The sequence below is a fragment of the Lolium rigidum genome, chromosome 1, assembly GCF_022539505.1.
Source record: "Lolium rigidum isolate FL_2022 chromosome 1, APGP_CSIRO_Lrig_0.1, whole genome shotgun sequence".
Classification (NCBI taxonomy): domain Eukaryota; kingdom Viridiplantae; phylum Streptophyta; class Magnoliopsida; order Poales; family Poaceae; genus Lolium; species Lolium rigidum.
In genome coordinates this window covers 252,140,106-252,212,194 of record NC_061508.1, presented here as the reverse complement: position 1 = coordinate 252,212,194, position 72,089 = coordinate 252,140,106, and the positions used below count along the sequence as shown (strand labels likewise).

General features: G+C 45.4%; 1 protein-coding gene across 1 annotated transcript; it reads right to left on the bottom strand.

Moving 5' to 3' along the window:
* Positions 1 to 47,663: 47,663 nt before the first annotated feature.
* Positions 47,664 to 59,119, bottom strand: LOC124692666 (tyrosine--tRNA ligase 1, cytoplasmic-like). The gene is made up of 11 exons (XM_047226088.1): positions 58,748 to 59,119; positions 57,015 to 57,113; positions 56,791 to 56,947; positions 55,819 to 56,141; positions 55,599 to 55,692; positions 54,301 to 54,406; positions 54,140 to 54,222; positions 53,251 to 53,396; positions 52,969 to 53,074; positions 48,377 to 48,433; positions 47,664 to 47,979 (listed from the first exon to the last, which is right to left on the bottom strand). Exons 1-11 carry the CDS (start codon positions 58,930 to 58,932, stop codon positions 47,932 to 47,934), a joined length of 1,404 nt encoding a protein of 467 aa, XP_047082044.1. The 5' UTR covers positions 58,933 to 59,119; the 3' UTR covers positions 47,664 to 47,931.
* Positions 59,120 to 72,089: the final 12,970 nt, after the last annotated feature.

Genomic DNA, 72,089 nt, shown 5'->3' with positions numbered 1-72,089 from the left:
CCCCTGAAAATACTAAGTTGTGTGATTTCACGACCACAAATAATAATGATTTCTTATGCACACCTATTGCTCCACCTGCTACTACAGCAGAATTCTTTGAAATTAAACCTGCTTTACTGAATCTTGTTATGCGAGAGCAATTTTCTGGTGTTAGTTCTGATGATGCTGCTGCCCATCTTAATAATTTTGTTGAACTATGTGAAATGAAAAAGTATAAGGATGTAGATGGTGATATTATTAAATTAAAATTGTTTCCTTTCTCATTAAGAGGAAGAGCTAAATATTGGTTGCTATCTCTGCCTAAGAATAGTATTGATTCCTGGACTAAATGCAAGGATGCTTTTATTGGTAGATATTATCCCCCTGCTAAAATTATATCTTTGAGAAGTAGCATAATGAATTTTAAACAATTGGATAATGAACATGTTGCTCAAGCTTGGGAAAGAATGAAATCTTTGGTTAAAAATTGCCCAACACATGGACTGACTACTTGGATGATCATCCAAACCTTCTATGCAGGACTAAATTTTTCTTCGCGGAATTTATTGGATTCAGCTGCTGGAGGTACCTTTATGTCCATCACTCTTGGTGAAGCAACAAAGCTCCTTGATAATATGATGATTAATTACTCCGAATGGCACACGGAAAGAGCTCCACAAGGTAAGAAGGTAAATTCTGTTGAAGAATCCTCTTCCTTGAATGATAAGATTGATGCTATTATGTCTATGCTTGTGAATGATAGGACTAATGTTGATCCTAATAATGTTCCGTTAGCTTCATTGGTTGCCCAAGAAGAACATGTTGATGTAAACTTCATTAAAAATAATAATTTCAACAACAATGCTTATCGGAACAATTCTAGTAATAACTATAGGCCATATCCTTATAATAATGGTAACGGTTATGCTAATTCTTATGGGAATTCTTACAATAATAATAGGAATACACCCCTGGACTCGAAGCTATGCTTAAAGAATTTATTAGTACACAAACTGCCTTTAACAAATCATGTTGAGGAAAAACTCAATAAAATTGATATTCTCGCTTCTAAGGTTGATAGTCTTGCCTCTGATGTTGATCTTTTGAAATCGAAAGTTATGCCTAATAGGGATATTGAAAATAAAATTGTTACTACAGCAAATGCCATCCAAGTTAGAATTAATGAGAATATAAGATTAATGGTTGAATTGCGTGCTAGGTGGGATAGAGAAGAAAATGAAAAACTAGCTAAAGAGAAAAATGTTGCTAAAGTTTGGACTATTACCACCACAAGTAATGTTGATTCTTCACATGTTGCTGCACCTCCTACTATTAATGGTAAAATAATTGGTGTTGGCAATGTTTCTACTCCTAGTGCAAAGCGTACAAAACTACCTGAAATTGCTAAAACTGCTGAAATTGCTTGTGATAAAACTGCTGAAATTTTTTCCAACCTTGGGGATGATGATCCCATTGTTGTAGCTCATAATGATTTAGATTTTGATGATTGCCACATCTCTGAAGTTATAAAGTTCTTACAAAAACTTGCTAAGAGTCCCAATGCTAGCGCTGTAAACTTGGCTTTCACAAAACATATTACGAATGCTCTCATAAAAGCTAGAGAAGAGAAACTAAAACTTGAAACTTCTATTCCTAGAAAGCTAGAGGATGGTTGGGAACCCATCATTAAAATGAGGGTCAATGATTTTGATTGTAATGCTTTATGTGATCTTGGTGCAAGTATTTCGGTTATGCCTAAGAAAGTCTATGATATGCTTGACTTGCCACCATTGAAAAATTGTTATTTGGATGTTAATCTCGCTGATAATGCTAAAAAGAAACCTTTGGGGAGAGTTGATAATGTTCATATTATGGTTAACAATAACCTTGTCCCCGTTGATTTTGTTGTCTTGGATATTGAATGCAATGCATCTTTTTTTTTTTGACGTAAGAACACTTATATTATAAAGCAAACAGGCCGCCTCATTAAAAACCTTCCAGCCCCCTTAGGTACCCTGGTAAGGAAAAGAGTGTGTAAGAAACCTGCCGCCCAGAGATTACACAGTGTTCATACAATCCGCAGTGATCAGATCCCGAACGCAGTCAGGGACTGAGTCACTCATACAACCCGAAAAGCCAGATTTTCCTAATTGTGCTAGAACATGAGCAACACCATTCTGACTCCGATCTACTTTAGCTAAGGAGATGTCGCTGAAAATCTTCAACAGTTCACGAGCCTCTAAAATCGTGGTCCAATCCGGAGCATGCACCACCGCATCGTCCATTATCACATGCACTGCCCAAGAACAATCAGACTCCAAAGAAGCAGGCCAACGACGAATGGCCGTCAGGTGTCGGAGACCTTCTAGGCATGCAATGACTTCCGCCTCTTGTGCACTTGCACAGCCAGTAATTGGCTTCCAATCAGCAAGGATAGGATGTCCCAGATGGTTACGGATAATGACACTAACGCTTGCCATTTTTGACATAGAGTCCCACCCTGCATCAACATTAACTTTGATAGAGCCAAATGGCGGTGGTGACCAGGACAACGCCTTAATCGCCTCATCCCCAACCCCTGTGAAAGAGCGGTGGTAATTCACTAAGTACGGTACAGAGGCTGAGACCGATGCCTTTCCATCCCCGTGCACAATATTATTTCGATGGTGCCAGACCCGCCACAATAGGAATATGATCTTGGGTCGTTGATCCTTAGTGGCGTTACCCAGGAGCGTGAAGATCCATTCATCATGATTCACTTCAAAAGCTGATTCATCTGGCAGTGACCAGTGTGCTCGCAGCTCATCTCGGAGAGCCCGAGCCAGGGTACATGCAGTCAGCGCATGGTGAGAGTCTTCAGCCTTACAGCCGCATAGCGAGCATGTCGGATCCACCGAAGCAATACGCCGATTTAGATTCTGTTTAGTTCCCAGAGAGTCCAATGCAACCTTCCAGGCAAAGACCCTGAGCTTCAGCGGAACGGCAGCTTTCCAAACGAGGTCTCAAATTTTCCGTTCACCCATAGGCCCGGCACTTGATTGTCCACCAGAGAGAGAGGTAAGCCTAGCCTGCAGCCCAATACGATATGCAGATCGAACACTGAAAAGGCCATTGTGCTCTCCACTCCATGCTATGAAATCATCGGTCGCACGAGCAGGTAATTTGATACCGAGAATCATTTCAGCATCATGTGCCAGACAACACTCGCGGACAGCAGCCTCATCCCACATTCTGGTTTCTTGGTTAATAAGTTCCGAAACCCACTTGCGACGCGAGAAATGTCGTCTCCCATCCAGTTTAAGAGCTCCCGGCCTGGGGATCCAATTGTCCCGAAAAATTTTAACGCTCGAACCTGTACCAATTCGCCATATAATACCTTCCTTCAACAGATCAAGACCATGCACAATACCCTGCCAAGTTTGAGACTGGTTTTGGATGAAAGCCGTATCCAACAGATGACCAGAGGGGTAATATCTAGCTTTGAGCACCCTCGCACATAGACTATCAGGGAACTGGATTAGCCGCCAAGCCTGACGAGCCAACAAAGCTTGGTTAAAAACATGGAGGTCGCGAAAGCCAATGCCACCGTATCCTTTTGGCCTAGTAACTTTGTCCCAGGCTAACCAATGCATTTTCCTTTTATTGGTCTCATCACCCCACCAGAAGTCATGAATAATGCGCTCCAAATCATCAATCAAGCCGGTAGGAAATTTGAATACTCCCATGGCATACGTAGACACAGACTGCAAGACCGATTTAATCAAGATGTCTTTTGCCCCTGATGACATGTACTTACCAGACCAGTCACTAGCATGTTTAGAGAACTTCCCTTTAGTCGACTTAAATTTCCCTTTAGTCATACGTCCATCAGGAACCGGCAGCCCTAGGTATTTCTCTTCAAAGCAGGTGGTCTCATACTTCAGAATTCCCTTAATCTGATCTTGCACCACTTCCGTACAGTTAACGCCATACATGATAGAACATTTGCCTAGACTGACCAATTGCCCTGTGCCTTGTTCATATATGTCTAGGATGGATTTGATGACACTTGCCTGATCCACCGAGCCCTCAAAGAATAAGAGGCAATCATCTGCGAACAGGAGGTGAGAAATACCCGGGGCACGGCGGCAGATATGTAGCTCATGTAGGGACCCGGCCTCAATTTCCTTCCGAATAAGACAAGACAAGCCGTCAGCAACAAACAGGAACAAATAAGGCGAAAGAGGATCACCTTGGCGTATGCCGCGAGATGGGGTAAAGGGGTCCAACATATTTCCGTTAAAGCGAACTGAATATCGAACGGTGGTAACGCACGCCATCACCCACCGAATCCATTGACTGTGAAAGCCCAACTTCGCTAAAACCCCTTCCAAAAACCGCCAATCAACACGATCATAAGCCTTAGCCATATCCAACTTATAAGCACAAAATTTCTTCCGAGCAGCTGAACCCGTCTGAATTGAGTGTATGCACTCAAAGGCCATCAGGGCGTTATCAGTAATAAGGCGTCCTGGTATGAATGCACTCTGTGAAGGCGAAATAATATCCTGGAGCACGGGTCTCAATCTATTCACCAAACACTTCGAAACCACCTTAAATATTACATTGCAGAGACTTATAGGCCGGAAGTCCTTAAGAATTTCTGGGTCATTTTTCTTTGGAATTAACACAATAGCAGTGTCATTTACTTCTTCGGGCATAATACCAGTAGTGAAAAACATTTGAACAGCATGAACCACCTCTTCCTTCAGTAGGTCCCAATTTCTTTGCAGGAAACGAGCAGGAAAACCGTCTGGTCCGGGGGCCTTGAGAGGGCCAATCTGAAAAAGGGCGTCACTGATCTCCTTTTCTGAAAACGGTGCACAGAGTCTATCATTCATATCCGCATCGATGCAATTCCTCATAGTATCAATGACAGGGGCCGTCTGGATAACATCCTCCCTAGTATATAACTTCTGAAAAAAGTCCCTGGCTAAGTTTTCCATTTCACTCGGATCGGAAGTCCAAGTACCATCTTCCCTTCTTAATCTCCGAATCCTATTCTTGCGCCTCCTCCACGATGCACGCCGGTGAAAATATTTTGTATTCCGATCACCTTCGCGCAACCAAGCAATTCTGGAGCGTTGCATCCACATGATTTCCTCCCTATATAACAGCTCATCCATTTCCTTTTCCAAACCAACACGGGCTACAGCACTAGCATCATCAGATAATGTCCGTAATTCCTCAAGCATAATTCGTTTCCTCTCAATTTCTTTTGGTATTGATTTAAAATGAGTCTTACGCCACCGCTGCAAATTATTCATAATCTCATTGAAAGAGTGCTCAACGGCACCCAAATCACTGCCAGGGATACGCCGTGACCAAGCTTCCTCTACAGCCGCCGCCAAGGACGGCTCACGCTCCCAGACGACCTCGTATCTTCTTATTGGCTTATTTGATCTACACCCGCTCACTTCATCCGTCGAAAGCAGAATTGGGCAGTGGTCCGAACGTGAAGATGTGATATGCCGCAATCTGAGATCCGGGAACAGATTAGACCACGAGGGTGACGCCACGGCTCTATCCAGCCGAACCTTAACATTCTGGTCACCCTTCCGCTTGTTATCAAAAGTCCACGGTGCTCCAACGAAGCCAATATCATACAGGTCACAGTGCGACAGAACCTCACGGAAATCCATCATAAGGCGCTCCGACCGAGCAGATTTAGAGAAGTGTTCCTCTTGCCACATAGCCTCATTAAAATCCCCCAAGATCAACCAAGGTTTATCAGAGCGACTTTTTATCTGTCGCAGTTTTGTCCACATGTGATGCTGATCGCCAGCCTTTGGCTCTCCATAGATGAAGGTACCTCTCCACATATGATCATAGGGGCCACCGCTAATATGCACGTCGATATGCCGTTTGCTGAAGGAGAGGAGCTCAACAGTAACATCCTCCGTCCAGTAGAGTGCAATGCCGCCGCCTTTCCCATCACCTTGAACTTGGAAGCAGTATTTCATGCCAATCCTAAATCTAAGATTTTCCACTCTTTCTTTACTTTGCCTAGTCTCACATATGAAAACTAAGCAGGGCTTGTATGTCTGTACCAGACAGACGAGCTCTTGAACAGTCGCCGGCAGCCCCAGACCCCGACTGTTCCAACCTAATGTCGTCATTGGGCTCGGCGGTCCTCCTCGGAGGAGGCCGCCGATGTTGCCAAGTCATCATTTACTGCAGTCTTCCGTATCTTGGTACGGTCACGAGGATTAGTATAAGAAGGGGGTGGCGGAGGAACTTCTTCAGGGTCTCCAACTTCTGATGGTCCGGCCAGGGCCAGTCCTTTATCCAGATCAGTATCAAACTCCAGCTGTTTCCTGGCACCCGTAACATTTTCATCAGAAGTTTCCATAGCCGTAGTTTTCAAAGGACTAGAGGCGGAGTCCAATAATTCATCCCCTTCATCAAGCGAGGCTTCTTGAGATGACCGCTTCCGAGAATCAGCATATGCACCCCTGCCAAAACGACCTCCATGACCACGTTGATTAAAAGGTCGCGGCTCAACATTCTGTAGGTTTTCACGGCGAGAAGCAAGCATAAAATCACCATATTGCAGCTCTTTTTTAGTCCAGACTCCATCCCCACACTCCTCATGATTATGCCCCAACAGACCACAGTGCTTACAAAAAAACGGAATTTTCTCATATTTGACCAGTAGTCTCTTCTTCCCCTCCCCCTCAATATTAAGAGACACAACTCGGATCAGAGGGCGTGAAACTTCAACAAGCACATGTATTCTGACATAGTTCCCTTCATAGAACAATTTCGGAGACATCTGAACCTCCTTGGTCTTCCCAATCCGGCGGGCTAGATCATCCACGACATGAACCTTACGGTATAACTCCGGTATGCCATGAATTTGAGCCCAGACAAACAAACCCCCAAAGGAAATCTTCCCAGGGTCTACCCGGCCATCATAATCCTCAATTAGTACTGCCCATCCGCGAAAAGTCCAGGGCCCCTGATGGACTACCTTCTTCCAATCACCCAGGCAATGCATCTGAAACACAAACAAATTTTCTCCGACCTCCATGCAAACTGGATCTTGAGAGAGATTCCAAATAGCTTTCATCTTCCCAAACAGAGCATCAGCGCTGAAGCTTCTCTTGGTGTGAACCTTTCCGATCGCTAGCCAACGGGCATCCTTTTCGAATTCCTTAACCGCATCCGCCCCAATTTCAACATCATCGAGCTCATCATCACGTAGATCCAAGTGCATGAGCAGATCATCAATGTCAGCATCTGAATCCTTAACCGATCCAGAGCCGCCAGCATCCGCCATGGCCTCCAAGATTCGTTACCGCCAAAACCCTAGCAAAGCCGCCGCCGCTCACGAGAAGGAGGGACGCCGAGGCTTGCGTAGGTAACAGTGGAGAGAGACACGGGGCAGGGCGAGAGCAGGATCAAACCGCGACGGATCAGCGACGAGATACAAGAGATCTCACGGCGTGATCGTGATCGCCTCCGGAGCCAGAAACCCTAACTAGGAGGGTAGGTTTTTCACCGTGAATGCAATGCATCTTGCCCCATTATATTGGGAAGACCTTTTCTTCGAACCGTTGGTGCTACTATTGATATGAAGGAAGGTAATATTAAATATCAATTTCCTCTCAAGAAAGGTATGGAACACTTCCCTAGAAAGAGAATGAAGTTACCTTATTATTCTATTATTAGAACAAATTATGATGTTGATGCTTCGTCTCTTGATAATACTTGATATACACTTTCTGCGTCTAGCTGAAAGGCGTTAAAGAAAAGCGCTTATGGGAGACAACCCATGTTTTTACTACAGTACTTTGTTTTTATTTTGTGTCTTGGAAGTTGTTTACTACTGTAGCAACCTCTCCTTATCTTAGTTTAGTGTTTTATTGTGCCAAGTAAAGTCGTTGATAGAAAAGTTCATACTAGATTTGGATTACTGCGCAGAAACAGATTTCTTTGCTGTCACGAATCTGGGCAAAATTCTCTGTAGGTAACTCAGAAAATTATGCCAATTTACGTGAGTGATCCACAGATATGTACGCAACTTTCATTCAATTTGGGAATTTTCATTTGAGCAAGTCTGGTGCCTCAATAAAATTCGTCAATACGAACTGTTCTGTTTTTGACAGATTCTGCCTTTTATTTCGCATTGCCTCTTTTGCTATGTTGGATGAATTTCTTTGATCCATTAATGTCCAGTAGCTTTATGCAATGTCCAGAAGTGTTAAGAATGATTGTGTCACCTCTGAACATGTTAATTTTAATTGTCCACTAACCCTCTAATGAGTTGTTTCGAGTTTGGTGTGGAGGAAGTTTTCAAGGATCAAGAGAGGAGTATGATGCAATATGATCAAGGAGAGTGAAAGCTCTAAGCTTGGGGATGCCCCGGTGGTTCACCCCTGCATATTCTAAGAAGACTCAAGCGTCTAAGCTTGGGGATGCCCAAGGCATCCCCTTCTTCATCGACAACATTATCAGGTTCCTCCCCGAAACTATATTTTTATTCCGTCACATCTTATGTGCTTTGCTTGGAGCGTCGGTTTGTTTTTGTTTTTGTTTTTGTTTTGTTTGAATAAAATGGATCCTAGCATTCACTGTATGGGAGAGAGACACGCTCCGCTGTTGCATATGGACAAATATGTCCTTAGGCTTTACTCATAGTATTCATGGCGAAGTTTCTTCTTCGTTAAATTGTTATATGGTTGGAATTGGAAAATGATACATGTAGTAATTGCTATAATGTCTTGGATAATGTGATACTTGGCTATTTTTGTGCTCATGTTTAAGCTCTTACATCATATGCTTTGCACCCATTAATGAAGAAATACATAGAGCATGCTAAAATTTGGTTTGCATATTTGGTCTCTCTAAAGTCTAGATAATTTCTAGTATTGAGTTTGAACAACAAGGAAGACGGTGTAGAATCTTATAATGTTTACAATATGTCTTTTATGTGAGTTTTGCTGCACCGGTTCATCCTTGTGTTTGTTTCAAATAACCTTGCTAGCCTAAACCTTGTATCGAGAGGGAATACTTCTCATGCATCCAAAATCCTTGAGCCAACCACTATGCCATTTGTGTCCACCATACCTACCTACTACATGGTATTTCTCCGCCATTCCAAAGTAAATTGCTTGGGTGCTACCTTTAAAATTCCATCATTCACCTTTGCAATATATAGCTCATGGGACAAATAGCTTAAAAACTATTGTGGTATTGAATATGTACTTATGCACTTTATCTCTTATTAAGTTGCTTGTTGTGCGATAACCATGTTTCTGGGGACGCCATCAACTATTCTTTGTTGAATATCATGTGAGTTGCTATGCATGTTTGTCTTGTCTGAAGTAAGGGAGATCTACCACCTTATGGTTAAGCATGCATATTGTTAGAGAAGAACATTGGGCCGCTAACTAAAGCCATGATTCATGGTGGAAGTTTCAGTTTTGGACATATATCCTCAATCTCATATGAGAATAATAATTGTTGCCACATGCTTATGCATTAAAGAGGAGTCCATTATCTGTTGTCCATGTTGTCCCGGTATGGATGTCTAAGTTGAGAATAATCAAAAGCGAGAAATCCAAAATGCGAGCTTTCTCCTTAGACCTTTGTACAGGTGATACATCTCCGACGTATCGATAATTTCTTATGTTCCATGCCACATTATTGATGTTATCTACATGTTTTATGCACACTTTATGTCATATTCGTGCATTTTCTGGAACTAACCTATTAACAAGATGCCGAAGTGCCGATTGCTGTTTTCTCGCTGTTTTTGGTTTCGTAAATCCTAGTAAGGAAATATTCTCGGAATTGGACGAAATCAAAGCCCAGGGGCCTATTTTTCCACGAAGCTTCCAGAAGTCCGAAGACGAAACGAAGAGGGGCCACGAGGCAGCCAGAGCATAGGGCGGCGCGGCCCCTGCCCTAGCCGCGCGGCCCTATGGTCTGGGCCCCCCGTGCCGCCTCTTGACTTACCCTTCCGCCTACTTAAAGCCTCCGTGACGAAACCCCCAGTACCGAGAGCCACGATACGGAAAACCTTCCAGAGACGCCGCCAACGCCGATCCCATCTCGGGGGATCCAGGAGATCGCCTCCGGCACCCTGCCGGAGAGGGGAATCATCTCCCGGAGGACTCTACGCCGCCATGGTCGCCTCCGGTGTGATGTGTGAGTAGTCTACCCCTGGACTATGGGTCCATAGCAGTAGCTAGATGGTTGTCTTCTCCCCATTGTGCTATCATTGTCGGATCTTGTGAGCTGCCTAACATGATCAAGATCATCTATCCGTAATTCTATATGTTGCGTTTGTTGGGATCCGATGAATAGAGAATACTTGTTATGTTGATTATCAAAGTTATATCTACGTGTTGTTTATGATCTTGCATGCTTTCCGTTACTAGTAGATGCTCTGGCCAAGTAGATGCTTGTAACTCCAAGAGGGAGTACTTATGCTCGATAGTGGGTTCATGCCTGCATTGACACCGGGACGAGTGACGAAAGTTCTAAGGTTGTGTTGTGTCTGTTGCCACTAGGGATAAAACATTGATGCTATGTTTAAGGATGTAGTTGTTGATTACATTACGCACCATACTTAATGCAATTGTCCGTTGCTTTGCAACTTAATACTGGAGGGGGTTCGGATGATAACCTCGAAGGTGGACTTTTTAGGCATAGATGCGGTTGGATGGCGGTCTATGTACTTTGTCGTAATGCCCAATTAAATCTCACTATACTCATCATGATATGTATGTGCATGGTCATGCCCTCTTTATTTGTCAATTGCCCAACTGTAATTTGTTCACCCAACATGCTTGTTTATCTTATGGGAGAGACACCTCTAGTGAACTGTGGACCCCGGTCCAATTCTCTTTACTCGAAATACAATCTACTGCAATACTTGTTCTACTCGTTTTCTGCAAACAATCATCTTCCACACAATACGGTTAACTCTTTGTTACAGCAAGCCGGTGAGATTGACAACCTCACTGTTTCGTTGGGGCAAAGTACTTTGGTTGTGTTGTGCAGGTTCCACGTTGGCGTCGGAATCCCTGGTGTTGCGCCGCACTACATCTCGCCGCCATCAACCTTCAACGTGCTTCTTGACTCCTACTGGTCCGATTAAACCTTGGTTTCTTACTGAGGGAAACTTGCCGCTGTGCGCATCACACCTTCCTCTTGGGGTTCCCAACGGACGTGCCAACCACACGCATCAAGCAAATTTCTGGCGCCGTTGCCGGGGAGATCAAGACACGCCGCAAGGGGAGTCTCCACTTCTCAATCTCTTTACTTTGTTTTTGTCTTGCTTAGTTTTATTTACTACTTTGTTTGCTGCACTAAATCAAAATACAAAAAAATTAGTTGCTAGTTTTACTTTATTTGCTATCTTGTTTGCTATATCAAAAAACACAAAAAAATTAGTTACTTGCATTTACTTTACTTAATTCATCATGTTTCCTTTTAATTTTACCACAAAAGACATACCGGTAGGACGCGGGTCTATAGTTGGGAGAAATAATATAGAAGAATTCTTCAATCATGTTAGTACCATTGAAAATTTTGAAGATAGACATTTGGTAGACCTTGCGCCTACTTATGAAATTGCTCGCTGCGCATTTAGTTCGCCTCGTTGGAAACTAAATTTGTTAATCTCAATCCTATAATCCAACACATGTTTCTCACACTTGGCGATATGGAAGAAGGGGAAAAGAAAGATTTTGTTTTAGAAACCCTTCTTAGAGAATTTGGCGGTCTAGCAAGAGAAGCTAGAAAGATCTTTGCTAAATTTAATATGCTTGGTTCTCATACTAATTTTGTCAGTCTCCTTGAAAAGATGGACATGGATAGAGTAAGATACACTAATAATATTGATGATGGTGGGGAGATCAAAGCACCAATACCATGTAAACTCTGAGCTATGAATGATGCACTAGAAAATAACTATGCTTGGCTTGTTCCTGAAAATTTGTTTGATGAGAGTAGCACACCTAAGACTAATGAAAAGGGAGATGCTAAAACTTATGTATCTAATATACTATGCCTGGTTGAGAAAACTCCACACCCCGCTGAGAATACTTCGTCTCTCGATAATACTTGATACACACTTTCTGCGCCTAGCTGAAAGGCGTTAAAGAAAAGCGCTTATGGGAGACAACCCATGTTTTTACCTATAGTACTTTGTTTTTATTTTGTGTCTTGGAAGTTGTTTACTACTGTAGCAACCTCTCCTTATCTTAGTTTAGTGTTTTGTTGTGCCAAGTAAAGTCTTTGATAGAAAAGTAAGTACTAGATTTGGATTACTGCACAGTTCCAGATTTCTTTGCTGTCACGAATCTGGGTCTACCTCCCTGTAGGTAGCTCAGAAAATTAAGCCAATTTACGTGCATGATCCTCAGATATGTACGCAACTTTCATTCAATTTGAGCATTTTCATTTGAGCAAGTCTGGTGCCATTTTAAAATTCGTCAATACGAACTGTTCTGTTTTGACAGATTCTGCCTTTTATTTCGCATTGCCTCTTTTGCTATGTTGGATGAATTTCTTTGATCCACTAATGTCCAGTAGCATTATGCAATGTCCAGAAGTGTTAAGAATGATTGTGTCACCTCTGAATATGTTAATTTATATTGTGCACTAACCCTCTAATGAGTTGTTTCGAGTTTGGTGTGGAGGAAGTTTTCAAGGATCAAGAGAGGAGTATGATGCAACATGATCAAGGAGAGTGAAAGCTCTAAGCTTGGGGATGCCCCGGTGGTTCACCCCTGCATATATCAAGAAGACTCAAGCGTCTAAGCTTGGGGATGCCCAAGGCATCCCCTTCTTCATCGACAACATTATCAGGTTCCTCCCCTGAAACTATATTTTTATTCCATCACATCTTATGTGCTTTTGCTTGGAGCGTCGGTTTGTTTTTGTTTTTGTTTTGTTTGAATAAAATGGATCCTAGCATTCACTTTATGGGAGAGAGACACGCTCCGCTGTAGCATATGGACAAGTATGTCCTTGGGTTCTACTCATAGTATTCATGGCGAAGTTTCTCCTTCGTTAAATTGTTATATGGTTGGAATTGGAAAATGATACATGTAGTAATTGCTATTAATGTCTTGGGTAATGTGATACTTGGCAATTGTTGTGCTCATGTTTAAGCTCTTGCATCATATGCTTTGCACTCATTAATGAAGAAATACATAGAGCATGCTAAAATTTGGTTTGCATATTTGGTTTCTCTAAGGTCTAGATAATTTCTAGTATTGAGTTTGAACAACAAGGAAGACGGTGTAGAGTCTTATAATGTTTTCAATATGTCTTTTATGTGAGTTTTGCTGCACCGGTTCATCCTTGTGTTTGTTTCAAATAACCTTGCTAGCCTAAACCTTGTATCGAGAGGGAATACTTCTCATGCATCCAAAATACTTGAGCCAACCACTATGCCATTTGTGTCCACCATACCTACCTACTACATGGTATTTTCCGCCATCCCAAAGTAAATTGCTTGAGTGCTACCTTTAAAATTCCATCATTCACCTTTGCAATATATAGCTCATGGGACAAATAGCTTAAAAACTATTGTGGTATTGAATATATAATTATGCACTTTATCTCTTATTAAGTTGCTTGTTGTGCGATAACCATGTTCACTGGGGACGCCATCAACTATTCATTGTTGAATTTCATGTGAGTTGCTATGCATGTCCGTCTTGTCTGAAGTAAGAGAGATCTACCACCCTATGGTTAAGCATGCATATTGTTAGAGAAGAACATTGGGCCGCTAACTAAAGCCATGATCCATGGTGGAAGTTTCAGTTTTGGACATATATCCTCAATCTCAAATGAGAAAATTATTAATTGTTGTTACATGCTTATGCATAAAAGAGGAGTCCATTATCTCGTTGTCTATGTTGTCCCGGTATGGATGTCTAAGTTGAAGAATAATCAATAGCGAGAAATCCAATGCGAGCTTTCTCCTTAGACCTTTGTACAGGCGGCATAGAGGTACCCCTTTGTGACACTTGGTTAAAACAAGTGCATTGTGATGATCCGGTAGTGCAAGCTAATTAGGACAAGGTGCGGGCACTATTAGTACACTATGCATGAGGCTTGCAACTTATAAGATATAATTTACATGATGCATATGCTTTATTACTACCGTTGACAAAATTGTTTCATGTTTTCAAAATCAAAGCTCTAGCACAAATATAGCAATCGATGCTTTTCCTCTATGGAGGACCATTCTTTTACTTTCAATGTTGAGTCAGTTCACCTATTTCTCTCCACCTCAAGAAGCAAACACTTGTGTGAACTGTGCATTGATTCCTACATACTTGCTTATTGCACTTATTATATTACTCTATGTTGACAATATCCATGAGATATACATGTTACAAGTTGAAAGCAACCGCTGAAACTTAATCTTCTTTTGTGTTGCTTCAATGCCTTTACTATGAATTATTGCTTTATGAGTTAACTCTTATGCAAGACTTATTAATGCTTGTCTTGAAGTGCTATTCATGAAAAGTCTTTGCTTTATGATTCACTTGTTTACTCATGTCATATACATTGTTTTGATCGCTGCATTCACTACATATGCTTTACAAATAGTATGATCAAGATTATGATGGCATGTCACTCCGAAATTATCCGTGTTATCGTTTTACCCGCTCGGGACGAGCAGTAACTAAGCTTGGGGATGCTGATACGTCTCCGACGTATCGATAATTTCTTATGTTCCATGCCACATTATTGATGTTATCTACATGTTTTATGCACACTTTATGTCATATTCGTGCATTTTCCGGAACTAACCTATTAACAAGATGCCGAAGTGCCGATTGCTCGGTTTTCTCGCTGTTTTTGGTTTCAGAAATCCTAGTAAGGAAATATTCTCGGAATTGGACGAAATCAAAGCCCAGGGGCCTATTTTTCCACGAAGCTTCCAGAAGTCCGAAGACGAAACGAAGAGGGGCCACGAGGCAGCCAGAGCATAGGGCGGCGTGGCCCCTGCCCTGGCCGCGCGGCCCTATGGTCTGGGCCCCCGTGCCACCTCTTGACTTACCCTTCCGCCTACTTAAAGCCTCCGTGACGAAACCCCCAGTACCGAGAGCCACGATACGGAAAACCTTCCAGAGACGCCGCCAACGCCGATCCCATCTCGGGGGATCCAGGAGATCGCCTCCGGCACCCCGCCGGAGAGGGGAATCATCTCCCGGAGGACTCTACGCCACCATGGTCGCCTCCGGTGTGATGTGTGAGTAGTCTACCCCTGGACTATGGGTCCATAGCGGTAGCTAGATGGTTGTCTTCTCCCCATTGTGCTATCATTGTCGGATCTTGTGAGCTGCCTAACATGATCAAGATCATCTATCCGTAATTCTATATGTTGCGTTTGTTGGGATCCGATGAATAGAGAATACTTGTTATGTTGATTATCAAAGTTATATCTACGTGTTGTTTATGATCTTGCATGCTTTCCGTTACTAGTAGATGCTCCGGCCAAGTAGATGCTTGTAACTCCAAGAGGGAGTACTTATGCTCGATAGTGGGTTCATGCCCGCATTGACACCGGGACGAGTGACGAAAGTTCTAAGGTTGTGTTGTGCTGTTGCCACTAGGGATAAAACATTGATGCTATGTCTAAGGATGTAGTTGTTGATTACATTACGCACCATACTTAATGCAATTGTCCGTTGCTTTGCAACTTAATACTGGAGGGGGTTCGGATGATAACCTCGAAGGTGGACTTTTTAGGCATAGATGCGGTTGGATGGCGGTCTATGTACTTTGTCGTAATGCCCAATTAAATCTCACTATACTCATCATGATATGTATGTGCATGGTCATGCCCTCTTTATTTGTCAATTGCCCAACTGTAATTTGTTCACCCAACATGCTCGTTTATCTTATGGGAGAGACACCTCTAGTGAACTCGTGGACCCCGGTCCAATTCTCTTTACTGAAATACAATCTACTGCAATACTTGTTCTACTGTTTTCTGCAAACAATCATCTTCCACACAATACGGTTAACTCTTTGTTACAGCAAGCCGGTGAGATTGACAACCTCACCTGTTTCGTTGGGGCAAAGTACTTTGGTTGTGTTGTGCAGGTTCCACGTTGGCGCCGGAATCCCCGGTGTTGCGCCGCACTACATCTCGCCGCCATCAACCTTCAACGTGCTTCTTGACTCCTACTGGTCCGATTAAACCTTGGTTTCTTACTGAGGGAAACTTGCCGCTGTGCGCATCACACCTTCCTCTTGGGGTTCCCAACGGACGTGCCAACCACACGCATCAACAGGCGGCATGGAGGTACCCCATTGTGACACTTGGTTAAAACATGTGTATTGCGATGATCCGGTAGTCCAAGCTAATTAGGACAAGGTGCGGGCACTATTAGTATACTATGCATGAGGCTTGCAACTTGTAAGATATAATTTACATAACTCATATGCTTTATTACTACCGTTGATAAAATTGTTTCATGTTTTCAAAATAAAAGCTCTAGCACAAATATAGCAATCGATGCTTTCCTCTTTGAAGGACCATTCTTTTTACTTTTATGTTGAGTCAGTTCACCTATTTCTCTCCACCTCAAGAAGCAAACACTTGTGTGAACTGTGCATTGATTCCTACATACTTGCATATTGCACTTATTATATTACTCTATGTTGACGATTATCCATGAGATATACATGTTATAAGTTGAAAGCAACCGCTGAAACTTAATCTTCCTTTGTGTTGCTTCAATACCTTTACTTTGATTTATTGCTTTATGAGTTAACTCTTATGCAAGACTTATTGATGCTTGTCTTGAAGTGCTATTCATGAAAAGTCTTTGCTTTATGATTCACTTGTTTACTCATGTCATTACCATTGTTTTGATCGCTGCATTCATTACATATGTTTACAAATAGTATGATCAAGGTTATGATGGCATGTCACTCCGGAAATTATCTTTGTTATCGTTTTACCTCGCTCGGGACGAGCAGAACTAAGCTTGGGGATGCTGATACGTCTCCGACGTATCAATAATTTCTTGTGTTCCATGCCACATTATTGATGATATCTACATGTTTTATGCACACTTTATGTCATATTCATGCATTTTCTGGAACTAACCTATTAACAAGATGCCGAAGAGCCGATTCTGTCGTTTTCTACTGTTTTTGGTTTCGAAATCCTAGTAACGAAATATTCTCGGAATTGGACGAAATCAACGCCCGGGGTCCTATTTTGCCACGAAGCTTCCAGAAGACCGAAGAGGAGACGAAGTGGGGCCACGAGGTGGCCAAACCACAGGGCGGCGCGGCCCAGGCCCTGGCCGCGCCGACCTATGGTGTAGGCCCCTCGTGCCGCCTCTTTACCTGCCCTTCCGCCTACAAATAGCCTCCGTCGCGAAACCCCCAGTACCGAGAGCCACGATACGGAAAACCTTACCGAGACGCCGCCGCCGCCAATCCCATCTCGGGGGATTACGGAGATCTCCTCCGGCACCCTGCCAGAGAGGGGATTCATCTCCCGGAGGACTCTTCACCGCCATGGTCGCCTTCGGAGTGATGAGTGAGTAGTTCACCCCTGGACTATGGGTCCATAGCAGTAGCTAGATGGTTGTCTTCTCCTCATTGTGCTTCATTGTTGGATCTTGTGAGGTGCCTAACATGATCAAGATCATCTATCTGTAATACTATATGTTGTGTTTGTCGGGATCCGATGGATAGAGAATACTATGTTATGTTAATTATCAAGTTATTACCTATGTGTTGTTTATGATCTTGCATGCTCTCTGTTATTAGTAGAGGCTCTGGCCAAGTTTTTGCTCTTAACTCCAAGAGGGAGTATTTATGCTCGATAGTGGGTTCATGTCTCCGTGAATCTGGGGGAGTGAGAGAAACCTCTAAGATTATGGATGTGATGTTGCCACTAGGGATAAAACATTGGTGCTATGTTCGAGGATGTAGTCACTGATTACATTACGCGCAATACTTAATGCAATTGTCTGTTGTTGGCAACTTAATACTGGAAGGGGTTCGGATGATAACCTGAAGGTGGACTTTTTAGGCATAGATGCATGCTGGATAGCGGTCTATGTACTTTGTCGTAATGCCCAATTAAATCTCACTATATTTATCATGACATGTATGTGCATTGTTATGCTCTCTCTATTTGTCAATTGCCCGACTGTAATTTGTTCACCCAACATGCTGTTTATCTTATTGGAGAGACACCTCTAGTGAAATGTGGACCCCGGTGCTATTCTTTACATCGCATACAATCTACTGCAATACTTGTTTTACTGTTTTCTGCAAACAATTATCTTCCACACAATACGGTTAATCCTTTGTTACAGCAAGCCGGTGAGATTGACAACCTCACTGTTTCGTTGGGGCAAAGTACTTTGGTTGTGTTGTGCAGGTTCCACGTTGGCACCGGAATCTCTGGTGTTGCGCCGCACTACATCCCGCCGCCATCAACCTTCAACGTGCTTCTTGACTCCTACTGGTTCGATTAAACCTTGGTTTCTTACTGAGGGAAACTTGTCGCTGTGCGCATCACACCTTCCTCTTGGGGTTCCCAACGGACGTGTCAACTACACGCATCAAGGACCAGCGCGCATCTGGCTAAACAACTTGCCGGCAGGAAGCATAAACGGCTGCTTGGACTTTGAAGAAGCCTTTGTAAGCAACTTCAGCAGTACATACCGGAGGCCAAACAGGCCGCAGCAGCTCGCTTTGTGCGTGCAGCGTTCGAACGAAATAGATCGGGATTACCTGACCCGATGGAACTCCATAAGGAACTCCTGTGAGGGAGTAATCGAGGCGCAAGCCATAGCTTGGTTTTGCAACGGGTGCAGAAGAGGTTCACCTCTGTGGCAAAAGCTACAGAAGAATATGCCAGCAACCTTGTCAGAAATGATACGTGTGGCAGATAACTACGCATTGGGAGACCCAATGCAACCGGCAGTGCAGGCAGAGCCAGCACAAACAAGCCAACCCCGCGAAGATCAATACCGGGATAACTGGCATAACAAGAGAAGGGAAGATTTTCCGGATCGAAGGTACGATCCGCAGCAAGTAGCTGCTGTGCAGGATAACTCTGGGGCCAGCGGCAGCCAGAGGCATAAAACCGGATCGCAGCCGTGGGCGGGTCCTAAAAAACAATGGGTTAAAAAGAAACCCTGGGTCCAGAAAAAGAACTGGCAAGAACATGCAAAATACACCATGGAAGGAGCTATGGACCAACCTTGCCGGTGGCACACACCGAATCCGGCTAATCCGTCTAACCATTTGACGAAGGATTGTTCTTGGACCAAGTACCTAATGTTGAAAGGTGCGGTAAAAGATGCGCAAGCACAAGGCTGTACAACGATACTACCGCCATCGCAAGATATGCTGCATCAGCACCCCGTACCACCACCACCACTACTTACCGGAGCAAACGCTCTACCGGTACTGCCTCAGCCAAACCGGCAGCAGCACCAGCAAGTTCATCAGGTGGGTGAGGGCAATGGCCAACCACCACCACCGGCACCTTTGGGCCGGAATGTTTACCAAGATCCGGACTTGTGCTGTGTTGTGTTCGTTACTGAGCCAACTGACAAGCAAAGCTTATATCGCTGTTCCATGGAAGTGAACGCAGTGATGCCGGTGGTACCAAGGTACATGTTGTGGTCAGATCAGGAAATCACCTGGTCGTTCAAAGATCATCCGAAAATCATGCCTAATCCGGGTGGTTATGATCTTGTTGTCGACCCTATCATGCATGGGCCAACGGCTCGAGTGCGGTTCAACAAGGTGCTGATTGACAATGGAAGCAGCATAAACATTATGTACCGGCACACCATGCGTACGCTGGGAATCACTGAAAACATGCTGCGACCAACCCACTCTACGTTCCATGGAATCGTTTCGGGTTTGTCTTGCTCGTCCATGGGAAAAGTCCGGGTGGATGTGTCGTTTGGTGGACGCGACAATTGCCGGGTGGAAAATGTTTTGTTCGAAGTGGTGGACTTAGACAGTCCTTACCATGCGCTGCTGGGGAGACCGGCATTGGCATCGTTTATGGCCTCAACTCATACGGCATATCTCAAGATGAAGATGCCGGCACCATCTGGACCCCTAACCGTGGTAGGAAACTACAAGGTCTCACTGGAAACAGCTTCCGCCGGATCAAATCTGGCCGAATCGCTGGTGATCGCAGAAGAAAAAAGGAGAATGCAAACTGCGGTTGCGCTGGCTCAGTCCTCACAGTTGAGCTTAGCTGCAATGAGTGGCAACCTTGGCACACCGGCATTCAAGCCAACCAAGGAAACAAAAGACATCGTGCTGGACCCGGCTTACCCTGAGCGCACCATTCGCATTGGTGCCGGTCTCAATGAGGCATAGGAAAGCGCGCTCGTCAACTTCCTCCGTGAGAATGCCTGGTCTACTGATGACTTGGTAGGTGTTCCAAGGGAGTTGGCTGAGCACTCTCTGAACGTCCGGAAGGATGCGAAGCCGGTAAGGCAGCCATTGCACCGGTTCACTGAAGACAGGAGGAAAATCATCGGAGAAGAGGTGACAAAGTTGTTAGTTGCCGGTTTCATCGTGGAAGTACTGCATACTGAGTGGCTAGCCAATCCGGTGCTGGTCGAGAAGAAAAAAGAAGAGAACCTTGAAGCAAAAGCTCCAAAGGTGTGGCGCATGTGTATCGACTACACCAACCTGAACAAGGCTTGCCCGAAAGATCCTTTCCCTTTACCCCGGATCGATCAAGTGATTGATTCCACTGCTGGATGTGAATTGTTGTCGTTTCTGGATGCCTATTCCGGTTTCCACCAGATTCCCTTGAAAAAGGAAGATCAAATAAAAACTGCGTTTATAACCCCGCACGGGGCTTATTGCAATGTTACTATGCCTTTCGGTTTGCGCAACGCTGGTGCAACGTACCAGCGCTGCATGCAAAAGTGTTTGTTTGATCAAATCGGTAAGAATGTGCAAGTATATGTGCATGATATTGTGATAAAAACGAAGGTCAAGGAGACCTTGATCGATGATTTGAGGCAAACGTTTGATAACCTAAGAAGGTTCCGGATGAAACTCAATCCGGCAAAATGCACCTTCGGTGTCCCAGCCGGCAAATTGCTTGGCTTTCTCGTGTCTAGCCGGGGCATAGAGGTTAATCCGGTAAAGATCTGGGCCATAGAAAGAATGACAATACCACAAGAGCTCAAAGATGTGCAAAACTTTACCGAAAGCTTGGCATCGCTAAGCCGGTTCATAAGCAGGTTGGGGGAAAAGGCCCTAACGCTCTATGCTTTGATGAAAAAATCCGATACCTTCGTCTGGACCCCTCAGGTAGATGCAGCGTTTAAAGAGCTGAAAACAATGCTAGCCACTGCGCCAATATTGGCTTCGCCTCTAGAAAGAGAGCCCATGCTGTTGTACATAGCAGCAACAAACCGGGTTGTGAGTGTGGTAGTTGTGGTTGAAAGAGAAGAGGAAGGAAAAACCGTGCAGAGACCGGTATACTACTTGAGCAAGGTGCTCTCCCTCTCAAAACAAAACTACCCTCACTTCCAGAAAATGACCTATGGCATGTTCATGGCTGCCACAAAGCTCAAGCACTACTTTGAAGAACATCCCATGAAAGTGGTGAGTGAGGCACCAATTTCCGATATCATGGGCAACAAGGATGCTAGCGGCAGGATTGCCAAGTGGGCAATTCAGGTATCACCATACGTACCGGAGTATGAAAGGAGGGACGCCATAAAGTCACAAGCTTTAGCTGATTTCTTGGTTGATTGGGCGGAAATGCAATACAAACCGCCGGAACACAAGATAGAGTACTGGAAGATGCACTTTGATGGATCCAAACTCAAGGAGGGTCTGGGAGCCAGTGTGGTGCTTACTTCACCTAAGGGAGATCATCTCCGGTATGTTTTACAAGTGCACTTCAGAGCATCAAACAATGTTGCTGAGTACGAGGCTCTGATCCACGGGCTCAAGGTCACAAAAGAAATCGGTGTGCAACGGATCATTTGCTATGGTGATTCAGATCTTGAGGTGCAGCACTGTTCCGGAGATTGGGACGCAAAAGATGCCAACATGGCCTCATACCAGTTTCATGTGCAAAAGATTGCCGGCTTCTTCGAAGGCTGCGAGTTTCACCATGTGCCACGCGCGGAAAACGAAGCCGCGGATACTCTCTCTAAGCTAAGTTCCTCCCGACAGGAAATTCCTCCCGGAGTGGCTTTGGCTCACCTAAGGACTCCATCGATCAAACTGAGTCCGGAATCAGACTCAATTTTTGTACCGGATTCACACATTGTGCCAATGGACATTGACGAAGGAAACCCGGGGACTGTTCCGGTAAACCCGGGGACTGCAGTGTCAAAGCCGGAAGAAGCTATGCTGGTGGACAGTATGGAGATAGACGTACCGGTATTCCTAGTACGGGAAGCACCAGCTTGGGTTGAACCTATTAAGGAATTCCTGATCAACGGCACCTTGCCGGTTGAAGAAAATGAGTCAAGAAGGATCCAAAGAAGATCCAAGGCCTACATTATCATCAATGGTGAGGTATACAAAAGAAGTGTTACCGGTGTCCTCCAGAGATGTGTGGAGCCGGAAGAGGGAAAAGAAATGCTGGTAGAAATTCACCAAGGAGAATGTGGGCACCATGCTTGATCAAGGGCCCTGGTGGCAAAAGTGTTCCGGCATGGGTTTTATTGGCCCACAGCTCTGGAAAACGCTGAGGACTTGATACGAAAGTGCAATGGCTGCCAGCGGTACGCCAAGCAAAATCATACCCCAGCGTTCGGCCTCAAAACTATACCATTGACTTGGGCATTTGCTGTTTGGTGCCTTGATATGGTTGATCCATTTAAGACCGCAAGGGGCAACATGACCCATGTACTAGTAATGGTGGATAAGTTCACCAAATGGTTGGAAGTGAAGCCTATCGCAAAGTGTGATGGGCATACGGCTGTGAAATTCTTAAAAGATGTGATCTTGCTGTATGGATACCCGCATAGCATCATCACTGACAATGGCACAAACTTTGCTCAAGGTGAGTTCAAAAGATTTTGTGAGGACAACATTATCCGGTTGGACTTGTGCTCCGTAGCACACCCACAAGGCAATGGCCAGGTTGAAAGGACAAATGCTCTGGTGCTTTCCGGTATCAAGCCAAGGCTGATCGAATCTCTTGAAAGGTCACCGGGATGTTGGCTAGATGAGCTACCATCCGTGTTGTGGAGCATCCGAACGACACCGAACCGGTCCACCGGATACACTCCGTTCTTCATGGTTTATGGGGCAGAAGCCGTAATCCCAACCAATATCATACATGATTCACCAAGGGTTCAACTCTATATCGAAGAAGAGGTAAAAGAGGCCCGAGAAAACAATGTGGACTTGCTAGAAGAAGCAAGAGAGTTGGCTTTGGCAAGAACAACCATATACCAGCAGAACCTCAGACGCTATCATAGCCGGAAGGTTAACCCGAGGGTTTTCCGGGAAGGAGATCTGGTGTTACGCCTAGTGCAGCGCACTGAGGGACGCCACAAGCTCTCACCTCCGTGGGAAGGACCTTTCATTGTGAGAAAAGCTCTGCACAATGATGCCTACTACTTAATCGATGCACAGGAATCAAAGAAAGGCAAGGCGGACAGGTCCGGAGAAGAAACTAAACGCCCATGGAACATAGCACTACTGCGTCCTTTCTATTCCTGAAGTTGTGCTGTAAGAAGTTCTTTTTGTACCTTAAATGCTATGAATAAAGATGTCGGCACCTCGAACGAATCTTGGGGACTGCCTCTACCGAAAATTGCATGTAATGTGTTTATTTTTTCAGTTTACCGGTTGCTTGGTGAACATTTTTTCTTTCCGGTTTAGTAGCATGCTAAACCTACCGGAGTCTTCGACTATGTTGTTGTCCGCAGACCGGCTTCATGGCAAGCAAGATAAACCGGTAGGAACTAAGCACGTGAAACACGAAGAGGATGAATGGGAACAATCAATCCGGAAAAGTTTAACTAACCCCGGTTATACCGGTTTTTTGTGAAAATTTCGAATTTTTTCTAAGTTCAAGAAAGTGCTTGCTTGGCAAAAGAACTTTGTGACTCATACGCCAAAAAAACCCAGAGAGGTAGGCAGAGGCAAAGCAAAAGAACCAAGTATGCATCGGATTGGATGCCGAAACAATTCTGGAATCTTCACAGTGCAAGATCAAAGCAAACGATGTGCAAAATGCTAAGTTAGCACATAAACTTAAGTTAATTAGTTACCGGCAAAGAGATACCGGCATAACTGTTGTAGCACAACCAAAAGGCATGACTGTTTTATCTTACATCTCAAACCCCGGCATTCCGGGGTAGAATTTAATGAGCTTAAAGTTTTGAGGCAACAGATATAAGCAACACAGGATAAAAGGTTCAGGCGACATGAGGCTGCGCGCCGGCCGCAGGAGCTTCCGGAGGAGCATCGCCTTCTTCCGGATCAGCCGCATCCTCTCCGGCATCTTCATCCTCCTCATCCTCGAGGTCTTCTCCTTCATCGTCAGAAATAGCATCCTTGACGTCGGGGGAGGAGGGATGAAGGTGCACACGTGGGCGAACTCGGCGATGCGGTAGGCACGGTCCTGGCGCTTGGCGACGCGAACCGGATCCTTGTCGGCAGGCGAGTCGCCACGGAGGGAGTGGAAGGCATCCAGGTCCAGGTCATCGTTCCAAGAGCAGGCGATGTGCAGCGCTGCATCCGCTCCGGCACGAGCCGCAGAACACCTCCATTCGCGGATCCTCCAGCCTGCATCCTTCAGGCGGTCAGCAACAAGCATGACATTGTCAGGCACCGGCTCCCCAGGCCACAGCACTTTAAAGATCTGGATGGCAGCATCCGGAAGATCATTAAGATGCCGGTCCACGGAGCGCATGTGCTCGATCCGGGCGGAGAGCGCGACCAGATAGTCGTAGCCGTCCCAGGGCGCGTCCGGGCTTGGCAAAGTTTGCTTGGCCCTATGCTCCGTGACCTTGGCAACCGCGTGCGTTTGGGAGTCCGGGAAGATCCCTACAAAAAAAAGAGAAGAAAGAGCAACCGGCGGAAGAACATACCGGTATCAACTAAAAGCTTCTAAGCAAGAGAAAAAAGGAGGAATTGCTTACTGCAGGCGAGGGCGTCGATCTGCATCACCATCCAATCATAGTCGGTTTGATCGGCGGTGAGCTGGGCAATCTTGTCCTGCACAGCCTTTCGCACGGCCATCTCCTCCTCCAGCTCTTTCCGCAGCCCAGCGGTGGAGTCTGTGTACTCCTTCAGAGTTTCATCCAGTTTGGCCTCTGCTGCGGCTTTGGCCTCCTTGAGCTCACGCGTGTGCCGGAGCTCGGCTTGCATGGCCTGCTCCTTCATCTCGCGATGCGCGGTAGTGAGCTGCTCCTTTGCAGCTGAAATACGAAGGGTTTCCTTTACAAAGAGAAGTCCGGTATGATGAAAGATGCAAAACAAGTAAAAGCAAGAAATGGTACCTTTGAGCGCGGCAAGCTCGGCGGAGAGATCCTCGAAGGAGAATTCCGGAATCGCTGAAATACAAAAAAGTTAAGTGCTAGAAAGCAAAAGCAACCGGTAAAGAGAAGATGGAGGAGCAAGAACTAACCTTGGCACTTGTTGTGGGCCTCAGATAGCTCCCGGTGCTCCCATAGCAGCTCCTCGAAGAGCTGCTTCCGGGTGTCTAGCGTGCTCTGTTCAAGTTAAGAAGGTTTTCGGTAAAAAAGATGCCGGCAAGGTGAAAAGTTTCGCGCTAAGTGTTGTGTCCTCAACCCGAAACTCGGGGACTGGCTATGCCGGTTTTTTGGGGTTTCTACCAAAGTTTCGCGCCAAGTGCTGCGCCCTTAACCCGAAACTCGGGGACTGGCTATGCCGGTTTTTTGGTGTTTGCAACAAAGTTTCGCGCTAAAAACTACGTTCTCAACCCGAAACTCGGGGACTGGTGTGCGGCTTACCGTCACGTTGGTGCTGGCATCATGCCAGGCGTTGTCAAACTCCTTAGCCGCACGCCGCAGCTGGCCAAAGTGTTGACCGGTGCTGCGAGGGCCAGAGGGGTCGACCACCGGAAGCTTATCCTTGCCGAGGCCGCGCGTCGCCGGCGTTAGATCCGCCCAATTCCACTTTTCAGCGTAATTGAGCAGATGGCCCAGGTCAGCTCCTTGGCGTTGGAACTCTGTGATCCGGCCTACCTGGGCAGAGGTTGTCTCGGAGGCCACCACGGCGGCGCGGCTAGTGTGCAGAACCATCGTCCGCGAGCCGGAGGAGGGATCCGTGGCCGCGGTCGCCACCGCAGCAAGTTGCTGGGCGGTGAGCTTTCCGCTCTCTGGCGGTGTTGGCTTGGCAGAGGCCAGCTTGCCGGCCGAGGTAGCCAGAGGAGGTGTTGGCGCAGTCTTGGGCAGCGCAGGAGCTTCGGGAGCATCCTTTGCCGGAGCGAAGCTGGCCGGCTCGGAAGAATCCGGCACGGCCTTGGAGGGGGAGGAAGAGGTTTTCTTCTTTTTCTTCTTCTGGGCAGGAGGAACCAGAGGTTCCGCCTGTCCGGCATCTTTGGTGCCGGTGCCGGTGTTGCTGGCGACGGTGTCTTGGGCTTCAGGAGGGGAGACAAAGTCCTCCTCCGCGCGGTGATCTGAAGATTTAGGGGCCGCGCGCCCCGAACTTGTGTTGCCCCCTAGAGGGGAGGCAGAAGAGTTGCCGGCACCAGACGGTACCGGGCTTGGCTGAGGTGGAGGAGAGCCCCTGGTGGCGTCCCCTGAGGTCTCCGGCCTCATGCCAGAGGCGCTCTTGGAGATCTTCAAGGGAGGCCTGGAAAGATGGAAAAAGAAAGTTCAGAAAGGCAACCGGAAAAAGAGAATCAGGAAGCAAAAAGAGTCAAGAGGTAAAAAAGTGAAAACGGAAACTCACCCGGTAGCCACCGGCATCTCCCGTTTCCGGTAGCGCTTGGTGGTGACCTTCTTCACGGCGATCTCCATCCGGGAGCGTTTGGCCGGAGGAATCTCGCTGGAGCCGGCCTCGGGCGTAGGCGCCTTGTTCTTGCGGCCTTGTGAGGAGAGGTTCTCCAGAAACTCTGCCCCACATTTGGCCTGAAGCAGGGCGGCGTGCTCCATGACTTGTGGGTTGGCGCTGGCTGAAGGAGCGGCTACAGAAAGGTGATACATGAGAAAGCGAAAGAGCAAAATACCTCAAGTATAGTAATCTCATCATCCGAACCGGAGTCTTTGCCAGAAAAGTTACCGGGACGTGGAGTGTGGGTGCGGCCCATCTGCTGCTTTCCCCTGACGTAGGGATCAGCGTCGGAGTCGTCCTGGAAGATCCGGTCCAGCGTGTAGGAAGCCGAATGCTCCTGGCCGATCCGGCGGAAGTTCTGAAACAAAAACATGTTAGAGCAAAATACGCGTGGTTATACCGGGAGAAGCTTTCCGAGGATCCCAAGGCCTTACTCGCCGCAGAGGAGAGTTGCGGCGGCTGTAGGGGGCCAGCCCGTACTTCCCGCTAGGACTCAGCGGGTTCTGGCAAATCTGCTTGGCCTTAAGGACCAAGTCAGTGGGGCTAAGCCGGTGGGTTGTGATCCTTGTCGGGTCCATTGGCCCCGACATCTCGCTGATCTTGTGGGCGCGCCGCTGAAGGGGCAGCACCCGGCGCGCAAGGAAGGCACGGACCAAATCCTCCGCGCAGAGGTTGGTCTCCTCCTTGTTGGTGTCGATGAAGCCGGCGATCCGGATGGACTCTTTGTCATCCTTGGGATTGTGGAGCCAGTTCTTCATGGAGGGCGGCCTGGGAACATACGCCGGAAGATTGATGAAGTCTTCCGGACCGCCGTTCCGGACGTAGAAAAAGGTCCTCTGCCAGGTCCGGACAGAGTCCAGACCGGAGAGTTTGTAGAAGTTGCTCCCGGAGCGGGGAGACAAGATGCAGCCCCGACACCGGACGAAGGGTTTGGGATGAGGAAGTTTCTTATCCTGTATAGAATTCTTCCGAAGGTAGTAAAAGAAAGAGAAGTTATTGACATAAGGAGTGATACCGCAGTACCCTCCATGAAGGCGGTGAAGGAAGAAAGATAAAAGATAGCGTTGCCCGGAAGATGGTGGGGCTGAAGCTCGTAAACGTCTAGGAAGCGCCGGAAGAAATCAGATGCTGGAAGACCTAAGCCGCGCTCAAAATGAGCGGCAAAGACCACAACCCCACCCGGCTGAGGCTCTGGCTGGCGCTCCTCGCCAGGGATCCGGCACCAAACCTCTTCCGGAATCCTCCGGGAGCGGTAGAGCCAGTAGATTTCCACCTGGGTCACATCGGAGCCCATCCAGGCTCCTCGCGTGTAGGAGTCCAGATCTACTCCGGCGCCCTGGCTGGAGCTCCCGGCTTCTCCTTGGTTACCGGTAGCAGGAGCTGAGCTACCGGTACCAACCTCGCTCTGGGCAAGATCTGCCTCGAGCCCATCGGAGTTCGCTTCAACCGAAGTTCCTCCGGAAGAAGATGTGGGGATTACGGTGTGGCGGCTACCGGAAGAGGAGTCCGAAGGGAGGTCCTCGGAAGACATTTTCTGGAAGGATTCGAGATCTACCTAGAAACAGTTTCCCAAAGTCTAGCCTTGCGCGAAGATCTACGAGTAAGAGGAAAAGCAAAAGAAAAGAGAAAGTAAATACTCTACCGGCTCAAGAACTGAAAAGCAAAAGGGAAAGAGGCAAACGTGCATTGGGGCTAACCTGAGGCGGCGGAGATGCTGAAGAAGAAGGTCGCCGGAGACGTAGCAGGCTCGCAGTCATCGACGGAGGCCGGCGACGAAGAGGGGCAGAGGATGCCTACGGGAACCCGATGCAGCGACGGAGAGAGAGCTTCAGAGGCTCTCTGCGCGGCGGAGGTTCGCAGTGCAGCAAGAGGAGCGGCGCTGGTTCGTCGGGAGCAGAGCTTCGGCAGCGACCGGCGGCGACGGGAGCGCGAGGGGCAAGAAGCTCTGTGCGCGAGAGAAGGGGCGAATGCGAGAAGAAGACGAGGAGGAACCGCACCCAGGTTATATAGGAAGGAGGAGAAGTGGGCCGGAAACCGCTGGGCCGCGGCGGTTCGGATCGTGGGCCGCCACGTGGCACGCGGATACACACGCCGAAAATACGAGGACACAGGGAGGCCACACGGATCTGGAATGGCAGCGTGGATCCGGTGTGGTGCCATAAATACTGGCGCAGAAGATGAACCGAAGTGACCACTGACACTGACGCGCGCCAGGCACAGTGCGCATGTCACTGACAGGCGCGGTACTCGAGATATTCTCGACTTAGTCGAGGAGAGGTTTAATGACAAGAGATACCGGAGAAAATCGGTACAAAGACATAAGTTCTGCAAGGACGCCGAAGAATTTGATCCGGATTCCGGAAGGGTAAACCGGTACCTTGAGGAAAGGGAACCTGGCATGGTCCGTTGGATAGGATCCACCGGACTATACCAGCTTCGGGGACTAATGTTGGGGGGATGACCCCCGGTATGCCAAAGGCATGCCAAACCGGATGGTTTGAGCCATCAAAGTACCGGTTTAAAGATTGTTCCGGATAACGAAGGTTGATTCAGAGAATCGTACCGGTATCCTAGGAAGGGGGATACCGGAACTAGCTAAGAGCGTACCGGAATACCGAAACAGGCTACACTGTAGCACGTCAGCAAGACCGGTCAAAGATGCTCTCCAAAGCTAGAAGACAAAGATGAGGGAAGCACTTCAGCTTTAATCGAAGCCATGACGCCAAAGGCGAAGGATGACTTAAAAGGTGCCGGAGGATGTCACAGCTCCTGATTAAAGGTATACCGGCATCACCGGTAGCTAAAGTAGCTTTGTAAAGTAGTTTGTCTAGTCAAAGATCCCATTAGGGTTTCTGAGGGTTTCTTCCCCTGTAAGCCACCCTCTCCCCTATATAAGTAGAGGGGGCACAACCCTTCGCGGGCACGCAACGACCTAATAGCTATCTTGTACACAGAAACTTGTAAGCACTTGTGATGAAGAATTAGAGAGATCTTGTGCTGTCCTTGTTCTTGAGTTCTTCATCTTCTACCTTCGGCCAAGGCCAGGTTGATATGGGGTTGCCCGATCTTCTCAGTAAGCAACGGTGGTGATGATGATCACGGGGTGATGGCAGCGGAGAAACACGACGATGTAGTGGATGATAACTTGTATGACGCAACGAGATCTCTCGATTGGTCCCTGTCGCCAATGCAACGGCTCTCAACCCCGCAAGATATTCGCAACTCCACACACTTGCGCACGTAGCCGCCGACCACGAAGCGGTAAGTTGCAACCGTCTAATTCCCAATGGAACAGCGAGATCACACAAGACTTTTTCAGGGTCTACACAATATCAAGCAATATGGTGTAGGGATTCAATAGTTTTGCTAGAGCAAACAACTAAGAACTAGGGTTTATCTTAAACGTGGTCTAAAGCAGCTAGGGGGCGTCCTGGGCACTTATATAGGCGTCCGGGATGACTCCTGGTCGAAAAGATACAAAAATAACCGACCCAGAATAGATCTGGTCGAGACAGACTCGGACGGATCCGGTCTGGAATCCGGTCAACCGTGCCAGGGACCGGATCGGCTGGTCTAGCGTCCGGTCAACCGGGCGGCAACCGGAAACTTCGCAACTTTCGTCCGGTTTTGGCCCGGTACGATGCATCCGGTTGGCGCCCGGTCAACCGGGCCAGGGACCGGGCTGGCCGGTCTGGAGGCTGGTCTAACCGGGTGCTGGACCGGCCTGGACGTCGACTTCTCCTCTCGCGCATGCCTCCCGCTCCTCCCTCGCGCGTCCATGAGATATCTTCATGTCCAGCTTCACGTCCATCTTGACGTCCGTCTTCATGTCCAGCTGCTCCTCTACTCCTCGTGCAATGCTCGTCTCCTCTTGATACCTGATGATACATAAGTAATAGGACTTAGGCAGTATAAAGTTCTCATCAATCAAAGTACCGTTTAGAAACAAGTTCACCTGTTGTTTAAGTAGCTTCGCACGAGCCCTTGTAATTGGTCCAATCCGAACTTCATTGGACTTGAGCTTCACAGCAGGTTCATCTTCATTTATCAATGACGGAGGTAGTGGTGTAGTAGGGATGTCCTCATCATCTCCCCCCTTCAAAAGGCGTCGACCTCGACGCTCCAAGGTCTTCTCCATCATATGGTGTCAAATCAGCAACATTGAAAGAATTACTGACACCAAACTCATCAACTGGAAGATCTATCGAGTATGCATTATCATTGATCTTGGCAAGCACTTTGTAAGGACCAGCACCACGAGGCTTCAACTTAGACTTCCGCAGCTTCGGGAACCTATCCTTGCGAAAATGTACCCAGACCATATCACCAGGCTTGAACAACATCTCTTTGCGCTTCTTGTTCATCCTTGCAGCATTGCTCTTGCCTTTCTTCTCTATCAACTCTTTAGTCTTCACATGGATTTTTCGCACAAAATCTGCCCTCTTGGATGCCTCCATATTAACTCTCTCTGTAGGATAACGTTGCATAGAAAACAAAAAATTTCCTACCGCGAACACGCAATCCAAGCCAAGATGCAATCTAGAAGACGGTAGCAACGAGGGGGTATCGAGTCTCACCCTTGAAGAGATTCCAAAGCCTACAAGAGGAGGCTCTTGTTGCTGTGGTAGACGATCACTTGCCGCTTGCAAAAGCGCGTAGAAGATCTTGATCACGATCGGTTCCGGCGCCACGAACGGGCAGCACCTTCGTACTCGGTCACACGTTCGGTTGTTGATGAAGACGACATCCACCTCCCGTTCCAGCGGGCAGCGGAAGTAGTAGCTCCTCTTGAATCCGACAGCACGACGGCGTGGTGTCGGTGGCGGTGGAGAAGTCCGGCGGAGCTTCGCTAAGCTACGCGGGAGATATGGAGGAGAGGGGGGGCGGCTAGGGTTTGGGAGGGGTGGCCGGCCACTTCAAGGGGGGCGGCCAGCTTGTGGTCTTGGGGTGGCCGGCCCCCTCCCTTGGCCCCTCATTATATAGGTGGATCCCCAAGTGTTGGTGTCCAAGTCTTCGAATAAGACCCGAACCAAAAACCTTCCATAAGAGGGGAAACCTAGCCCAACTAGGACTCCCACCAAAGGTGGGGTTTCCACCTCCCATATGGGGGTGGCCGGCCCCTAAGGGGAGTCCACTTGGGACTCCTCCCCCACTAGGGTTGGCCGGCCATGGAGGTGGAGTCCCATGTGGACTCCACCTTCCTTGGTGGTTTCTTCCGGACTTTTCTAGAACCTTCTAGAACCTTCCATAGAACCTTCCGCGACATTTTAATTCACATAAAATGACATCCTATATATGAATCTTATTCTCCGGACCATTCCGGAACTCCTCGTGATGTCCGGGATCTCGTCCGGGACTCCGAACAAATATTCGAACTCCATTCCATATTCAAGTACTACCATTTCAACATCCAACTTTAAGTGTGTCACCCTATGGTTCGTGAACTATGTGGACATGGTTGAGTACTCACTCCGACCAATAACCAATAGCGGGATCTGGAGATCCATAATGGCTCCCACATATTAAACGATGACTTTAGTGATCGAATGAACCATTCACATACAATACCTATTCCCTTTTTCTCGTGATATTTTACTTGTCCGAGGTTTGATCTTCGGTATCACTCTATACCTTGTTCAACCTCGTCTCCTGACAAGTACTCTTTACTCGTACCGTGGTATGTGGTCTCTTATGAACTCATTCATATGCTTGCAAGACATTAGACGACATTCCACCGAGAGGGCCCAGAGTATATCTATCCGTCATCGGGATGGACAAATCCCACTGTTGATCCATATGCCTCAACTCATACTTTCCGGATACTTAATCCCACCTTTATAGCCACCCATTTACGCAGTGGTGTTTGGTGTAATCAAAGTACCTTTCTGGTATAAGTGATTTACATGATCTCATGGTCATAAGGACTAGATAACTATGTATCGAAAGCTTATAGCAAATAACTTATTATTAATAACATCCAATGACGAGATCTTATGCTACGCTTAATTGGGTGTGTCCATTATATCATTCATACAATTACATAACCTTGTTATTAATAACATCCAATGTTCATGATTATGAAAATAATCATCCATTAATCAACAAGCTAGTTTAAGAGGCATACTAGGGACTTCTTGTTTGTCTACATATCACACATGTACTAATGTTTCGGTTAATACAATTATAGCATGATATATAAACATTTATCATAAACATAAAGATATAAATAATAACCACTTTATTATTGCCTCTAGGGCATATCTCCTTCACTCTCATGTATGGGCAAAGGCAACAAGTCAAGTGGAGTAATAGGTTTGAAACCATACACCACCTCAAAAGGACATAGCTCCGTGGTAGAATGTATCGCCCTGTTGTAAGCGAACTCGACATGCGGCAAACACTCTTCCCACTCCTTCAGGTTCTTCTTGATCATGGATCTCAACAGTTGTGACAAGGGTCGATTCACCACCTCAGTTTGTCCATCAGTTTGGGGATGACAAGTAGTACTGAACAGTAGCTTTGTCCCTAGCTTTCCCCAAAGTGTCTTCCAGAAGTAGCTCACGAACTTCACATCACGATCAGAAACAATAGTCTTTGGGACTCCATGTAGTCGAACAATCTCCCTAAAAAACAGGTTAGCAATATGCGACGCATCGTCGCTTTTGTGGCAGGCAATAAAGTGTGACATTTTAGAAAATTTGTCCACTACCACAAATATAGAATCATGGCCTCTTTTAGTACGCGGCAAACCCAACACAAAATCCATAATAATATCTTCCCAAGGTGTAGTAGGTGCCGGTAATGGAGTATACAAACCGTGAGGCTTCAGCTTGGACTTGGACTTGTTGCAAGTAATGCACCTTTTCACATACCTGTCCACGTCCCGCCTCATCTTTGGCCAATAAAAATGATCAGCGAGCATGAGTAGCGTCTTCTCACGCCCAAAGTGACCCATCAAATCTCCAGCATGTGATTCCTGCAATAAGAGCAAACGCACAGACGATTCTGGAACACCTAGTTTGTTAGCTCGAAACAAGAACCCATCATGTATGTGATATTTTTCCCATGCTTTACCAAGAGCACATAAGCGATATGGTTCAGCAAAATCATGATCCGTAGCATACAAATCACATAGCACTTCTAATCCAGGAATTTTAACATCAAGTTGAGTTAATAGCATATTCTTCCTAGATAAAACATCAGCAACAATGTTATCTTTTCCCTTCTTATGCTTAATAATGTACGGAAAAGACTCAATGAACTCAACCCACTTAGCAAGACGCCTATGCAAAGTAGATTGTGCTTTCAGATATTTCAAAGCTTCATGATCAGAATGTATGATAAATTCTTTTGGCCACAAATAATGTTGCCAAACCTCAAGAACTCTAATTAAAGCATACAATTCTTTATCATATATTGGATAGTTCAACTTAGCACCAGAAAGTTTCTCAGAAAAATATGCAATTGGGCGACCCTCTTGCATCAACACACCACCAATTCCAATACCACTAGCATCACATTCAATCTCAAATTGCTTATTGAAATCTGGAAGTGCAAGCAACGGTGCAGAAGTTAACAATTGTTTTAGTTCATCAAAAGCATGATCTTGGGCAACGCCCCACTCAAATGCAACACCCTTTTTAGTCAATTCATTCAAAGGTGCAGCAATAGTAGAAAAATTGGGCACAAAACGGCGATAAAACCCAGCTAGACCATGAAAACTTCTAACTTGACTCACAGTCATGGGAGTAGGCCAATTTTGAATAGCTTCAATTTTAGACACATCTACTTCTACTCCATGCTTAGAGACAACATAACCTAGAAATATGACCTTATCTTTGCAAAATGTGCACTTCTCAAGATTACCATAGAGTTTACTATCACGCAACACTTGCAAAACATGTCGAATATGTATAATATGATCAGATTCATTGCGGCTGTAAATTAATATGTCATCAAAATACACAACCACAAATTTGCCAATAAATTCACGTAAAACATGGTTCATCAGTCTCATGAAAGTGCTAGGTGCATTAGTCAAACCAAAAGGCATTACTAATCACTCATATAAACCAAATTTTGTTTTAAAGGCGGTTTTCCACTCATCCCCTTCTTTCATCCTAATTTGATGATAACCACTACACAAATCAATTTTAGAGAACATAGCAGCACCACTCAATTCATCTAGCATATCCTCTAAACGGGGAATAGGGTGACGATATCGAATAGTGATATTGTTTATAGCTCTACAATCTACGCACATATGCCATGTACCATCTTTCTTAGGAACAAGAATAACAGGAGCAGCACAAGGACTAAGGCTTATGCGGATATAACCTTTGTTGAGTAGCGCTTGTACTTGCTTCTGTATCTCCTTCGTCTCTTCGGGGTTCGTTCTATATGGTGCCCGATTGGGTAGCGAAGCTCCGGGAATCAAGTCGATTTGAAGCTCAATACCTCGCAATGGTGGAAGTCCTGCGGGTACCTCATCCGGAAACACGTCGCCAAATTCCTGCAAAACATGAGAAACACCAAGAGGAAGAGGGGTCATGTCGTTAGAAACCAAAACCGTACCCCTGTACAAGAGCACTAGAGGCATGGCTGTAGGATCCTCACTAAATTCTCTCATGTCTTCTTTGGTGGCTAATTAGACTAAGGAATTCACTCTCTCACTTTTCGTTATATCACTCACAACATTACAATTCTCTCGCCTATCTAAAGAAGCATCCTCCAAGTTGGCTTCAACTTTCTGACGAGACTCATTGACAATTTGCTGTGGTGTCATAGGCTGTAAATTGATTTTCTTGCCCTTGAACTCCAAGTGATATGTATTGGCACGGCCATTGTGTTGCACAGAACGGTCATAGAGCCAAGGCCGACCCAATAGAAGGTGACACACCGTCATAGGAACGACATCAAAATCAATGCAATCCTTATACGGTCCAATAGCAAACTCAACACGGACCATGTGGTTTACCTTCATCTCACCATTGTCGCTCAACCACTGAATATAGTATGGATGCGGGTGCGGTAGATACTTCAACTTCAGCTTGGTACATAACTCCTTGCTTGCTAAATTGCGGCAACTCCCGCCATCAATAATGACCTTACAAGCCTTGTCAGGACCAACTAAAGCCTTTGTTTGGAACAAATTGCAGCGCTGAGTAGATGCACTAGGCAACACATTAAGAGCACGCTGCGACACAACAATGGTGCGAGCATCAGACGGATATGCATCTTCACCATCAGTGTCATAGTCATCATCTTCTGGAGCATTAGGATCAACATCATCTCCAGTCTCGTATTCATTGTCCTCATTGATAATCATGACTTTGCGGTTAGGACAATCTCTCTTGAAGTGACCCTTGCCACCACATGTATGACAAGCCATATCACGGTTACACGCATTAGACACATGAGAGCCACTCGTACTCGCAGCAGATTCGGACTTCTTTGTGTTAGACACATTGGAGACCGGCTTACTAGGCGGAGTAGAGTAAGGTGCGGAGCGTGTCGAAGGCGCCGGCGCCGTAGATGGGGCCGCGCGGGATGTGAAACGCCCAGCTCCTGTAGCTCGACCTTTGATCTTTGCTTCGTCAGCCAATTGTGATTCAGCTTCTCTTGCATGATGTAACAATTGATTCATATTGGTGTAGCTGTAGTGACGAACAATGCCTTTGATATCATACTTCAAACCATTGAGGAAACGCTGCATTGTCATCTCGAGAGACTCACGGACACGGCCACGCTGCATAAGCATCTCCATCTCCATGTAGTATTCATCCACAGTCTTCACACCTTGTCTCAATAGAGTCAGCTTATCATATATATTCCGCAAGTAATTTGTAGCACAAAGCGAGAAGTCATCGCCTCCTTCATAGCACGCCATGTGCGTATAGGTTGCTCACGATCCTCTTCGCGGTTACGGACAAAAGCATCCCACAAACGCAAAGCATAACCATCAAATTCGGAAGAAGCAAGCTTAATCTTCCGATCTTTAGTATAATGTGGATGTAAGCTCCACAACTTCTCAATCTTGAGCTCCCAAGTGAGGTATTCTTCAACATCAGCTCCTCCTTCAAACTTGGGTATAGAAATCTTGGGCTTACCCAAACCATCTTCCTCATCTTGTCCACGACCATTGCGGCCAAGTGGAGCCCAACCGCGAAGACGATTACCACATGGCGCATCACAAGCATTGTGTGTGTCATCTTGAAGCTCAGGATCATCGTCATCTTCTTGTTGTTGTTGCGCGGTCAAATTCTCAACAGCTAAGCGCAAATCAGCAAGACTGCGTTGTACATCCGTCATTTGATCTTGCATTGTAGTGATGGTCACATGAGTAGCATCCAGCTTTTGGGAGATCTCTTCAACCTTCTCATTAAGCACATCGTCCTGAGCGCGGAATTCATGTCGCATCTCATTACGAAGAGCCTCATACTCCCTCCAAGTGATGATATCTGCAGCACTCTTGTTTTCCTGGTTAACAAGTTTATGATCACTAGCAGACATCGTTAGTAGGTTAGTGCACTAAATCAAAAATATATGGTGGTACTCTCACAACTCACTCAAAACTGATAAGAAAAGGAGATCTTACCGTTCCAAAGTAAATTAGTGTTGCTTACCACTTGTAGAGACAACTAGTGCACGGATGTAGCGAAGCGAATATCAAGGGTATAAGAACAAATCACACGACAAAGCAGGGTATATGTGGGGCTGTAGGTAGGCTACCTATTTGCACCAAATAACAAGCTCTAGCGCTGACCGTAGACAACCAATGATACTCACACAAGGCGATATAATGGGACAATGCAACTATATGTGGGAAAGGTTGCAATGCACAAGAGAGACGCTAGCAAAGCTCAACGAGACAGGCACAAGATTGCTCAACTACAGGTGCAGTAAAGTAAACTTAGGCCTTCACTTGATTCAACTAGCACTTCACTTTTCTTTTTGGATTTTTCTTTTTCGATTTTTCTTTTTGTATAACACACGCAGCTATGTAGCTCTTTTTGCTTCTTTTCAAAAAAAAAAAATTGATTTTCTGACACAACTCCTAGATAACACGGCCAACGGAAATATGCAAAGCACCGATAACCTAACGAGCAGCCTGTCGAGCGGTAAAACTAGTCTCTTCTGGGGAAGTTCCTAGCCACTTTATATCGAAATGATGTGTCTATGGTTGGGAACAAGCACACTGTACGCTATGTGTACTCGGAGTAATAAAAACTGACACTAGACGACAAAGTAACACAAGATGATAGAGTAAACTCAAACCCTAAAAGACTAGATGAAAAGAAAAGATACGCAAAAACAACTACGAAAAGCAACTAAAACTTGAAATTAGTGCAATCTAAGGCTATGGCAAACCCTAACCCTAACTTTTTAAGGCTTTTTCTGGATAGGAAAACACTCACAACTCAACTATGGGGTGGATTGTGGATGGCTTACCGAGGAAAAACTCGAAATCTGATACCAAGATGATATGGGGTGGCCCGATCTTCTCAGTAAGCAACGGTGGTGATGATGATCACGGGGTGATGGCAGCGGAGAAACACGATGATGTAGTGGATGATAACTTGTATGACGCAACGAGATCTCTCGATTGGTCCCTGTCGTCAATGCAACAGCTCTCAACCCTGCAAGATATTCGCAACTCCACACACTTGCGCACATAGCCGCCGACCACGAAGCGGTAAGTTGCAACCGTCTAATTCCCAATGGAACAGCAGGTCACACAAGACTTTTTCAGGGTCTACACAATACCAAGCAATATGGTATAGGGATTCAATAGTTTTGCTAGAGCAAACAACTAAGAACTAGGGTTTATCTTAAACGTGGTCTAAAGCAGCTAGGGTGGCATCCTGGGCACTTATATAGGCGTCCGGGACGACTCCTGGTCGAAAAGATACAAAAATAACCGACCCAGAATAGATCAGGTCGAGACAGACTCGGACGGATCCGGTCTGGAATCCGGTCAACCGGGCCAGGGACCGGATCGGCTGGTCTGGCGTCCGGTCAACCGGGCGGCAACCGGAAACTTCGCAACTTTCGTCCGGTTTTGGCCCGGTACGATGCATCCGGTTGGCGCCCGGTCAACCGGGCCAGGGACCGGGCTGGCCGGTCTGGAGGCCGGTCTAACCGGGTGCTGGACCGTCCTGGACATCGACTTCTCCTCTCGCGCATGCCTCCCGCTCCTCCCTCGCGTGTCCATGAGATATCTTCATGTCCAGCTCCATGTCCAGCTTCACGTCCATCTTGACGTCCGTCTTCATGTCCAGCTGCTCCTCTACTCCTCGTGCAATGCTCGTCTCCTCTTGATACCTGATGATACATAAGTAATAGGACTTAGGCGAGTATAAAGTTCTCATCAATCAAAGTACCGTTTAGAAACAAGTTCACCTGTTGTTTAAGTAGCTTCGCACGAGCCCTTGTAATTGGTCCAATCCAAACTTCATTGGACTTGAGCTTCACAGCAGGTTCATCTTCATTTATCAATGACGGAGGTAGTGGTGTAGTAGGGATGTCCTCATCATAGGTTCTCGAGGTATCCATCCGGAAACCTCTCCATCTGTACCAAAAACCCTCCCCTGAATCCTCTAGCGTCCATTCGGCCCCAAGATAAACCATCCCATGGCATCTGTCTGTTCACCACGACGACACCCCATTCGCTCAAAAATACTCTCACACGCCAAAGCTCTGACTCTCTACAGTACTAGATCTGCTGTGCCGCCGGCATACTCCTCCACAGCGTAGCCTTGATCGTGTTGGCTGTCCACCCACCGGATCCGCTCCCCCGCCGCCCTCGCCACCGACGGATCTGCTTCAATGCCGACCTCGCCACCGACGGATCTGCTTCACCGCCGACCTCGCCACCGACGGATCTGCTTCACCGCCGACCTCATCCACAGCGTAGCAATCAACGTCTTTCCTGTCGACGCACCGGATCCTCTCCAACGGAACCGGGTCTACTTCACCGCGCCCCCCTCTACAGAAGCCGATCTATTCCACCGACTATGTACCTCGGCGCAGCGGCTGTATCAACTTCACCGAATCCCTTGCCAGCCAACCAGATCTGCTTCACTAAGGCCCGCTTCTCCTGAAACAAGGTCGATTCATCGTCTCCCGCGTTCGCCGCCACTGGAATGCAAGCTGCCACCCCCGTCCACCCCGCCGCAGCTTGGTTAGTACGCTGGCCCGTTAGATCGCGGTGTTTCTTTAGCCATGTTTTGTGTAGTTATTTGCAGATCTCATATGCCATTAATTTTCTTGATGTGTTGCTTCGCATGAAGTTCATTTAAATATTGTACAGTACAAAAGCATTATCCGGCCGCTACCATCCTGTTCATTCTACTGACACATGTGTGCATCCACATATTTATAGCCTTATACCCATTCATTTGCTGCCAGCTGTTTTTGTACTGCATGCTATTGTCGCACTGCTTTTATAGTCATGCTATTGGCATTTCCGGATCCGGTTGTTCTTATACCACGTCATTAGCTCACCGCTAGCCGCTAGTTGTTTTCTTGTGCCTCGCTATTCTCACTACTCGCTTTTATAATCATGCTATGTGCATTTCCAATCTGCTTGCTCTTATACCTCGTCATTAGCTTATAGCTATTTTTTCCATGAATGCTCATGTCGCACTGACTTGTATAGTTATTGTTGCGTGCATGTCTGGTCTTTGTATTATCGTAGACTAACTTGTCAATGTTATTTTTCCTAGGGATTGATCATGCAAACCTCTTATTAGAACATCCAACATTAACAGCGGTGATGCTAGGGAAGGTTGGAATCTGAGTTCTTGGTTGGTAATTTTGGCAGTTTGCTTCCGTTATTATTTATAACCTATATGCATTGTTCCTTATGCAAGAGATTAACACTTGGAACCCTGCCATAGCAATGCCATTCATGCTTTACAATGTTTCTGCCTATTTGATATGCTTGTCTTGGAGCAACTGCGAAGGTGATTTGAACCCGACATTTGGTCATTCTTAATGCCAGTTTACTTTATGTGGAAAACCTTGGCATTACCCTACTCTAAATCTGAATATCTGAAATTCGTATCTCATGCAAAGCAACATCTAGTTGGTTTTAATGTGATATCTGGTAAATATTGGCTTATTCATTTGGCAGCTCAAGTTTTTTGTTATTTGAAGCCAACTGACTTGGTCTTAAATGTGATATCTAAACACAGATTAAGGACAATGGAGCAGGAGGATTAGCATTTCACCTGATGGTTGAACCTAAAATGACAGGCATGTCTACCACGACTAGTGCACGCAAGAGAAGGACCTACAGCGAGCCAGTATGTGCTTAGTACATGTATCATATCTTATCTTGTGCTTATTTCTGCTACATGTTGTTATCTGATCTCTACATTGCATAATACGTGTTTGAATAGTTAATTGTTGTAACTATGTTTGCAATATTACCAGAAAGTAATTGTAATGAAGCAGTCATCATTAGAAGATAGTCGCCAAAAAGGATCTGTAGCGACCATGTGCAACATTATGATGTAAGTCTGTGCTTAGTACAAGTTCCATACATTGTCTTATTTATGCAACTTGTTATTATCTTATATCTACATTACATAATAAATGTTTGAATAGTTCACTGTTGTAACTATGTTTGCAATATTACTAAAATGCAGTTGTAATGAAGAAGTCCTTAGTAGAAGATAGAGGGCAAAAAAGGTTCCGGGGTGAGCCTATGCAACAATATAATGTAAGTCTGTGCTTAGTACTTGTGACTATCTCATATCGATAGTGCTTAATACATGTCTGCATAGTTCATCGTTTAACTCTTTTTGCGTTATTATCAGAATGCAGTTGTGATGAAGCAATCTTCATCGGAAGAGAGGCCCACAAAAAGTTCTGATCTTTCTTCTGATGCATCCTCTCATAGCCGTCAACCTAGACCATTCCTTTCATCAAACAATAAATATCTCAAGGATGTGTTGTATGAAAGACATGGTATTGCTGCTTTAAGATTTGTAGCTGATATGTTGACAAAGAGTACACAAGATTCAATCAAGGCGATTGCCAAATGTCAACGTGTTATTGATGATGCTAATAGAAGTCCTCCATAATTATATGTAATTTTTTATTTGCGCACATTAATTGCCTTGTAATTTTCCTAGTTATTTTATTTGTGTATGTAATTGTTTGTATCATTGATATCAGATTTTAGGCTTATGAAATTTAATGGTCCTTCTCATAAGCCTAACTTGGGTGGCCCATAATGCAAGTTGACTAGTCAAACAACCAGGGCCCTACAACTTAGTGGGCCGGCCCACATATAGTAGTGCGGAAACCACTTTCATTTTGGGCCGGCCCACTTACTTATTGGACCAGCCCAATTGCTTTAAGTGGACCCCACTCACTAGCCGGGTCGGGCCGTTAACAGGAAAGTGGGACCCATCTACTTATTGGGCCAACGCCATGGGTCCCACAGGCTACTTGGGCCGGCCCATTAACACGATAGTGGGACCCACTTTTGTTATTGGGCTGGCCCGCCAACCTCTTGGGCTAGCCCACGTGCTTTATGATGGACCCCACTTTATAACTGGGCCGGCCCGGTTACATGAAAGTGGGCCCCACCTGCTTATTGGATCAGCCCAGTATCTTGTTGGGTCAGCCCACTTGCTATATGGTGGACCCCACTTGTTTAATGGGCCGGCCCAATAACAAGAAAGTGGGACCCACCTGTGTTTTTGGGCCAGCCCACTTGATCTATGGTGGACCCCACTTACTAAATGGCCCGGCCCGATAGCAGAAAAGTGGGACCCACATGCTAAATGGGTCGGCCCAATACCTTCTTTGGCCGGCCCAATTGCTTCGTGGTGGTCCCCACATGTTAAATGGGTCGGGCCGGTAACATGAAAGTGGGTCCCACATGTCTAGTGCGTCGGCCCGTTTGCCTGTTGACCGGTCAAACGAGGGCATTCCCCGGCCCGGGGGCTTAGTGGGCCGAACCATTTAAATTTTGACCAGTCAACATTAGAGGTTAGGCACGGCCCACGTGCCTAATGGACCAGCCCAGTTATACAGTTGACCGGTCAAACTAAGTCAGCTGCGGCCCGGAAACTAACTTGGCCGGCCCGCTTAAGGCGTGGCAGGCCTCGTGTGGGCCTACCATCTACCACGGGGTTTCTGCCGGTTAACGCCGTTAACTGCCAGTTAACGGTGTCTACCACGTGTCAGTTTGCATGACGTCAACAGTTAACGGGCTCCCGAAAACACATCTACAACGGTCCGATTTCATATATTGAACAACATAACAGGTGAGCAATGGAGCATATGATAGTGGAAACCTACAATATGAGGCCACGTTTGCAACACAAGTACACAACCAATGTTTTAAGTGGACAGTCCTACTATTGACAGAAAAAAGACGCATGAACATTGTAAGCACTATGGAGTGATTACCTTTAACTTTTCCTCGGGTCCAGGAAGCCAAGGTTGTCGTACTGGTTGATGACGCAGACGGAGCGCTCATCGTCCATGCGATGGCGTGGAGCACCGGGTGCTGCTGTATGCCGAGCTGGTCGGCGCGGAAGCCGGTTGCCGCACACCCCGCGCCCGGATTACTAAACTGGGCCGCAGCCCAACATCAGGTAAACTGGTTTTTTCTTTTTCGTTTCTTTTTTTTTCTGTTGTTTTTTTCTTTTTTTAAAGAATCTTTTTTAAAAATCTGAACATTTGTAAAAAAATTAAAAAAATCAAATTAAAAATAAATCACTTTTTAAAAAATCTGAACATTTTCAGATTTGAACATTTTTTAATTTGAACAAAAAATGTATTTTTTTCTATGAACAATTTCCGAATTTGAACATTTCTAAATTTGAACAAAATTTATATTTGAACAATTTTCGAATTTGAACGATTTTCATATTAGAACAATTTTCAAATTTGAACAAAATTCAAATTTGAACAAATTTTGAATATGAACGATTTTCATATTTGAACAAATTTTGAATTTAAACAGTTTTCATATTTGAACAGTTTTCGAATTTTCGTAATTCTCAAATTTGACGTTTTTCGAATAAAAACTTTTCTAATTTGAACAAAAGAAAAAATAAACAGAAAGAAAAAGAAAATAAAACAGAAAACGGAAAAAGAAAAAAGGAAAAAAAAAAGAGAAAACGAAAGCGAAAAAGTTAAATGGGCCAGGCCCAATACCCGACCAGGGGTGTGCGGCAACCCGCATCGGCACCGACCTGGTCGGTGTATAGGACTGGCCTGGAGCACCCGCTTGACCTCGAGCGGCGCGGCCGTGGTGGCGTCAGACCACGACCTGGCGACGCTTTTGTCCCGGAAATCCAGCAGGCCGATGGAGCAGTTGTCTGTCTTGGGGAACTGTGTGGCCATCATGATCACGTTCGTGGCGTCCAACCACTGAAGCATGTCGGCGGACGCCCGGCGGCTCGTAAAAGAAGTCGACCTGCTCGTCGGTGGTCGTGTCCCAGACGCCAACGTCTTACCATCTCCTGCACCACCGCCAAGCCCGCACAGGTGGCGCGTCGCGGTGCCCCGCTCCCGGAACCACGTAACGACCTCGTCTGCCTTGCCGAGTGAGGACGACGCCGCCGTGGATCTTGGATCGGTGATGAGGCCAAGGGCGCGCCACCGGGAAAGGTTAGGGGAAGGGGCGGGGGAGGGGTAGGTGGCGACCTCGCCAAGCAAGCCTACGGTAGGGGCCACGGCGGCTGTGGCGTCGGAGTTGCGGGAGGCGATGATCCATCGGCGGCGGAACTCCACCCAGCGAGGTCCGAGAAGACGAGGGTTAGGCTGGACCGGCGATTCCTATATGCCGACCAGATCGGCACCTGCACCGCGCCGCACACCCCCGCGCGGTGTGGGCCGGCCCGGTTAGGCGACTTTTCACTGTTTTTTCTCCTTTTTTTTCTTTTCTTTTCTGTTTTCATTTTCAGTGTTTCTTTTTTTGTTCTCTCGTTTTATTTTTTGTTTAAAATAATTTTAGAAAACTTTCAAATTTTGAAAATGTTCAAGTTTGAACAAATTTGAATGAATTTCGAATTTTGAACAAATTTTGAATCTTGAATAAATTTTGAAATTTGAACAATTTTTGATTTTGGAACGATTTTAAAATTTGAACGAATATCGAAGTTGGAACAAAAAATTATCTTGAACGAATTTCCAAATTTGGATGAATTTTGAACAAATTTAAATTTTGATCGATTTTTTAAATTTGAACAAAATTTTAATTTTGAACAATTTTTAAATTTTGGGCAATTTTCAAATTTTGAACGAAATTAAAATCGAACATTTTTTAAATATGTAGACAGAAAATTTTGAACAAATTTTGAAAACATAAAAAGACATGTAAAATGTTAGTTTTAAAAACAAAACTCTAAACAGAAAAAAGAAAAAGAATAAGAAAACGAAAACAAAAAAAGAAAAGGAGGTTTACCCGCTGGGCCGCGGCCCAGTTAACAGCCGGGAAGATGGAGGGTGTGCGGCAACTCTTTCGTGCCGATCAGGTCGGTGTATAGCACCACCCGGCCGGACCCATCCCCTTCCCCACAACCCAACGATCGCATATGGGCCGGGGGCCGTCTACTGGGTTGAGGCCTGGGTACGGCCTTTTTTTGTTTTGGTGCGAAAATTGGCCAAGGTCTGTATCATACCGGTCACATTTCGCACTGGTATGAAATATTTTAGACCTTTGGATGAACTAAAATGGTGGGCTCTTATTTATTTAGGGTACCACAAAGGAACTCCCCTTTTTTGGTACTCGATACATCCGCTTGGTCTATCGAGCTCGCTGATGGACTTGCAATTGCTATCAACGAGGAACAAGAACCGAAGATGTTCAACCCTAGTCAAAAACCAGGGTTCCGAGGACTAAGAAGAACAAGAGCTGATGAGACTCACACTCAGGGACGGTGGGGATCCAGGAGGGAAACCCAACCAGATCAGAAAAGAACTCCAGACGGGAACGAATCTCGGAGCAAAGTCGAGTCGAGAAACCCTAGTCACCCTGCCGATCGCTGATCGCCTGATCTCAGATCAGAAAAAACGGTTCAGTTTGTCGATGTTATAGCATCTCCAGCGGCATTGCCCAAATAAGCGCCGGTAAGGGCACCGGCAGCGCGCTATGGGGGTCGCCGGCACTTGCGCCTCAATTTGGGGAGCAGTTGTACACACAAGCAACCCCAAAGAATCACCCAAAAAAAACTTTAAACATGCAAATATAATAAATTTCATTCAAATTTACTTGAAATTTAATAAAGCTTGAATTACAAATTGGACTTAAATCTACGCCGACGGGCTGCCTCGTCGTCGTTCTTCCCCCTTTGCCGCCTGTAGTCGTGTCCACCTCTCCGCCCTTACTTCGCGTATCTGGCGGTGGAGCATGGTCGTCGACCACGGTGGAGCTTGCCGGCAGCGCTGCCCCCTCAGAGCCGCCTGCCACAGGCGACACGCCTCGTTCTGCGTGAGCCTCGCTTGCTCGCGGGCGGCCGCCTCGTCCTGGCGCTGAGCGTTGAGCTCAAACAGTTTCTGTCGCCCGACCGCCATAAGGAGACGACCCGCCTCCTCCGTGGCCGCCCGCTGGCGCGAGATCTCGACGGCGTGCTTGGAGTTGGCGTTGTTGATGAATTCGCGCTCTCCTCCTTCAGCCTCTGGAAGCGCTGCATGTTGAAGGAGGCCACGATCGCCGCCTGCTCCGGGTCACCGTGGATTTGCTGTTGCTCGCCCCACTGTGCCACCTCCTCCACCGCCTCAGCTTCTACATCTGCTATGAACACCTCGTCCCACTCGTCGAACTCGGAGTTGCGGGAGTCGTCAGAGTTGAGGTCGAACTCGGCGTCGAGCTGTGAGTGTGGTGGTGGTTGCGGCGCCGATGGCGGCATGCGGCTATTACGGCCAAGCGTGGAGTACGTCGTCGACAGCCGCTGCGGCATTGTTTTGCAGAGGAATGCGGCGATGGTGGAGAGGAGAGGATGGCGCGACGAAGGCCACACTAAATAAGCGGTGCCAACTCGCCATAGAGCATCCAAGGCGTTGCATTTACGGCGGCGTCTATGGGGCGGTGGTGGAGAGGAGAGGATGGCATGACGAAGGGCACACTAAATAAGCGGTGCCAACTCGCCATAGAGCATCTGAGGCGTTGCATTTACGACGGCATCTGCACGAGGAGAACTGGTGACTTCATCGGCGACCGGCCGTTGAGCAAGGCATCGCATTTATGATGCCATCGGCCATTGAGTCGCTGCCAAGACAGTCCACACTTTTATTGTCGACAACCCTCATTGACGCGTCGGTGTGAGCCCAAAAATAGCGCCGGTCTTCAAATAGCTATCAAGGCCACCGGTTGAGATGCTCTTATCATACATACTAAAAATACATGTATTTTTTGAACCATTATTGTATTTATCATGTATACAAAATGGCATTGATAGATGTATCATAAAGTCGATGTGGCATAGCTCCAAGTCTTGTTTTTTAATGACATATCTCCAAGTGGTGGAAATTGGAGTGGCATAGATCCAATTAACCCAATGATTTTGGATGGTTGGATAAATTTGAATCAGTATCTGTCACTGCTGATATAGGTACAGCAACAGGATCAGCAGGGGTGACATCTATCAGGGCGACAGACAAATGAAAACACCATAACATCAAAAACGTTCAATGTCATCACATAACACTGCCGAACCACATAACAAACATTGGTTCACACCCAGACTCGTCATAATACAGAAATAATAACTTGTACCATGCAACCTACTAATGTTAGTAAACCAGACTCTTCACACAAATACAGAATTTCAAAAGGATACCTCCCATTCAACCTACATGTACTTATTACATAGTCATAGATGGTCGGCAAAGGCCTACCAAGTGCCTAATACTTGGCCACTAATAACACCTTGATTCTTGGGTTTTTTAGGGCTTTAAGTATGGCCGCTTTGCTCTGTCAATAATGTAGTTATCCTGCAAATGGTCATTGAAGTGACTCAGGAACACACTTATTTTAAGAACTCATAATATAGCAGGCAGACAATATGAGCAGAGTTTAGGACTACAATAATGGGTAGACCGACAAATGTAAACTTAAAAAAAGTCAGTTAAGACCAGATTTAAAAAAAAAACGCGACCAGAAGGAGGGACAAGCCTCTGCGCCAATATATCAAGACAGGGGGAGCTCTGGCACTAAATCCAGAGCCTGGGGTTATGCCCGGCCTCGCGGGAGCACACAGGGACAACCATGGAATCAGATTTAATTTGCAAAGATTCCAGATTAAGGCTTGTACAGAAAATACTTTATATAGAACAAAAGACTTGGATTCCCTCCAAGTTTGCAAGACTAAAACAAGCAACAAAACAGTACCTCCATAGCTTTCCTTAGTTTTCTGGCACTGCTACTTCTGAAGTGGTCACGCACAGGCTTGAACAAACAAACAAAAGCAAGACCAACATATAAGAGTTAAAACATTGCTTTTGTAAGAACAAATACATATGACAGTTAAAGACAACTAATATAACATTTTAGCTAGTTGGTGCAAAATATGCTCATAAAATTAATTAAATAGTATAGTAAAGTGCAGCATTTTGAGTTCCTGGCTGAGCACAAAAAAATTAACTTGCTAGCAAACATACACATGCAATGGATGTTTTGACAGATAAATTACGACTCCCAAAATAAAATACTAGTGGAGACTCCTCTTACTGCTTCTGCAAGTTTGTAAGCAACAACAGTTCGTAATCTTTACTATTAAATTGCAATAGGTGGTGTTGGTAGGTAAAAAAGTCTTCGTCCGTTAAAAAAAAACCGTCCCTCTTTCTGTTGGTTTTCCATTGCTAAAAAACCCGGCTTCCTCGGTAGCTATTTCTCCTCCTAAGTCCCGATCGATCGCTGCATATAGAGTGCTGGGTGTGGGCCAGCCCAATTGCACCCTTTCCTTCATCCGCACGCCACGTGAGAGAAATCTTCCTACTTTCAACCACGTAGTACTAATTCTTGGAGATCTTGGTCATGTCATACCAAAAATCGATCGAAACTTGGGAATCCTGATCGGACCCGAGTTCACCTATTCTTCCCTTACCTAATCCAATAAATAGAGATAGATTGCCTCGCAACAAATTGATTTATGCGCACATAAAAAAATACGACGATTCTGACGAACCACTACCTGCCCCTTCCAACGGCGGTCATGAGCTGGGTCATGTGCAGGGGCAGGCGACGGCCCGCATAGCGTCCAGTACCACTATGCAGACGCAGGAACGCGAGGTGGGTACTTCTACAACAGCCTAGCCAGGCCCGCAGATGTCGCTGGCTTCGAAGTCCCATCGCGCCCACTACACCGGAGGTCAAGGAGGAGCGCCAGCAAAACAGGCACGTCGGGACCAACAGGCGCACCACTGCACCGGATAGCCGACAATGATGTCCAACAAGGGGCGCCAGGAAACCAAGCTCTACCACCTCCCCATGCTCGTCGAGAGCTTTTCGTCGGGGAAATCACCAATAAAGCTTTAATACAAACGGGACAGGGACGGCGGCCACAGGAGCACAGCATTGGGATGGTGGCCAGATGCGGTGTCGAGGGATGGGATGGCGGCCAGATGTGCTGAGCAGCACGTAGGGATGGCGGATGTGGTGTCGACAGACGGGTTTGTCCTCGAGATGTGGTGTTGTGGATCTGCACCATACTCTGGCGTGGGCGAGGTGGCACCAGATTCCGGCGGGTATTGCGACAAACGGGTAGATGAGTTCAGACGTGAGAGAAATTAAGTAGGCAGACATTAAGAGCATCTCTAACAGAGCCCAAACTCGCGGCCCAAACTGAAAAAGTCCAGCGAGATTAGGGGTTCGGTTCGGAGATGGGCTAGATCGGAGCCAGAACTCGCGGCCTGGCCCATAAAACGAGTCCGGGCCCCCAAGAAATCGAGCGGACGCCCTGTATTAAAAGGGGCCATGGAGGGGTGTTCGGTTCGTAAACCCTACTCCCCTCAACCGCTTCCGCTCCCGCTGCCTGCCTCCGCTCCGGCGAGCGATTCCGCCCCCTCCGACGCCACTCCGCCGCTTCGGCCACCACCCCTCCGTCCGAAAGGGGCGTTCAAGACGCGTGGGTAGGGTAGGCGGCCGAATCGGCGGCGGAAGATCAACTTGGCGTCCGCCGGGTGTACGGGCGAAGCCGAAACGCGCCAGGCGGTCGCGCTCCGACGGCGCATGGAAGCGGGCCGGCCGAAAGTGGCCGGAACTAATGGCACGCCGTCAAGCGCGCGAGGAGGCGGCTGCGGAAGGAGAAGCAGAGGCACCCCCCGCTGCCGCCGCTGCCCCTGCGCGGCAATGACGACGACGCCGACGGGCCGCCTCTAGCCTACGGGAACACCTCCGAGGCAGCGGCCATCGAGGAAGCAACGCTCATCATCGCCTAGGAAGAGCCAACGACCCAAAACCCCCCACCGGCGACATTAAGCGCCCCGGTGACAGTATAGTCACTCCGGGGACTAAATCTAGTCTACATTAGGTCCCTAGTATCGAATGTAGGTCGAAGATGCATGTATTTTGCCCCTATTATTGTAAATTATGAACGAATTCAACTTGATCGGATGAAATCTAGTGCAATCGCGAGTTTCAATTTCCCGCGACGTTTGATTTCAGCGTTTTCGGTTTCTGTTCTGCGCCGTGGCTAAATCCGCTCACATTATGTTTTTCGGGACTGAACTCACTTTTTCGGTTCCGAAAAATAGGGGCTCTCCTAGAGATGCTCTAACTAGAGTTACTTTTGGCATGGCAGTCAGACCGCAACCAGGCACGAAATCAACGGGGACGTGCACTCTCCATCGTGGTAATTTACCGCGCAGCTCGCATAGTTGATGTTCTCATAACATGTGACACGTGTGGTCGATACCTTCAAGCTGTGAATCAAGCTCAGCCATGCTCTGTGGCGCGCTGCCGAATCCAGGGTAGCAAGTTAATTTCTTCAATGTATGCTGCTAGGTGCTTCCTCCGTTCACACAAAGATTGCTAGCTTCTGAACCTTCATATTGCTATAGCTGCCCACGGACAATAACACATGACCAGACTCAAGTATGCCAGCATGGTGCTTCTTCAGATAGACTTCCACTTGGTGTTGAGTGCTGCAATTGTTGATAATCATAGTGACAAGGTCTCAGCTCCGAGGATGATCAACGACGCGACAAGGTAGGTGGTTCTGACGGAGCGTCAACATATGAGACTTCGACTAGCAGCAACGCGTGGGCACTTAGCTAGTAATACTTGCATTTGCATGGATATGAAGTTCAGCAATCACAGTGTCATGACTAAAGAATGAGAAAGAGGTGCAGATTCTTACGACTTTAAAGATGTGTTATTATATTAGTAAGACGTCACGCCGGGCATAAAACCTGAATCCCAAACCCCGAACCCGAAATTCCTGAACCCGTCCGAACACATTTTTGGGTGTCAAATCTGATTGCCCGAATTTATTTCAGGAAATTTCGGTTTAAACACACAGAACCCGAACAGCCCGAATATCCCGAAATACTGAAAAAGCCTAGTAAGAAAATCCCCCCAAACGACGAAGGGCCAGCCCACTACTCAATTCCTAGGCACGTATCCTAGTTTTGCCTGTGTTCTGCCCAGACCAACCACGAGCCCACTTCCTAGTTATCCCCAACCAACCACGAGCCCCTTCTCACTTATACCCAACCAAGCACGACTTTGCCGCCGCCGCACAACACATGGTCGCAGGTGGCGCCGCTCGCTCTACCCAACAGCCGTCCACCCGCTCCAAACTGCACACGGCGGAGCCGCTCACTTTCCCATGCTCGAGCGCGCCTCTGCGTCGCCCGCAACAGATCAGACACTCACCTTCTTTTTCCCCAAAGCGGCTCTGCTCCCAGCACACCGCCGCCTCTGCCTCCGAGCGCGAAACCTCCTTACCTGCAGCGTCGCCGAGTTTATCTTCCACCAGATGTCAAAGAAAGGATGTTGTATTTTCCTTCTCTCTGTAACTGCATTGTAGATCGGGCAATTCGGGATTACCCGAAACCGAACCCGAATTATCGGGTACCCGAACTTTCAGGTGCTAAAAAATTGAACAAATTTCGGGTGTTATATTTGGAATCCCGAATTATCTATAACCTGAATTACCCGTCCCGAAATTTCGGGAAATCCCGAACGCCCAGCATGAGTAAGACGGCATATATATTTAGCTTTAAATCCTGAGCAGTTAGATTAGATTATCTTCCACCAGATGTCAAAGACAGGATGTTGTATTTTCCTTCTCTCTGTAACTGCATTGTAGATCGGGCAATTCGGGATTACCCGAAACCGAACCCGAATTATCGGGTACCCGAACTTTCAGGTGCTAAAAAATTGAACAAATTTCGGGTGTTTTATTTGGAATCCCGAATTATCTATAATAACCCGAATTACCCGTCCCGAAATTTCGGGAAATCCCGAACGCCCAGCATGAGTAAGACGGCATATATATTTAGCTTTAAATCCTGAGCAGTTAGATTAGATTGAATGGCTACAATGGTTTATGCCAAACCGTAACTCTATTTTTTAAATAGAAATAAAGATATAGATACTTCAGCGGAGTATGGACAGATATAGTGTCAGTAAAAGTATGTCCCACTACCTCCAACGAGGGCCAAACATGAATAATACTCCTAAACTAATTAGGTATTCTTCAATAACTATTGGAGTATGTCCAAGATAAACAAATAAAAAGTTTGCTAATTGTTTCAGAATCTTGATAGAAAATATGATCAATTACTGCAGCAACATGGAGGCGTATCTAAGACTAAAGCCATGGTGCCTTTGGTGGGGCGTGTCTACATATCTAGCATTAGCACTGAATTCTACTGAAACATTAACCATTCTATGTAAAACATAATGTGAGTAAGATACATTTATTGGTATCAAAACACATACTCATCATAATAAATTAGATAAAGAAAATTACATACCTGTAATATTGTGTTTATTGCCTTCACAAGGGCATGTTTCATGTCAGCGGGACACACAGCGCCACTTGAATAATCATCAGTAAGGTCTTCCATGCTCAAGAATGTCCTGCATAAAATATTATAACATTTCTCAGCTGTCACAAGACATGGACCAGTATGGTATGTTATCTTGAATTCATTGCTAGCAAATAATGGGAGTATGGGACTGTAATGGGATAAATGCAGATTCTAATGATTAATTACATAAAAAATAATCTTCAGAAGTGACATGTAAGAACTCACTTGTTACCACTGTCCGCTTCCTTCAGGCCAACCTCGAACTTCCCTAAGCAAGGTAAGATTGTATACTTTACGTACTCCAAACAAGGATTGCCAGCTACTAACTTTGGAGGGCAGAAAGCTTTCTCTATTTTCCTACTGACAACTTCCTGCAATAAGCAGAAGGCAACTGTGGAACAGTATCCTTTGTAGAAAAGATAAAGAACAAACACAAAACTATTGCCTCAAAAGCTGCTAAACAATTAAGTCAAATAATAAAGCATATCACAACTCCCGAGTGTCAAGTAATTTCCAACATCTATTTCTCCTACCTCGTTTGTCATCCTAACCTATGTTTTACTCCCCAATCATATATATTGTGCAGTCCAGCTAACCTCACGGCAGTAGTTATCCAGTTAGCACCAAAGGATGCATAGAACATTTACCCAATCTCCTATAGGAAATGGTTTGATGTAACTATTCCCCATTAAATTTACCTGTAAAGTGATACCGGTTGACAATATTACTCCTTTTCTTTACACTGCATTAACCATATTAGTCCTTTATCTTACACTGCAAAAGAACTAAAAAACTCATTCGTAAATGAAAGAAGTTAAATTTATTTCTGCTGTTCTTTCATGCCTTTGGTGTTGGTTGTGTTGTTGTTCTTTCATGCTCAATAGTCACAGACAAACTGTTCTAAAATACATTCTGTTGGATAGCTTTGGTGCTAAGAGTGATCTATTGTTCACTGGCAATAAATCCTTCAATTGTTTTATCTTCCACAATAAAGATGAGTTTATGGCATTAAACTTTGACTCTCAAGCACATCAGAACTAGTATGCAACCAGTAGAGTATATTTAACGGGTTAGTAGCACCTGCATAACAAAAAAGTGACAAAGCAGTTCAAACCTCATCATCTTCCATGAAGATAGCCCATCCTGGATCCCCCATATTGTACCATTCTGTGTTTTGTAACAAACTTGGTACCATACCTGTATTTGAAGTAAGTGTGTGCACATCCAAGAAAGAAAACCAAGACAAACAGCAAACAATTCAAAACATGAAGATACCTTGGAACATCGTAACTGGTTTCTTTTTCATTCCCGTGTGCTTGCGGTATTCTCCAACTAGCATGTCGACCCCACGCTTATCCTCGTCTAACAGCCAGATGTCCACCTGCATTTCAGGTATTTATGCATGTTCCAGAATAATATGCTACTAGGACTGCATGGCCTAAGCATGAAAGGTAAAATATAATAGTACTATAGACCTTCATACTTTATCAGTATAACAAACCAGTCCAGTGAAGCTGAACCTTTTAAGTCTACTAGAACCAAAATGTATCATTTCAAAAGGTAAGCCAGATAGGTCTTGCGCACAAGATTAAAAAAGAAGCAATAAAAGTTGGATGATACTGACACTGTTCGTATTAACAAAACTCTAACATAGGTAAAACTGGAAACAAGAGTATGGCCTTGATTCTGTGAACGGTGAAATGAAAATGTACTCTAAAAGTAGAAGAACTGAGTAGACAACAGTTCATTTGAGGAGAGTGGAAATGTTTTAAAGAGCAAGGTAAACATATTTTGTAACTTCCATTCCAAAGCATTCAATTCAGTCAAACACCAGCAAAGAACAATCTACAAATCAGTGAGGCACAACTCTGCACTGCGATAAAATATAACTACCAGAGCTTCAATTTCCTTGTGTCCTTTACGATATTCCCTAGACATAACACAAGTTATATTGTACATGGACAGTCATTACTACAGGAAATTTACGTTCCTTGTCTAATGCGGACCATTTGTCCCTGTGAACATTAGAAATTGTGTATACGGTATACCCCAAACATTTTAGCACAGTCAAAAATTAAAGAGATCCTGAATTCAATTAAACATCTCTTTTGTAGGATGAAATTACATGAGAATGATAGTTACCTATAACTGAAGATCCCTTTCAGAACAAAACATCTATGTTGGTGGTTTGTAGAGGACACAAATTGTAGAGTTACATGTTGAGAGAAATTGGAAGAATAAAGCACATTCTGTAGGCATTGTATTAGCATGTATTTCCTCAAGAGGGTTCATGTTTAATTTGTTACTCTCACGGTTGAGTATTTTAACAAGCATGGACTGCCTTCTATGATGAATTCACGCACTAGATAGAGCTGTCCGGTAAGGGAATAGAAGTAAGGTGATTAAGCTTTCAGCATCTTGCAAACAAAATATTTACCATTGTTGACTCCCCAAATTTCTATTATGTAATGGTCAAAAGTTGAAGAGAAATGGACATACTCGCCAGATTGTAAGAGACAAACAACGGCAACTACTTAGCATACTATTATTGATATGATATTACAGAAACCAACCTCCTGAAGTAATATACTAGCACACTGCAAGCACGCTTGCAGTGTCTCAGCAGGAGTAAATTCTCTAGTCGTCGAATCTACACTCCCACGACCCCTGAATGGAAAACAAGATAAAGTCACTTGCCACAAGGACGGGCAATGACCCAACAGCTGAAGTTAACAAACTCAAAGGTCCACATTAAAATGAAACAAAACACGGTAATATGTAAAATGACAATACCTTGTATCCTTTGGTAACTTACTAAAACTAAATAAACATTTTTTTATGTCTTCCAGTTCACTCACTGACCCAACTTTCATGGCAAGAGGCCAGTATTCGTCTGCGCGGTAACTTATTTCATCAGAAAGCATCACAAACTCTACTCCATCAACATCCATGCCAGTTGCTTTCCACATCTCAATGTTATACATGGCAATAGTCTGCATTTTACATAGATTGCCACCAATCATAGGCTCCATCCGAGCAAACCAATCTGCCATCAATAATTTAACTTTGAAGCCAGCTCTAATCATCTTATTAACATTGATTGACATCGAGAACCCCTGCACAATGAGAACAAATCAATGCAAAGTACATATAGAACATCTTAAACAAGCTTGAAATTTTAATATGAAATATGTAAATTAAATGGCACAATGACACATCTCCCAATCTGAAACACCAAAAAGTGAATTAAATAGCAGCAAAATCATGAAGTAGTGTGCAAATGATAGTTCAAATATGAAATGAAGCCAGTTTTTTAGTGTGCATATGAGTTTACTGTGGGAACAAGTTTTGCTAGAAAGGAAAAATAAAGTTAAACAAGATACATATTCAATTGCAAAAAGACACATCTCACAATTTGAAACACCAAAAAGTGAACTAAATAGCAGCAAAGTCATGTACTAAGTAGTGTGCAAATGGTAGTTCCACTGTGACATCATCGATTACATTAGTGTGCAAATGAGTTAACTTTTTTTTTGCTAGAAACGATAAATAAAGTTAAACGAGATAAAGGTTGCAATCATCTAACTAAAAATATCTACAAACGATACATTAGCGTACTAGGACATTCAAAAAAGATACTAAACAGTTAGAAGTAACTAGTAGACTGTTCCAACTTCCAAGTTCCAACAGTATGCATTTCATTTCTCCACATGTCTACAGACTAAAAACAAGATGTACATACACTTACTCCGATTCGACCTATACCTGGGTTATATGTATCCAGGGGGAGGGGTCACACCAGACATAGCAAATGGGAACAGTTTTCTTCCTCAAGAGGAGCATGAGCTCAGACTCGTTGTCACACTCCCCAACACTCTTCAGTGATGCAAACCTTTGGATTGAGCTCCCACCAGCAGTGGCTCTAAATACAAAAACTGTATTAACATAATACAATTTACAATGCTAGATTTTAGAATGAGCAAGGTTACCTTATAGAGTCAAGAGGAGTGTCATCTGAATTCTTCATAGTGGAAAAGCTATGCTGCAAGGTCCAGTTTGATTCGAAGGTACAGGTAGGAGTAGCTCCCCTGTATTAACACAAATCAATACAAGAAATAAAATAAACAAGATTAGAATCTCAATTTTGTCCTTTTTTCCCTTTTTAAGCAATTTCATGATAAGCCAAATTCTATAATACCAATTTTATTATACAGAAAGCAATTTAATGGATATGTAGGAAAAAAAATAAGAGTACAATATTTGCCGTGCAAAAACAGAGAGGGTGTGACCAGCAATATACGGTTTACCCACATGTGTTGTACTTTTGTCTAAAGGAATTATAAAAACTTAACTGTGAAACTCAAAAAAACTGAAAACAAATATACATGCACGCATACATGTCTAGTACAGTAGCATGCGGAAAATCAAACCTGATCCCAGGTGCATATGCACCCGGTATGTACAAAACATATATCAAAAGTTAAAATTTAGGAAAAAGAAATTCGATATAGAGGGACATGCTCTATGTGCGCACATAAGGTTTCACATAAAACCGACATTTTTTTTGCCCTGTGTAAAAAAGACAAACAAAAATGTCTCGAGAAATGGATTATTTTAGCACCAAAATTTGTCTTTTTTTACATAGGGCAAAAAACATGTCGTTTTTGATGAAACAACTTTGTGAGCATGTAACCATGGTTTTAAAGGCGTTAAGGCATCCTAAAGCAGTGGGGGCGCTCTGACGCTTAGGCGACACCTAGGCAGACGCTTTGGATGCCTAGGCACCTAAGGCGGCCGCTTTTCTAAGGCAGAGGGGGAGCGCTAAGCGACGCCTTTAAAACCATGCATGTAACATGTCAAGATGACATTTTTTGTATTTGTTTCACATTTTAAATTATGTTCAAAATGCATTTCAAATAAAGGGTGCATATGCACATGCTACCCTGTCCCAGTAGCATGTGCCTACCAAATTTCATCATGTGATCTACACAAATAAACAAAAGTGTGGAGCAAAATCGAGTTTTGTTTGCCTTGTTGCAGCAAGAATTGTCTTTTTTGGGTGGCCAAAACTATACTTTAAAATTAAATGATCTGTACTCCTTCCGTTTAATAATTATAATTGTGGTGGTTTTAGTTTAACCCTTTTGCTAATTCTAGGTTGACCAAGAATTAAGTTAGTTCTACATCAACAATCATTAGATTTGCGTTATGATTAGTGCACATGAGAATTACACATGGGTGTGTAATTGCACATGGATGGATGTGCACTTGCACATATTTTCCCCTAGTTTCACATGAATTACACATAAAATTGGGTGACCAAGAATTAAAATATTTCTAGGTTGATCGAGAATTAAGTTAATTCTAGGTTGATCGAGAATTAAGTTAATTCTAGGTTGACTGAGAATTAGCAGCATCTTGAACTAAAACTACAACAAGAATTATGGATCGGAGTAGATAAGATCCGTATGTATCAACGGAAAAACTTCAGAGTTTTCAGAAACTTGTAAATATTTTTTTACAAAATGTCAGGCTCGCCAGGGAGCCAAAATGGCGCTCCAGTGAAGCCGTCTGAATCTGCGACAAGAATTATGGAACTGAATACAAACAAACGGAAACTCCGCCCTCCGTTTTACGGGTTTGTCGGCACTAAAAAGGTGCCATCTTTTTCGTATCGGCGTATTTGTTTCTGGGAGACATGAAGAACTATTAATTTTCTTACCTGCTGTTTTGCAGTGGGTGTTTTCTTTGGGGGGAAACGTCAGGTGGTTCTCCTTGACGAAGAAGGTGGTGATGATGCCGTGGCATGTTGGAACCGAAGCGAACCGCGGCAGATGCATGGACAAATAGATCTAGAGGGCATTTGGACCCCTTGCTCAGCACCTGAGTAAACGCCCGCGATAACATTGTTTCGACCGCGAACAGGTCTATCGCTAGTCGTGGACGCTTTTTCTGAAGGAACTCGGCGGTGGGGGTATGCCGGCCAAATATGCGACAGGCGCGGCCAGACCCCAGCCGCCGCCGCCGCCGAAGAGGTGGGTAGGACAAGGTTTTTAGGGTTAGGAAGAAAGTATGTGTGACAATGGGGCTGGATTCTTTTCTCGTTTTCAAGGAAGACGGCTTCTAGGGTTGGGTAGAAATCGTATCAACCGGTGAGTTTGGTGGGCTTCTCCGCCCCAACGGCTCAGAGTGGGCTCTTCCATTTGTTTTCTTTTGCGATGTACCAGGCCTCGCGCTGGAGATAAAGCCCAGCTCTATTCGCTTGAGATGGCTGACGGCCTCACGAGCCTGTGTCAGGTTACACATAACCTAGCCTCAATGCCCAATACTCCTTTCTTGGGAGGAGAAGGATCGCTCTCCGCATAGAGGAGAGGGAGGGAATCTGTTCCCCTACCAGATCATGTGGGAGAGCCATGAAGATTTTGATCCAGCGCTTAAGCTCGCCTGGAATTAGCTAGGGAAAACAGCTACGCTGGGAGAGCTCCAGGAGAAGATAGGCTCAGTAACAAGTTCTCTATGGAATTGGAGCAGAACGACTTTTGGCAGTGTGCTCGGGAATTGACACGACTACGTGCTGATCCAGCTAGAACGGGGCCAACACATGCAGAAGTTAAGATTGTGGATCGCCTAGTTGACCTCGAACACCGCGAGGAGGTGATGTGGAGACAACGCTCTCATGTTCAATGGCTAGCGGAGGAGGACAAAAACACTAGATTTTTTCATCTCAGAGCTAGCCAGATGAAGAAGAAGAATAAGATTAGTAATCTTTGAAAGGCAAATGGTGAAATCACTGAGAATCAATTGGAGATGGCTGAGATATCTAACATGTTTTATCGTGACCTGTACAGGTCGGAGGGCACGGAGAATATGCACGAGGTACTAGACCATGTACCTGCACGGGTCACACCTATGATGAATAAAGAGCTAATCAAGGCTTTCTCTGCAAATGAAGTGAAAGGGACTCTTTTTCAGATGTTTCCGACCAAGGCGTCAGGACCAGATGGGTTTCCTACTCATTTTTCCAGCGCCATTGGGAGCTATGTGGCGAGGAGGTCACGAATATTGTGCAGAGGGTTTTGCGAGGTGATGACGATCCAGTATCTTTCAATAAAACCTTCATTGTTCTTATTCTGAAGGTTGCAAAGCCCAAGGATTTGGGTCAATTTCGTCCGATCAGTCTATGTAATGTAATTTATAAGATAGCCTCAAATGTGTTGGCGAATAGACTGAACTTAGTTCTGCCGGAGATCATATCAGACGAGCAGTCAGCGTTTGTGCCGGGAAGATTGATCACAGATAATATTATCACTGCATATGAGTGTCTACATTTTATGAAGAGGAACAAAGCGGTGAAGAATAGGTTATGGGCTCTCAAGCTTGACGTGCGGAAGGCGTATGACCGTGTGGAGTGGGACTATTTGCAAGACATGATGGCAAAGTTGGGTTTCCACACAGCTTGGGTTCAGATGGTGATGAGGATGGTAACCACGTTGTCATTCTCACCGTTTTGTTGAATGGGGAACCCTTAGAAGAATTTAAGCCTACTCGAGGTATTCGTCAAGGAGATCCAATATTACCGTATTTGTTTCTGATAGCAGCAGGGGCCTATCGTGCCTTTTGAAGACAAGAAGTGAATCATCAAGCCTACAAGGATTACATGTGGCACCCACTGCTCCAGCAGTTAACCACCTTCTGTGTGCGAATGATAGCCTGTTGTTTATTATAGGAGAGTGCTCGAGATGCTCGAGACACGTTGGATGTTCATTGTCGTGCCTTTGGACAGCGGGTGAATCTGGACAAGTGTCCATCTTTTTTAGTAAGAAGTGTCCCAGGGTAGTGAAGCAACAACTGAAGGTTATCCTCAATGTTCAGAATGAATCCCTTACTGAAAAGTATTTGGGCTTACCCTCTGATCCGGGGAGATTAGTGAATAGGGCTTTCAAATACCTAAAAGATAGGGTATGGAAGAGGATCCAGGGGTGGCTGGAGTTATGCGTATCGGTGGGCGGCAAGGATGTACTGATTAAAGCAGTGGTGCAAGCGATACCCACGTTCTCCATGTCCTGCTTCAAGCTACCAAGGGGTTTATGTGAGCATGTAAATTCGTTGATCCGTAACTTGGTTGGGCTCAAAACAAGGGAAGAGAAAACCTTGTTAGGTTTCCTGGGAGACTATGACTAAACCAAAATTCCTTGGAGATATGGGTTTTCGAGATATAGAGCTTTTCAATCTTGCTCTGTTAACACGGCATGGTTGGCGAATTTTACAGAATCCATCTACTCTAAATGTCAGGGTTCTGAAGGTTGTGTATTTTCTTGAATCTGATTTCCTACACGCAGATTTAGGCACTCACCCTTCCCAAGTGTGGTGTGCGCTTATGGAAGGGAGGATGGTTGTAGTGACCTTACTTTAAAAAGTGCAAGTCCCTGTGCATTAGTGCTAGTCCCTGGATCGAACTGCTAGCACACACAGTTTAAAATGAAATACCAAGTAGCAAAGGTCTTCATTACAACCTAAGATCCAGCGGAAATAAAATAGTTCGATACAACTTGCACAGCTCAGGGGCTAGCATAAACATAAATCAGAGTTCAACATCAAACGGAAAGAAAATAGCATAGAGTCTTCTTCCTTCACAGATACCACAGGCAGACATGTTGGGCAAAGACTTGTGATCCTAACATCTTATTCAGCAGCTAGGGATACCTGCAACATCAAACGTTGCAGCCCGAAGGAATCAATACATTTGGAATTGTATTAGCAAGGACACTTTTGTGGACTTAAAAGGCATCTTACACCTACGTGCACATCTGGCTGGTAGAGCTCGGGTTCATTTTGCATAAAGCCAATTTTTCTCTATCGTTTATCAAAACATTTTCTTTCAATCTAATTAACAGTAACATTGGTAAAACCCCAATGTACCAATTAACAGTAACATTGGTAAAGCTCCAATGTACCTTCCTACCCTTGTTCACCCATCCAGATTTTATTTAAGAAATTGGGATGAGGACATCTTCGAACAAGTGACTTCTCAGTTCGCTCAAGTTGTCCATAACCGGGAACTAGGCTAAGTACTTAGATTTACACTCTCGAGAGGTTGTACACCTTTACCCACATGGCCAGGTCAATCCTTCTACCTCGATGCACATTTTGCTCAAGGACATGTGTAGACCGTGGCCGAGACCTTCTGTGTGTAATCTCCCGAACCATTCCCTAAGGGCCCCGTTCCACCTACAGTATCCACCTCTACCACCGCCTGGCCCCTAGGATCCGGGTTCATGCAACATACTTTGTCAAGCCAGAGCCATAGTAGCATGTGGTTTTACGGGAAGCTAATGAGCAAGGTTGTCTACAATCTCTTTAAGCCTGGGTGACTTTCCGCAAGTGTGCACTAGCACTAGGGTCTTGCCCCCTAATACAGCCACCCTCTCCATAACTCCACCATTCACCCAGGTAATTCATTAAACTTAGTTGTTTTTCCTTAACCTCTATCAAATCCTTTTCCATGGCATAACAGGTAACAACTAAATTTAATGGCGCTAAGGGAGTCTAGGAGTGATGTAGCTAAACTACTACGATTTAGTAGCATGCAAAAGCATAAACCCTAGACATGTCTACTATAAAAACACTACGGTGCAAGAACTAAAACTGGGACTTTTGGTGTGTGTCACTTGCCTTTTCAGAGGGAGGAGTTGCAATCCTCGCAGTCACAAAGGTTGCAGCTGTCACAGTCGCATTCTACAAGCATACATACATAGCACCATAAACACAATGCAAAACACAAATGCACAAATGTAGACATGAGATGCATATGAGATTTACACAAGTGTACTCCATTTATTGTTCTCTGGTTGTCACTATATGCATGATGCCATGGTCAAGTTTTATGGTTGGTTGAATTATTGCGAACCATCTATGTCGCACTAGCGAGGGAAACTACCATTAGTTGTAAAAGGTGTTTTGGTACAATACACTGAAAGTTCAGAGATGGTAAACCTAGAGGGGGTGAATAGGTTTCTACATATTTTAATTCTTTCTTTGCAATATTAGGCTTTGCGGAATATAAAGGTGAGCCTAATGCAAACTAGGTGAGACAACCTATATGAGGATACAACTAACTCGAGCACGAAGGCTCTCACAGGCAGTTAAATCACAAGTAAAGAGTTCGGTTAGAGATAACCGATAGCACGCAGAGACGAGGGTTTATTCCCGTGTTCCCTTCCTTTGCAAGAAGGTACATCACGTTTGGAGGAGTGGAGGTCCCACGAAGGATTCCCCGGGCCACGAAGGCTCACCCTATTCTCCGAAGCCTATCCCACGAAGGAATAGCTCACTCACTTGTGGTAGACTTTGAGGTAGCCTCCAAACCTTCACAATCTTGTCAGGAGCAAATCCACTGCCTGGATGCTTCCGGACCACTCTTGCCCACCTAGGGTTTTCAAGGAACCCTAGAGAGCAAGCTTCTTGATGAATACAAGGGGAAATGAGATTTGGCTTGGTAGAACGGTAGATTGGGTCCTCCTCTATCGTTTCCCCGGAGGGATTTGAGTTTGGGTGGAGGAGGAGGGAGATCTGAGGCTTTTGGTGTTTCTAACAATGGAGTATGTGAGAGAGAGCTCAAGAACAGCTTCAAGTGTATTGCCTAACCCTTCAGAGGTAGAAGAAGGGGTATATATATAGTCTCTTGGAATATGGTCGTTGATGACTTGCCACCTCGGCAATTTCCTCGAGGAACCCGGTCAACCGGACCAGGGGCCGGGCCGTCCGGCGCAGGGCCCGGTCAAACCGGGCCAGCCGGTCCAAACCGGAGTGGGGGGCGAACCATGACCGGAGCAGGTCGATGTCTTGCAGTAGCGCCCCCGGATGGCATCAGCAAAGGAGTCGGTTGGCGTCGGGGCGCCCGGCCCAGCACCCGGTCCGACCGGGCGCCTGACTGGAACCGGCTGGTACAAACCAGGCTTCTGACCGGGCCACAACCCGGCAGCCTCTGTGTCTTACAGAACACTCCCCGGCTGGCATCGGCGCAGGAGCCGGTCTGCGCCGGGCGTGGCCGGCGCGTGGGCCGACCGACCGGGTCTATGACCGGCCAAGTGCAGTAGATCCCCTTTTGAATGTTGTCGAAGTGGGGGTCTCCTTTAGCCTTCTTGTTCCATTGATACACCGTTTATGCCTCTTTTGTCTAATACCTATAATTAACCTTATAAACATGTATTAGGCCAAACACTCTAGCACGGTGTCATTGTTACCGAAATCTCCCCCTTTTTGGTATACGATGACAAACCGAGCTAGGGTCACATATAGATATTATGATAAGCTTTAAACCTTGATTCCATATAAGATATTACGACAGCTCCCCCATAATGTGTGCACTTGGAGAAATTGCGTTTGAATGCAAAGTGCACCATTTGTGGAATATGAGAAGCTCCCCCAATATCTTTAGGAAACAAGCATGGTATGGACATGTATATCAAGATATATAAGCATAAAGGATGATCATCCTAATAGAGTGATTAAGCATACATGAACTTGTCCACACACAAATTATTCAAAGTAGCAATGGTTCTTGAAAAAGCACATCAAATAAGCACAAGCCACATAAGAAGCAAATAAATTATCAACCATGGCTTGTGCCAAGCAAGGAACCCGTGATCCTAGACTCTACCCTCTTCTCCCCCTTTGGCATCGGAACACCAAAAAGGCGAAGAAAAAAGTAGGGATGCTAGCGCTCCCATCAGTAGAACTCTGTCCCAGCGGGTGGAGTGCCATCGTCATCACCCTCATCATCATCATCATCATCATCTCCATCCTCATCATCATACTCATCATCGTCTTCATCATCATCCTCTCTATGTCCAGCAGTAGTAGGGGCCTGAGCAGATCTAGGAGGAAGACCACCATGAGCATACATGAAGAAGTCAAAGTTCCGGAACATCTCATCATCAATGGGAGGCATCTCCCAAGATGGTGCAATCACAGGCTCCATCTCATGTCCAGAAGGAGGAACATGGGTATTTCTTGCAGCCATGAACTCATTTTGGCGCCTCATGGTCTCCTGGTTCAAGGCAAGACTTTGATGTGCAACATCATTGGTATTCTTGCACATCTGCCACAAGCTAGTGAAGAAACAAGAGGCACCGCGCTTGGGGCGCCTAGAGTAGCTAGAGCTTGCTGCAGGATCATGTTTTTCCTTGGAACGGCGATCAGAGGGCATCATGGCTGGGATTTCCAGACGATTGTCCTGAGTGGGGAACTTGAATGGTTCCATCTTGACCATTTGATCTTGCTTATTGTGGGGAGGAGGGACCACCTTATTGATAAGCCGCTGAATGTATTGAGCATAGTTTGGAGTCATGCGGCCCCAAACAGAACGCCTCAGTTCACAGTAAATGAGATCACAACCATCAATTGTCCTAATGTTCTCAGGATGGCAGTAGTACATCAGATTAAGGTGGTAAGCACGGCATTCACATTCACCGGAGTCACCTGACTTGCTGATGAGATTCTCACGGAACATATTGGCAAGCACAAGATAGGAGTAATACATCCCAGAGATAGTGGGAGGACCAGCTGTAGGTTGTGAGGGATAGTAGAAGGCAATGTCTCCTTTAGTGAACTTATCCTGAGAGTGAATCTTAAACCCCTGAGCACGGCCACCACCAAAACCCATGGCGTCACAGAAGTCAAGATAGGTGCATGAGTACTTCTCTTTGCCAGTCATCCAGGTCATAGTGCGATCATAATCATCATGAAAGAACACAGTGCAATGGAATTGTCGGACAAGAATTGGACAAATGCGCCCTTCTCCCTTTTCATCACCAGGCTTCAAGCACACAAGATCATACAGCCCCGTACTCTGCAAGGTATCTACCACAAAGCGGTACTTGGTGGCTTCATGCAAAGCAATCTCTTCCTTATTGATGGCCTTGGGCAATACAATGGTACCATTCTTCATAAACTCGCTAGAGTTGTAGAAATCTTCCCATATGTTTACTTGAGTGTTGGTCCAGAAGAACTTGTCCCCACCAGTGTAAGTCCGTTCCTCAAATCGATACGGATTTTCCTCCCTAACACTTCTCCAATCAGCAAGATGTGATGCACCCACATTGAACTGTGGCACCCTCTCAATAAGATCATCCTCTTGTGCTACATGCTTGTCTTTCTTCCTCTTGGCAAATTACTTGCTCCTTCCTCCAGCTGAACTGCATGGGCCATTATACTGAGGTGCTCTAGAAGGCACACGAGAGGTAGTACGACATCCTGGAGGCCTCGTAGGCCTTCCTCTCTTGGCAACAGTGCAACGGTCATCACCACTCGAATCACATGTGAATCAGCAAATAGAGCGAGGATAGCAGTGGTGTAAGTGTACATGTCATCAAGAAATAGGGAGGCCAAAGAGCATAGCATATATTCAAGTGTTTTGACGGAGTTGTGCGAAGAACTGGGCGACCCGGCATACGGTTCGGTCCAACCGGACGAGAGACCGGATGGGCCGGTCTGCCAACCGGTCGACCGGGCCATGCGCCGGACCGGCCGGTTGACCGGGCCAAGGGCCGGGTGATGTCGATTTGTTAGTTTTGCCCAGAAATTCAACCGCAAAATCATGCAAAAACTCAAAAACTTGAAAATCTACTATAGCAGTAGAGTGGAATATGTGCATAGTGGTGTAAAACACTCTAATGTCATGAGGACTTACAAATCCTAACCCTAACCCTAAGATTTTGTCAAATTTTCTCAAGGATGTGCAATGTGTGAGGAGGACTAGAGATAGAAGGAAAGGGAGAGGGATTTACCTGAAGACATGGTCCTCCTTGCTCAAGGGAACAAAGAGAACACCTAGGGAGGGCTTGAGGGCCAAATCCTCAAGATCTCCAAATGTAGCTTGAGAGAGATCAAATCCCTTGGTGGAGATGATGGAAGTGTCCCGATCTATGATTTGGTGAAGTTTGAGAGGATTGTAGTGGTGGGAAGGCCCTAGGAGAGGTGGAGATGGAGGGGGTGGCGCTCATGAAGTCTGTGGTTCAAGGGGGGAAAGTGAGGAAGAAGACCATGAAGAGGTAACTTCTTCACACCTTAACCAGCCGCACGACCGGCGTGCCGCTCGGTCGACCGGGCCTGGCGCCGGGTGACCCAGCGCAGAGGCCGGTCCAACCGGGCCAGAGACCGGACAACACAGTTTTGACGTGTTTTGCCTCCTTTTGCCCCTATCCTTTGTGCAATTGTGTGTGAATGCTCAGATGATGACATGTACAAGTAGTAGATAGATGATGATGAGATGAGCATAGACATGGGGATGGAAACACAAGGTTCTCTAGGCATGCCCATTGGAGTGAAAATCCAAACAAGATGTAAATAGCAACAATTGGCATGATTCGAAATATATATCAAGAATCATAAATCATTTTTTAAAATGAGTTTTGCAATAAGATCATTTTAGCCTTATATAGTCAGGGTCGATCCATAGATTTCGAGGGCCCTAGGGCGAACCGACACCAATGACCCCTTGTTCATAGTGGCTAAGCTTTTCTAGGGCAGGGGGCAATGGTCCCCCTACTCTGAAAAAATCCTTAAAGATATCAATTTATGTTAAATTTATATATCTTACTTAAAGTTTAAGCATGATTGGTGTTTTAGGTCCCTTAACAATCTTAGTCAAGCTTCACCAGTTGGTCACACACACACACAAAAATTAAAAAAAAAATTATTCAACAAGATAAATATTAAGGTAATGCAATAACAAACTAAATACTATTTACATTTGAAAGATCCATGCTCTTCAGAATATTGGTGAAGACATTTGAAACTATTTATTTCTATTGATCGCACGAACTATATACCATAATTCTTATTTCTACCAATAGCTACTTGTGTACATGTGTATTGTTTGCGAGAAATAGAAATAATCAGAGGAAAAAATTATGAGGGCCAGTGTTGTTCTGCACATTTGAGAAGAAGTCGGAATATAGACACGTTAAGCTACAAGTTCAACCTTCTATATTTTCTAGAATTATTCCAAACTTTACTGCCTAAAAAGTATGAATATAAGTGTAGTAAGTGTGCAAACAAATCTTGGATTAGGACCCTAGCTGTTGAAGGCCCGGGGCGAGCGCCCCGCTGCCCCGCCCTATGGGTCGGCCCTGTATATAGTCAAGTCAATTTGCAATTGAGGCTTAATGAGGGGCGGGGGATTACTCCCCCTATGTTAAAGCGCAAATGTCATGAGACCTCGAAGAGACATGCTTGGGTCCATATAATGACATTGGGTCTATTTATGTTGCACGCATAGGTATGCATCATACCAAGATATGGTAAGATGACTATCCCCATATGTGTCGTGCCTCTAGGCTAGATAGCTAGATAAATGCAAGAATATAGTGCAAAGTTATTCAATCTAAGTTTTTAGGATCAAGAATACCAAGTTCTCCTCTCAAGTTTACAAACCGGGCTTCATCCAAAGGCTTAGTGAAAATATCCGCCAATTGGTATGTTGTCCCCACATGAGTGAGAGCAATGTCCCCATTGGCAACATGGTCACGTAGGAAGTGATGGCGAATGTCAATGTGTTTGGTGCGACAATGTTGAACCGGGTTATTGGTGATCTTTATTGCACTTTCGTTGTCACATAGAAGAGGCACCGTACCAAGAGACATACCATAGTCTTTCAAGGTTTGCTTCATCCATAACAACTGAGTGCAACAAGATGCCGCAGATATATATTCGTCTTCGGCGGTGGATAAAGCGGTGGAGTTTTGTTTCTTGGATGACCAACTCACCAATGACCGGCCAATAAATTGGCAAGCCCCGGAGGTAGACTTTCGGTCAACCTTATCACCGGCCCAATCGGAATCCGAATAGCCAATGAGTTCAAAGGTTGACCCCTTTGGATACCACAACCCGAGAGTAGGAGTAAGAACAAGGTATCTTAGAATCCGTTTGACCGCCATCAAATGGCTCTCCTTAGGAGGAAATTGAAAACGAGCACACATCCCTACACTTAGCATGATATCCGGCCTAGAGGCACAAAGGTAGAGCAAGGATCCTATCATGAAACGGTATACCCTTATATCCGCATACTTCTCACCATCACATGAGCCAAGTTGCCCCTTTACGGACATGGGTGTCTTCATTGGGCTTGCATTGGTCATGTTGAACTTACTGAGCATGTCCTTCACATACATTTCTTGAGAGATGAAGGTGCGTTTTGCAAGTTGCCTCACTTGGAAGCCTAGGAAGAACTTCAACTCTCCCATCATGGACATCTCAAATTTCCTAGTCATCAATAGCTCAAAAGCTTTGTTATGATTGGGGTTAGTTCCACCAATATAATATCATCAACATATATTTGACATATAAATAAGCCACCCCCTTTACCCATTTGGTGAAAAGGGTGGAATCGACCGTACCCATGCAAAACCCATCATGTAGTAAGAAATCCCAAAGGAACTCATACAAAGCACGTGGAGCTTACTTGAGACCATAGAGTGCCTTATGGAGTAAATACACGTGGTTGGGTCGGCGTGGGTCTTCGAAACCCGGGGGTTGAGCTACATATGCAGTTTCTTTTAGGGGACCATTCAAAAATGTACTTTTCACATCCATTTGATATAGTTTGAAATTGTGGAAAGATGCAAATGCAAGCAAAAGACGAATAGCTTCAAGACGGGCTACCGGCGCAAAGGTATCCTCAAAATCCATACCTTCTATTTGGGCAAACCCTTGCGCCACTAACCTTGCTTTATTTCTAATGACAATGCCATTCTCATCTTGTTTGTTCTTGAATACCCATTTGGTCCCAATAACATTGATGCGATGATCCTTGGGTCTCTCAACTAGAGACCATACTTCATTACGAGTGAAACACTCCAATTCTTCTTGCATGGCAATTACCCAAATCAGGATCAACCAAGGCTTCATGTACCTTCAGTAGCTCAAAACTAGACACAAAAGCATGATGTTGACAATAAGTGATAAGTAATACATGGTGTCTACGAGTTACCACTCCTTTTGAGATGCTACCAAGGACTTGATCTACTTTCATGTCACTTGCCCTTGTAGCAGCCTTGATCTTCCGAATGGTTCCTTCATGATCAATGAATTCATCTCTTGCTAATACTTGATCATGAGGGACAACTTGAGCTTGAACATGAGTTGAGGATGCTTCTTGATCATCATCATGGTCTTGCTCAATGGTTTGAGGCCTTTCTTCTTGTTCTTCGGAATGTGGCTCATCTTGAGTAGAGGATAAATCTTGAGTTGCACTTGATGGCTCAGCTTGAGTTGGGCTCTACTTGGGCTGAACTTGATATTTCTATTCCATCATCTTGATCTTCATTATTAACTTCTATGGGCCGGATGTGTCCAATGCCCATAAGCTTGATGGCACTAGATAGATCATCATCATTACTTGCAACACATGGAACAACTTGCTCCACTTGGGAGCCATTATCCTCCAAGAACACCATGTCGCAAGATACTTCAATAGTCCCAGTGGACTTGTTGTAGTATCTATAGGCATGAGAGTTCTCCGCATAACCAACAAATATGCCCTCAATAGTTCTAGTTTCAAATTTACCAAGCTTCCCTTTATTGTTCTTAACAAGACATTTGCATCCAAAGACACGAATGTACATGACATTAGGCTTGTTACCTGTGAGAAGCTCGTATGGAGTTTTGTTATGTAGAGGACGAAGAAAGAGCCGGTTGGAGTAGTGGACAGCCGTAGAGATGGCTTCTCCCCAAAATCACTCAACATAGTTCTTGCCATCTCAATAGTAGTTCGGTTCTTCCTATCAACAACACCATTTTGTTGAGGGTGTACGGAGCTGAAAACTCATGCTTGATGCCCTCATCATCAACAAACTCTTGCATAGTGTAGTTCTTGAACTCGGTGCCATTGTCGGTCCTTATTGCCTTGATCTCAGATTCATACATCCGTTTAGCCTTCTTGGCAAAGGTAATGAACTCTCTATGGGTCTCATCCTTAGACTTGAGGAGAAAGACCCAAGAGTATCTTGAGTAATCATCGACAATGACAAGTCCGTACTTGCTTCCACCAAGAGTATCATAATGTGATGGCCCAAAGAGATCCAATTGAAGGAGCTCCAAAGGCCTAGATGTGGTGACAATGCTCTTGATAGGATATCTCTTCTTGAGTTGTTTTCCGGCTACACATGCACTGCATACACGATCTTTCTCAAAAGAAATGCCGGTTAGTCCAACAATGTGCTCACCCTTTAGGAGTTGTTTAAGATTTCTCATGTTAACATGACCAAGGCGGCGATGCCACAACCAACCTTCGTCATGCTTGGCCGCCATTAGACATGTGGAGGGAGAGGGGCTCTCTTTCGAGAGGTCAACCACGTAAAGGTTGTTCTCTACATATCCAACAAGGACCAATTTGAGATCATCACTCCTAAAGACTTTCACACAATAATTAGTAAAATATGAATTGTAACCGGCGTCGACAAGATGATATATAGAAAGCAAGTTATAGCCAAGGGATTCAACAAGCATGACCGTCTCTAGGAACAAGTCCTTAGAGATTGCCACTTTGTCGTACCCAAGTACCTTTCCCTTTGAGTTGTCACCAAAGGTGATGCTTGACTTCTTGTTGATATCCTCAATGAATTGATCAAGCACACCTCTTCCTCCGGTCATATGATTGGTGCATCCACTATCAAACACCCATTTTGGACCACCGGAGGAATACCCCTACAAAATCAAGTAGAGGATTTAGGAACCCATCGATTAATGGGTTCCTTTGTAATGGCAATAATATCTTTTGGTACCCAAATTGAGGATCCTCTATAAGCATAGCCATTGCGAGGGCCAACATAGTTAGCATAAACATCACCATAGTAATCAACAAATAGTTCATAGTGATTGTTAGGTCCCGTGCGGTCACCACTAGTGGCTTTGCCAACATTAGTGACCTTCTTGTTCTTCTCTTGAGCGGGCTTCTCTTTCTTGTAGAAGTTCTTCTTGTAGGACTTGGGAGTATACCCGAGTCCATGCTTTTGATTGTTTGACCCTTTGCTTACTCAAGAGGTCATCCAATCCCATCTTATTCT

What these genes read in the sequence shown, in the direction of transcription:
- LOC124692666 (XM_047226088.1), bottom strand. Translation starts at nt 58,932, where the DNA reads ATGTTATCGCGGGCGTTTACTCAGGTGCTGAGCAAGGGGTCCAAATGC. An exon ending in AAGTTACCAAAGGATACAAG is followed by an intron (nt 55,693 to 55,818) that starts GTATTGTCATTT and finishes TTTTCCATTCAG; the next exon opens with GGGTCGTGGGAGTGTAGATT. An exon ending in CAATAAACACAATATTACAG is followed by an intron (nt 48,434 to 52,968) that starts GTATGTAATTTT and finishes TGTTTGTTCAAG; the next exon opens with CCTGTGCGTGACCACTTCAG.